Source organism: Manduca sexta, chromosome 16 (assembly GCF_014839805.1).
Source record: "Manduca sexta isolate Smith_Timp_Sample1 chromosome 16, JHU_Msex_v1.0, whole genome shotgun sequence".
Classification (NCBI taxonomy): domain Eukaryota; kingdom Metazoa; phylum Arthropoda; class Insecta; order Lepidoptera; family Sphingidae; genus Manduca; species Manduca sexta.
Genome location: NC_051130.1, coordinates 7,108,385 through 7,169,332, shown reverse-complemented (window position 1 = coordinate 7,169,332; position 60,948 = coordinate 7,108,385). Strand labels below are relative to the sequence as shown.

The following is a 60,948-nucleotide window of genomic DNA, read 5'->3' as shown; positions in this document are numbered from 1 at the left end:
TAGCAATATCACAGCAAAAAGATTATAAGGCGCTACTATCGTTAAATATTTCAATGATAATATATTCGCGGAAATTTTGTAATCCGAAAAAGCATCTTTGTTTAAAAGATGCAAACTCTACGTGCACTCTCCTGTACATTTTCTATAAAGAAAATTAAAGTTGCTAATTACATTGAAGCAGGCGCATTATGTCAAATTATATTTGACGTCTAATCGTTTTACTTTCAGTTATAAGTTTAAGAATAAAAGTATAAAGCACATTTGTGTTAAAATATTTAATCTGGCCATTTTTCGTAAAACAAAATTACTACTTTTTTGGCAATTATTTTCTAGGCTGTAGTTTAAAGTTTAGTAAGTATAAAAATCTTAAAGCTTTTGTAATCTCCACGTAATGTTTTTCGAGAAATGGTAAACCATTTTGTAAATCACAATCCAAATGCGCACTATCGCGTGCTTAAGATAGTTGTTATACCAAACCTCTTGTTATTACATTATTACGACAATTGACGATATTATGTACTGTATAAAAGACTGGATTACAAAAGATTAGTATTGTTTCGTTTTGAACGCAGCAAGGAGCAAAGAAATTTAATACACTGACTTCTTAGTGTGATAAATACAAAACTTTAAAATTGTAATCAGTAAGCAATTTATATACTATTTCTTTATTTCTAAACGAGACATGTTGAAATTCTTTGAATATAGAGTTTTGTATTGTAATAGAAAAAGATTGATTGAAACAGTAATTTGTATAACAATAAATGGCAATACAAGCAAGTCACTTATATGACAGGCATCACGCCGGCTGATAAAAAATTGCAAAGCCACCTAAATATTAAAATTATAAAGTCCTCGACTGCGTTCCATGTATTCAAAGAATGGTTGAAATTCGGCTAAGAGGAGGTTATTCAAAGAATATTAACAATTGCTGCATAGAATTCTGCTATATTATTACAAGAAAAAAAATATATTTTTCTTTTGAAAAATACTCTTTTTTGAGCACATTGCGCACACAGAGTAATGTGAAATATTGCTTGATTAAAGTCCACACAGAGTAGGAGCACAGAATAGAATGTCAGTATAATATGTATTGCAAATATATTAAATTTGATGGTCGAATTTTGACCACTGGACAACATCTAGTTAGAATAAAAACATGTATATTTTTCAGAAATGAAGATATTTTTATGCATCACCATAATAATTGTGCAAATATTACTAACTTACGCTGAAGTAAATTCTACCTACACTACAGAATATGACGGATTTGATATTAGAGAAGTTATGAGGAACGAACGCCTTTTGACCTCTTATGTTAACTGTTTGCTAGACAAAGGGCCTTGCACTGCCGAAGGAAAAGAACTAAAAAGTACGTACCACTAACTTCGATTAACTATATTTTATGTGAGAAGTTTCTAGAAGATACTCTGAAAACTATATCATATGTAGAGAAAAACAAAAGTAAGAGCTACTAGCTTTTCAAGATCTCCATTGTGTTCGGACAAATTGATAGATCTAAACAAATTATTCTTTATTTACATATTTTCCGTCGCTGTATATAACATAGTGGATATCCCGACAGAAAGAGCGGTTGTGGATGCTATCCTTTAAATATTCGAATTGGTTTACTAAGTTTTTGGCTTTTCTACTAACACAATTTTAATGCATGTTAGTAATTATACTCTCAGTTTCATGAACCACCATTTCACGCTGGATTCTAGATAACGTAATATTAGACAGATGAGACGTAACATCTTGTCTTATGGTGACGATTGCAGTGGAATACCACGGAATACGTTGTAATTTCAAAATTTTATATAGGTTTGCCATAGACACACTTTTATAGTTGTTACTACTGTTTATGGACAGTCGTACCTAATGCTAATGGCTAACCATCAGGCGAGAAGCATTTTCGTCTCCTCATTTAATTATTGCTATAAAATAAGACAGGCGTACAATTATGATCAAATGGTGCCAGTTCATTCATGCCATGAACAAAATTTACACCGCATCTCTACGAATTCTTACACTGGCAAAATAATTGAAATTATTGTCATTCTCAGCAAATGTAATGTTTTAAAGAAAGGTTAGTGAGGTGTGTTTACTTTGTCAACCATAAAATATTTGCGTTAAAAAAAATCAAATATGTGATATGTTTTCGCTAGAGAACCTTCCAGACGCGGCACAAAACGATTGCAAAAAATGTACACAAAGACAAAAAGAAAATGCGGATTTAATGATACAATACATGGAAGAAAATCGTCCTGATGACTGGAATAAGCTAGAATTAAAGTAAGTAAACTATTTATGATATAAAAAAATAAAAAATCATGGACTAGGAAGATCGATTTGTAAAAAAAGCGTCTGAGCTTAGTTAGTGTAGTTCCTTTAAATTAACTCATTTATAATTTATGGTATTTTGAAAAAAGAGCTACTGAGTATATCGTAGTAACTATAATTTTTATATAATATTTCATTATTACATACTTATAATACTAACTATAATAACTATAGGACAAAATTAATTTACAGATACGACGCAAATGAAACTTATGGAACAGTATTACTGGATGGAGATAAGAATGTTACAAATGGAAATCAAACTAGTGCTGAAGTCTAACAAGATTAGAAGCTACATCTGACATATAAAAGTCACAGATTTAGAAATAAAATGAGCCTTATAATGTTTATTGTTTTATTTAAATATTACAATACAAATAGTGCTCTACACATATATCGCACCCTTAGACCTAAGTGAACTAACTCAAACAAGACGCTTTGCGGGAAACAAATAAAAAAGATTTAAAAATATCATAAAATGCAATAAATTGGACGGTCGCGACGAAAGAGAGAATCTGTTTCTATTCTATAATTTTGTCTTTTTCTCATCATAAGGCTATAAGGACATGCTTTGAAAGGAAAAATCAGAAAATATATAATTTTAAGTCAAGTCACTTTAATTATAAGGGTGCGATATGTCTAGAAAAAATATTTCAATTAAATCAATATATTTAAAAACATTACTAATATTTTTTTTCTATGTGATTAGAACCCTAACAGTCTTATATAATAAATTAGGTAACATTATAATACGAAATTAAATTAATTAAATTTATTGTCGTAACTCATACTTTTTCAGCGGCGTATCTTTTAACTCTCACTTTAAATCCAGACATTGTATATTTACTTTTGGAAACTATTTCTTCGGGGTCGCCTTTTTCTTTAAGTATAATTTCTTTCGGTTTGGAAGTACGTTTCTTTTCTTTTATTTGTAAGGCAGACCTACAACGAAAGTTAAGGTAAACTAAAACCTAAGTATACAATGTTCACTCTACATTTATTCCTTCATTCTTCATTCTCAAGTTTTGCTACATAATACGGCTGTTAACTGAAACTAGTTAGGCTAAATCATTTATTATTATCAACTAAGCAACAAGTCCTATCAATAGAAAATCATCTCAATTTACCTAACTCTTGACAAGGGCTTTCCTTTTACGTCAATACTCTTGCGGTATGCGAATTAACATCTACCTTTGCTTGCAGATTGATATATGACTAACCCATTTCGCTGATTGATTATTTAACCGAGTATTCTTTGCACTTTCTTGATCTCTCCGTACCTGGTTAAAAACAGTTTCCAAGCAACCGGATCATGTGCGAGCATAGATGCTACAACTTTGCCCGCATCTTCTTTCTCCTTCTGGGTGCATTTTGCGCAATCGTCTTTTAAAGCATGAATAAGTATACCTGTTTGAAAATATAAATATAATTATTGTTTTAAATCAAGGAGTTTTTAGGCACGTATCTAGAAAAATACATATAAAAACCATCGAATTAAAACATAAAAACTATGAAAAAATAACTTGCTACGTACTATATAAAAATCGAATCATTGTGTGTGTTTAATTACAATTAAAGTACTTATGACAATATATTTTTTGGAAAAACTAAGCTTTATAAACAAACTACTTTTAACTTTGAAAGTCAAGAACTTTACGAAATTATTCATGACTAATTTGTTTAATTTTTACTCCTGACTCCTGAATGGAATAAAATAGCCGTCGTAAAATTACACAAATTTATCCCAAAAAATCAATAAAGTAGTATCATTTCAATGCTAAAAATCATGTAAACATAAGAAGTTATTGAATTTTTAACTTTTAATGACAAAAAAAATGCTAATAACTAAGTGGCACTTAAAATAAACTACAAAATAATGGATGTCACAACTACAATATTACCTTTCATCTGCCTCATATCCCTGGAACAATACCGGTCGACTGACATCAAACATTTTACATCTTGCGCAGGCAGCGGCGGTAGAGCTTCATTTATATTAACTCTGCTCTTCAGCGCGTTAGACTTCTCCACTTCACTGACTACCTCATTGATCATCGTCAAATCTTCATCTCCATATACTACGTTAAATCCAACACTTTTTACTCCATCACTGTAGGTTCTATCAATGCCTGGAGCAATCATCTCTGCCTTACAAAAATATATTGTTACAGAAAATATAAAATAAGTAGACCACATTGTAGGAGTTGTAGTTGCTTCTGGCCTCTCTTTTGATTCAATAACAATGCCTGCGGATTGTGATGCAACAAGACGTGATCTGTTACTGACCAGCTGTTGATTTGTGTTCCACACACATAATTAGGATTGTCAGGTGTTAACAACCAGAGTGTTGTAAAAAAAATAACGGTAACAATTAAGACAAAATTCAATATACGCTCGCTATACCCAGTCAACTGACATTTGCTTTAACTACCGGCTCTGTAATTTAAGTTTATAAGTTTCTATTCAATACGCACTGAAGCAGCGATAAGCTTTTTTAATATTTGATACAATAATATAGAAACAGTGGCCTGTTAACACTTATCATTCCTCCTTTAAACTATGTTAACCAAAAGAAAAACACAAAATTTTACAAATCTGTCTCCCACACATTAGGTGTAAATAAATATTTAAACAAAAACAAAACTAACGAAAAATGTTACTAACACCTGATTATGTTAAGTATTCGGGGCGCGTGGACCACCTTCATCAAACAACCTTCGTCACAATCAAGTATGCGTAAATACTAATTAATCAATAGCAAGACGCTAGTTGATACAGACCAAAAATAAAATATTTACTTCGAATAAAATCAAACTTTGGCTTAATAATATTTACTCCCGCGACCATCTGCAACACCGGTCTTAAAGACAAAAAATTTAATAAAAAAAAAAACATTTTTAATATGGTTTTATCTTGGAGCTATATTGTTTGAAACACAAAAGAATCAATAAAATCGTATTTGATATTAAGGAGATCCTCTCTGGAACTTTAAAATGTATAATCAAATACCAACCAATATGAAATTAAAATGGGACGATTCTAAAGTTATACCAAATCCAACACAAAAACAATAATTCAAAACGAAAAAGAATAAACGAAAAATAATTATATCGCTGAAAAACATTTAATAAAATAAGACAAATAGATATCCTGTCTCCTTTTGGAGTCGGTTAAAAAAAGCATGATGTGAAAATATTGGGCAGAAATCTGAAATAATACTCATACTAATCGAGAACTACATAGAATTAAGACTTTCTACATTTTAAGAATTGTCGTTCACGCAGAGGTAGAGGTCTATCACACGCATACTCGTGCTGGTCAAAATTAATAAAACCTGTATTTAATACTCGTGTTAACGATTAATGCAAATTATTTTAGGAAGTACAAGGCAACCTAAACTTGTAAAACCGGAATTGTTACGTAATAATAATATCAGCCCTTTGTTATATACTGTCCAACTGCTAGGCAAGGGCCTCCTCTACTAATGAGAGGGATTAAATGAATTGTATACTTAATACATAATTTAATAAAACTACAAATAGAACACCGCAAAAAAATATATTTTGTAAATGTTCCGGTAAGTATGAATTAAGATGGTGATTCTATGAAATTTCTTACATATCTCCAGAGTAGATTATGATAGCACTCTACCGTTACAATAAAGTAACGCTAAGTACATACTAATTAACATTAATGTCGACTTTTCTGAGTTTTCAAGAATCATACGTCCTTTCCTTTTGAGTTTAGTCAGAAATAAACAAGTCACATTCTGTAGTATATATAGCTTGTTGCAAGACACTCACAATATTTTTAATATAGATTGTAGCCTTCTGCTTGTATTATAATCAGATAAAATATATACTCATTTGCCTCTTTCCCAAATAAATATGTAACCCCTAATAACAATAAGTAGGTTCATTTGTCTTAAATACTAAGGCTAAGATGTTTTTTATTACATAGATACGTAGTCCGAGCTCAATATTGGCAAGACGAAAGGAAGGTAATTGCCCGACATTAACTTACGAGTTACGACTTAGTCAACCTCTAACCACAGTCGTAGTTAGTCGGCTTACTAACTTTTTGTATATTTATAAAGAAAATTCCTGTCTGTGTTTTTAGACGATGTAGAAATTATACTCCAACTGTGAATGAAAAAAACGTTTCATTTCGTACATTACTAATAAGTATATACTATTTAACTAATAAATGCATTGTATTCGACTGTCATGGCGACCAGAGACCAATAAACTAGATGGCCACGGCGGTCGACGCTCGGGCCGTATCAATGCGAGCTGCTAGAGCTGTATATTGTACAAGTTTGTGACTATAGTAAACAATGCGCTGTTTCAATGTGCAATTTTGTTAGTCTATGACGCGTCTATTTGTAAAACGTCATTGACAATAGGTATTTCGTGTTTTTTCTTGTCTAAACTTGGATTTATTTAGATAAGGCAACTTCCTGCTCATATCTGTTGTTACCATTAAACTGGTTTTTTAATCAAGAAAAACGTGTAGTTCTGGTAAATTTGTTTTTTGGAAATAAAATACAAATACAATATACTTACCGACCTTTTATTTAAATAACTTCGCAGCTACCTACGTAGGAAGATTGCTTTACGAAATATATCTATTTAATTTTAAAATAGTATCTTAAAGACATATAAGAAATGAAATTTGGGGAAGAAAGTTTCTTGTTTGGAGAACCGCTGCGGCCGTCACCGGAAGTACTCAGCAATCGATATACAGGCGATCCCCCGGCTTAACAACCGCAGCGGCTCTGATGGAGAATGAGGAAGGAAAGTGTGAGAAAAGGATACGATATTCCTAATAAGGGCGGACCGGAAAAGGAAGGGAAATGTTCGCGAGCCCTTCAAGCCTCAATGTCTTATGCAACCAAGAGGTAAGCATAGTGCACTATAAGCCTTGGCCCGCGAGTAATATTCTCCATGATTGGGCGTGCATTCGGTGTGAAGACTGAACGCACAAGATTGAATCAAATATTAAGTATCAACCGCATTATTACAGTACTGATATATTATGGGTAGTGGAGGCCACTATATTAACCAATTTACAGTTACGTACTTTAATACCAGATCATATACTTGCTAAATAAAAGTTTGTAATTACTGATTAGGCTATAGGATATCACTTTTAAGCTCACATAATCTTGGCAGCTATTATAATTTTCTTTGCTTGGCAAGGTACTTTGTTTACTGGCTCACAGAAAATTTTACGTTGTGTTTTATTTTGTTTACTAGCACCGCCATGATATTTTTTTAGAATGGAGAGTATTTATTCATAGAAGCGAGATAAGAATCTCTAACAACAATTGTTTTCTCGTAGGAACAAAATAACAATTGTTCATTTTGCATCTTATGCTATAAATACAAAAACACTTTTTAAATAAAATAACACTGATCATTCGTGCAACATACAAGAAATAGTATAAGGTGGAAAAAAAATATAGTCAAAAGCCTTATGCTACCTTTTTTTTGAGCTGTTAACTTTTCCATCAGAATAATTTTTAATCATTCTCTTTTTTTATGAAGAAATTAAACAATGCAATCATTGAATATTTTTTATTTTTTACACATTAAAAATTCATTTTTTTAACACCTCCTCCAATATACTAGAAGCTAGTGCCATGTTGATTTTATTTTGAGATTTCTTAGACAATATGCCTAATAAAGCTTTCAATACTTTTACTTTTCCATCTTTATACTGCTTTACAAGTTTTGGGTTGTTTTCTACAATTTCAATGCACATTTTAGTTATTTCTTTTTCATCGGTAACTTGCTTCCAACCCTTATCTTCAACTATCGATAAAGGCGATGCGTCATCATCCGCTAATTCTAAGAGTTCGTCTAAAATGTTTTTGCCGGTTTCCAAATTAATTTCATTTTGCAGGAGCATATCAGTTAGTTCCCTTATCTGTTTTACTGTTATTGTGCAGTCGTCTACATCTAGTTTTCTCTTGTTAAGTACCATTAATAATTCATTAAGTAAGAAGTTGGAAACTTTAGTTGGATTTCTTGGTTTGTCTGCTATGAGTTGTTGGAAATATTCTAGAAGCGTCGGTTCGTTGACGAGCTGTATGACCGCGTCGGGCCGCAGTTGGTATTGTTGCATTAGATTTAGTCGCGTCTGTTCGGGCAGCTCTGGTATTTGCTCTTGTATGAGTGGTACGCTGAGGACGTCATGATGGTCGTCTTTGGTTTTTAGGTTGACACGGAGCGGCGGTAGGTTGGGTTCTGGCATGTACCTTTAAAGAAAATAAAATATTTTGTAATCACCAACTTCAAAGAGGGATAGAATATCTCCACGTATTTTTGTTTCAAACTAGTTTCGGATACTCAAAGATTGTTGAAAACCACAAAATAAACGAAAAATACCTGAGGGTCTACTTCGATAAACGAAATCCGTAGTCTCGGATGACGGATCGCACGTTTTGTTACTACGAAGTGTTACGGATCCGATGACGGATTCGGCGACGGATCCGATCCATTCATCGCAATATTTCAAATATGGAATTAAGAACTTATAGGGTTTCGCCATCAATTTTTAAAAGCATCTGCGAGGAAAAAGATTTGCTTTCTCCAAAAAAAATAAAAATGTAAACTACAGATCGGTGACGGATCCAAAGTAATTTGGTAGTAGAGTTAAATCCGACGTTCGTTGTTTCTTCGTTTCGGACCGACGTTTCGACTTTGCTTTTTCGAAGTAGACCCTCTGACACTAGTACATTAAACTTACATATCAATACGATTTCGTAATTATAAAAGTATTTTTTTATTCAGTCTGATGAACCATTATACTAAATGGGCATGCATTCTTTTTAAATAATATATTAATTGTATACAACACGAGTTTATTTACGTGTTCACTTTAGTTTGAAATAATATGTGAAAATATTAAGTTAACAATGGTAAATTTAAAATGTTTTACTTGCGAATTTGCATTATTATGAATAAAATAGCAATTAACAAAAGATAATTTGGCGTAATTACATCTAGATGAACATTCACAATCATAATTATGCATGCAAAAATCATTTAAACAGAAAAAGCATAATATAAAGTATTAAAGTTACATTTATTTACCAGCTATAATTTAGAGCATGCATTATAATTCAATTAATGTACCTATTCATAATTATTTTTTGTTTTTGGTTAGGTACAAATAATGTAATTTTATTGCGTTCATTTATGTAAATTATTCTGTTTTTGTTAGATACACAGCAACTACACAGATATTCACCGTACATTTTATGGAATTGGTTTCGGACTGATCATGCATACACCTTTACGTAAATTGTAATGAAAAGTTACATTTTATACTAAAGTCGCTACCCAAACCACATTATGCTGATATATAATAAATATGAGACGAAATTATAAATATTAAAAAAAAAAAAAAAAGTGATCAAAACAGTAAAAAAAAATCGCGGTAGCCTAATATGACCTATTAACATTTCCTCTTTATAAACTCTCATAAAAATCTACATAATTCTTTAAATTTTAATTTTATCAAACCTCACCTGTAATCCTGGACCACTTCTTTGTCTCGCATGGATATGGTGACTTTTTCGGCCGCATCCCACGAACGAGTTTCGTTGATGATGCGTCCGCCATTTTCTAAAATCACCCTTTGCCTTTCAATCTCATGCCGTATTGCTCCTGCCACGCCGCGTATCGAACCAATATTCTTTATCTGTAAAGAGGAAATAACTTTAGTTATAAAAAAATAATTAACCTTTATGTTATTCTATTGGCGTAAAATAATTAAGGTAAAACCGGCAGAGATAGCCAATCCAAAAAAATTATGGTAAAACGGTTGGTAACAAAAATGATAAAAATAAGTGTTTTTTTTTTATTTAATTATGCTGTTTTTTAATTTAACTTCAAGTAAAACTTCATATGGCACCTTAAATGTCTTTGCTTTTTACAAAAAATTTTGGATATGTACCCCAGATAATAAGGAAAAGTGGCCAAATTGACCATATGGGATGACATATCAGATCAGGCTAAATTGGCCATTTAGAATGTCACATTCCATTTTAAATATTTATTTATTAGAATTATGCTTAAACAACTCAGTACGATTGGAATAATCATTGTGTGCCAAAAATATTAAGTGAACTGCCTATTTGTTCTAGCGATTCGCATAATAAGTTAGATTTCTTAAAGCTCAGTATATTTCCCTGTTCTCTATTACTTTCCATTAAAGCTGGTCATTTGCATGATATTTATGAAGCTCATTAAACTTATTTAAAGTGTCCAGAAATAAAATTAAAGGAAACATTGTTAAATCTTAGATTTACTAATTGATTATGTCTTCTATGCTACTATGGCCTTCTCAGAGTGATAACATGCCAAGTAGTAGCTTGAAAAAAAAAATTATATTACAAAGGCTTATCCAGTTTTTTTTTTAATAGTTTTATGTTCAAAGTCTAATTATTGATTTTTGGTAATTAATAAGAATTTAATATCATTGCATTCCAAAAAATTTTGTGCCTGCCACTACCACCTACCACTGGACTTGCTTATATACATGTACCTTCAGAATATTTCATGCTTTAAAGTTTTGATAAAGTGTGCAGATTTCATGTTTTATTTATTTTATAAAATTCATAATTATTTATCTCCATATCAATATTTCGATCGTAACGCAAACACATTCAAAACATTTGATTTTCAAAATATCATCTAAAGCTACAATATTCACCTCAGTACGAGTGGAGAGTGGGTCGCCGGGGCGCCGGAGCGACACATTAGCGTCAACACGAAGCGCTCCCTCTTCCATACGCCCTGTGCACGCACCGAGACGCTGCACAATCAGCACTAACTCCTTAACCAATGCAGCTGCCTCCTCACCATCCTGTTATAAAGAATATTTAATATTATGTGTATATATTCTTACATTGAAAGGATATTACAATCCAGAGGTAACAAGTCTAAATTATTTTAAGTTTGTAGTCATCACACCCATGAATTTCTATTCTTTTAAAATTAAGGACATAATATATGTGTAATGCAATCTTAGTCAAGAACAGAAGTTTAAGTTACTACATTGTTTAGAATACTTCACATTTATACACAACAATTTAGCGACAAGTTGTTTATTGTTAATATCTTATTTCTCCAACACTGCACATAACAACAAATTTATTATAGTCACTATCATGGCCTAGGCGAAAAAATATCTCCCAAAATTGTGGAAGTTATATGCCAATTGTTTTTCTACAAACCTCCAAGTCTGGCTCAAAGACAAGCTCTATGAGCGGTGCGCCAGCTCTGTTCAAGTCCACAAGACTCTGCTTCAGTTCTGTGTCATGCAGGGACTTGCCACTGTCCTGTTCCAGCTGTATCTGCTTGATCTTAGAACTTTTCTTGTATGGCTTTTTGTGAATACCGGGTGTGAAAACCTGGAAAGAAGGAAATGTTTTTGTTATATTGTTATGTTTATAATTGGTAATAATAACTCTTAATACATTGCTAATAGGTAATGGTTTCAAATATCTACAATAACAAGTTGCTGTTATGTAATATTGGTATAGTGATTTGTAGTTGTAACTAACTGATTCCACCCAGGTTTAGAAAACTAGAACTGGTATAGAAAACTTATGACTTGTTTATATTTGTTAGATCACTAATATAAGTACCTGAAAATTAATAACTCCATCGCTAGCTAAGGGCGCTCTTTGCTGTGTTATTTGATAACCGGCTGGCAAATCGGCGTAAAAATAATGTTTTCTATCGAAAGTCGACACCTCATTAACTCTACATGAGAGGGCCAAAGCAGTCTTAATGCCTAGTTCAACACATTTTCTGTTTAATACTGGTAATGTTCCAGGTACAGCCGCGTCAAAAAGGGAAACACAATTGTTAACAACACCACCAAATGTGTTTTGAGCACCAGAAAATAACTTTGATTCAGTATTCAATTGTGCGTGCACTTCTAAACCAACTACACTTTGCCACTTATCACTAGACTTTGATACTAGGCCACGTTTGCTTATCAATGTACTTTTAACTGTTAAACAATGACATAGTTTCGTAAATCTCATTTTGTTTGGTTATATTTATAATTTTATTTTATAGCAATAAACAGCTGTTTTTGACATTTAAGAGTTAATTATTCCACAGATAACCTAAAGACAGTCGTGACCCGTCATAAATTCTGTAACGGGAGAATGTGATACGCATGTAATATTATTGTTCTCAACGTTACGTTTTTATACTTTATACATCTGTATTTTTATATCACTTTTGGATATATTTAAAATAAATATTAAATTTAGCAAATATAATAATACAAGTTTCGTAACCGAATGCTACATTTCAACTGCAAAGTGAGAATTCAATTGCCAATGTAGAATCTCTATAACTGTAGTGTAGATGTCGCTGTACACAATTCGTAAACTTAATTATTTTTACTTTCTTATACAGTAGACGGCGCGCGCTAGCACGATATGTGTTTGCAAAATAATTGTATGTTTGGAAGATACTATTATGTATCTAAACTAATTATTCTATAAAACAAAAGTTACAATATATACGGAAAGGATTAGTCAGTCCCAAAGAAACGATTATTGGTGTTAAAGGTACCCATACGTAGAAAATAGTGATGTGCCAAAAATATATTCAAATCCTTACGCACTAATAATAACATTTTTTAATAAAAGGCTTTTTGTCCTAACTAACAAAATGCTAATTGCACCAACATTTACCATAGAAGTAAACTTAAAACAATGTGGGTTCGAATAAACCAAATCAGTGAGTGTTAATTAAATTATAATAATAATTGTTATATCAAAACATTCACTAATATGGTACTTTGAAAATAATGTATGTAAGTTACTAAGTGGTTTAAAGGAAGTAATCAAAAAACACTTACCAAATAATTTCCTTTGTCCAAAATAGTGTATAGATGGGATGTAAAAGTTTTGGAAAAGTATCTTCATTTATTTATCTTACAAATAAATATGAATAAACACTTAAACGTAAAAATTGCATTGATAGTTTGACTAAGTAACTTATAACGTAAAGATTACTAAATAAAATAAAATATCACATTTTTAAAGGTAAATTATCTCCACCCCTAAACTATCAAGCCCGTAACAACTTCAAACAAAAATGAGAAAAGGTAGAGAACAACGAAAGCCAGTGTGGCCTCGGCGATGGAATACATTTTGAGTGATCTTTTTTCTTGAAAAGAAAAGTAAATGTTGGATTTTCCGCGCGTTGTCGCGGTGAACGTCCGATCGATTGCGAAGGAAAACGAAGTATGACCGACAGTCAAAACAACGCGGTGGTATACAAGGAACCTTGACAGTATTATGCCAACAAATTATGTTGAACACTCACCTACGGCAAAGTTTTAGGCGTTGGTGTACAATCTATTTTAGTAATTTAACGTACACACCCACCTACTGATAAAATATAATGCTATTACTTACCTACATACCTATAGCTGGTAGCCGCAGTGTTATCGATAGATACGTCATGTGCAAGCTTAGGTACATTTGGTACACACCTCCTATCTTGCCTTGCTATTACAACGCAATAAATAAATACCAATCTCCTGGATTTTTCTAGAATCAAGTCGATACCTACCAAGTTGTTTACTATAAAATCATGCTAAAGAACGATTAAGGACAGTTAGGTATGTACATATATGCAAGTTAGGTACATACTTACATTTTCAATTCACTAGAAATAAGTGGACTTTGAACTCGTGTATAATTAAGGCGATGTCCCCAACAAAACGTGGCGTTAACCGCATTTTGAAGCTATCTATTCGAAATTTAAAATATAAAAATTAAACATAATATTTTTGCAATATGTCATCTTTGGTTATTTAATATTCATTAATTTCATATTGAAAATGACACTGAGATTATCGATTTTAGGCATCACATTTTATAATACCTACCCATCATTCTAATTTGCAACCAACACATAATTTGTTAAAAACTATTTTGGTAGTTTAAATTTACAAAAATACATAATATTGATTTTTTTAAAGAAATTAAGTATTCTTAATTTTTTGTATATTACTGGCCGTAATTCGTGTGCCGCACCGTAAATGTACGTAACGAATGCTCAAGGCCATCTGCTTAAGGGAGAGCCTTAACGTATTCCCAGTTGTCACACGTGCTCCGTTTATTTCTGAATATCAACGAAGCTGTCTACGTGTAATATGTATGCATACTTAATGATGGTTTTGTTTCGATAATTTAACGTTTTCAAAATTACCTCCATACCTACCACAGTACAACGAGTATAATATTATAATTTATAAAAGGTGTTAAATTTTCAACACGTGCATCACTGCTAGTTGTTTTCGTAATCTAACCACACTTCCATTAGACCCATTTCTTTTTTTCTTTCGTTAGTGGATACACAGTGTACATTTAAAATAATATTTTTTTACTCACAGCTAAGGGAATGAGACAAACTAAAAATCTGCATTGGTACGAAATTAAAAAAAAACTGCACTTTTATAGCGTTTATATAAAAGTAGGTATGGACCTACAAAGTACTTCTTAGTATATAGTTACATACTTATATAAAATAATAAAGGAACCGGAACATTCAGTGGAATATTCCGAATCCAACGACAAAAAATTGCGTCTTCTTTAGTAAGTAAACATTAATAATTTGATTATAATACTTTGAGCGCAATTTAGATTACCTGCCATTTTTTATTGTCTTGGCCTAAAAACGACTTTATTACGCAGTCGTGCAAATCACATATTACCTTGGTATTTTTCGTCGGTTATAAATATAATTTAGAAAAAATTGATAACTTTCGCTTATACAAAACATATTTATATTTTTTCTAGTTATATATTCTTCGCGTGTCCCGATAATTTTATCAAATAATATTTAGTGAACGGACATGTAAAATCTATGATTTTATTATAATATATGTACAGATTATACTTTGAATTAATGGCAATACGGAAGTTGAATTTGAACTTCGAATATTAATTGTGGATAGAATTGATAGAGGTCAAAACAACAGCTCGCAATTGTATTTTTTTACCAATCCTTACTATCAAGGAGGGCTATATTAGCTAATAACAAATTAATATCTATTTCCATAATTTCCATGCACGGATCATGATTTAACACCGTTTTATTGAAATCATGAATGACTGAATTTTTATGTATAAATATTTTAGTACAAACTCTTAGTTAATCACATCATTATGATTTCCAGCCTTGAAATACTTTGCAAATGATCAATTATATCGATGCGTGTTAGTAAGACAAGTATCAATACCACAGTAGAGTGATGTATATATGTACTTAGTTTATGTAATTCGTTTATACGAATAAATCTTATTTAAATACTATATAATATAGTCAAATTAATACTTTAATGTTACAAGATGAAGTTACACACATAGTTAGTGAGAAAAATAATAAATTATATATTTTACAAATTAACTAAAAATAAAAAACCCGTTATTTCTGGTGTATAACTAATTAAGTTAAAATAAGAATAGGAAGCTATAAAATATACGTTTATATACATAACATACAGGTGTAAATATCGATCAAAACAACAATACAGTAATTCCTTGACGTAATAATGATGACCCAAACCAGTGTCCAGGCCATTAACGTTACGGAAATGTCAATTAAAAGTATATTAAAGAACGACTTATAACGACATAGGATTTTTGAATCATTAATTACTTAGTCTGGCCATAAATACTGTTACACTTAATTATAAAAAAATATTACATTTGAATTTCGAATCTGTCATTTTTATACGATTGTTCATTGTGTTTTCTCATTTTGGCGCCAATACATTGTAAAATATTTTGCGATATTAAAATGGTGTGGGGTGATAAAGAGAACCGAATCGCTGTGATAGCATTACACAAAGTAGGTATGGAGCCAAATGCAATTTTTAAAACTCTCCATACACTTGGTATTAGTAAAATGTTTGTGTACCGGGCTATTAATAGGTACAATGAGACCTCCTCTGTTTGTGACAGAAAAAGATCTGGCCGTCCACGTAGTGTTCGTACGAAAAAGGTGGTCAAAGCAGTAAGGGAAAGAATTCGAAGAAATCCTGTCCGAAAGCAAAAGATTTTATCTCGGGAAATGAAGATAGCACCTAGAACCATGTCGCGTATTTTAAAAGATGACTTAGGACTTGCAGCCTATAAGAGACGCACTGGCCATTTCTTAACTGATAATTTAAAGAAGAATAGGGTGGTAAAATCGAAACAACTACTGAAGCGGTACGCAAAGGGAGGTCACAGAAAAATTTTGTTTACGGATGAGAAAATTTTTACAATTGAGCAACATTTTAACAAACAAAATGACCGTATTTATGCTCAAAGCTCTAAGGAAGCTTCCCAATTAGTCGACAGAGTGCAACGTGGACATTATCCGACTTCAGTGATGGTTTGGTGGGGTGTTAGCTATGAAGGAGTGACTGAGCCATATTTTTGTGAAAAAGGTATCAAAACATCGGCACAAGTGTATCAAGATACCATTCTTGAGAAGGTAGTTAAGCCCCTTAACATCACCATGTTCAATAACCAAGTATGGTCCTTCCAGCAAGACTCGGCGCCGGGTCATAAAGCTCGGTCCACGCAGTCTTGGTTGGAATCGAACGTTTCGGACTTCATCAGAGCTGAAGACTGGCCGTCGTCTAGTCCCGATCTTAATCCGCTGGATTATGATTTGTGGTCAGTTTTAGAGAGTACAGCTTGCTCTAAACGCCATGATAATTTGAGTCCCTAAAACAATCTATACGATTGGCAGTGAAGAATTTTCCCATGGAAAGAGTGCGTGCTTCTATTGATAACTGGCCTCATCGTTTAAAGGACTGTATTGCAGCCAATGGAGACCACTTCGAATAAGCTTTTTATATTTTTAATTGTTTTATATTTATGTATTAAACTGACACACTGTAAAAGTAATAAATGTTATTTGCAGTTAACAATTTTCTTTTTTCTTTATTACAATATTTATGGCAAGACTAGGTACTTACCTACTTCTATTGAAAATAAATCCAAAGTCCTTGTTTACCAAATTCCGCAAGAACCAAAATTTAAACATATTACGGATGCAATAGGATTTAATAATTGATTTATAATGAGTAATATATTTATCAGTCAATAAAAATTCTATAGCTAATATTAAGGACATATTACGTATTTGAAAATAACTACATATATCGTGGAACATTATATACATATATATTTTTAGGTGGGTGTAGGTGGAGTGGGGTCCAATAGAATGTCGACTGACGAGAGATGATTATTTATTTATTTATTTAATTTATTACACTTTATATACAAAGCGTATAAATGCGGACTTAATTACTTAATTATTGATTACCCCTCGTTAATCGACACAATTATGTCGGCCTGTTGGAACCAGATGTACACAGGCTGATCCCGGAATGCGAAACACTTACGTAGACTACATGGCGGGTATGGTGGTCGATATCCGGGCGGAAACTTAGATATTCATTTACAAAACCAACTTTGCTTATTGTTTTACAACGAACGTTCGAGCAATTAAAAAATAGTAGTCACCCTAGCATACCGTTCAGTTAAAACCTAGACCACAACTCATAAAAAATATATATCTCGAATAATTTAATATTGTGCATTAGGATGTAAATGTTTTTGCTCGTTGACCGCTCTACCAAGGTAGAGTTCAAGATAGCAGACACAATTAAACATATTCGACGTAATATTATGTATCCTCCGCTAAAAAATGCCTTGGAAAAACCTTATGACTAATAAAAACAGTCATAAACAATTATTGTCCATTTTACTGCTTAAATACCTAGTGCGAATGATTCCATTTGCGCTAACAAAGTCGCATGCAGAGATAAATTCTTATAAGATGACCTTGCAACATTTCCTCCGTCGTTTAAAACTGCCGTGTGAATTACAATATAAATTAATATTCAACAAACATCTCATGTAAACTTTTCCTCCACAAAATGGCAGCTAGCACGCACCGTACGAGAGTAGCGTTACAACAGAATTTTATAATAACATTGAGACCATGAAAAGAAGGACCGAATACTTAAATATTAATAGTGGCAGCAAATAATAGATGCTTATAATTACCAGAATTAAAAATAATGAAATTGCTGATATACGATTAATGTATCTATGTAAATTTTACTTTAGTACGAAACGTGATGCGAACGGTACCATGTACATACATTTCTTTTCAAACATATAATTCATTTAGATAAAAACATATCAAATATAATGTCTAGTAAATATTTAAGTAGTTGTTTAACAAGATCTTTTTGTATTCATTTAGATGTTTTTAAGATGACTTCGCATTTTTTGCCTTCATTTAAACAGAAACTATAGCATAATATACTTTTAATGCTAGGAGACAATGAACTAGATTCGTGATGCCAGACATATGGACTTTGACATGCGTTCGTCGGTAATACCGTTTGGGTAGTTTCCGTGGAAAATAAAAAATATAAGCACCTGACACTCTAAATACATATAATTTTCAAAATAAACAGGTTATGGCTAATAAGTGTAAATTACATTTTGATGTTCGACAATATTAAGGTGATATTCATTTAAATGTAATGCTATAATGTATGCAAAAATCTTCACGTCTTAAAAGGACTTAATTTAACACACCGCATTACAATAAGACTTGAGTCAAGTGGCTATATAAATATATGTAATACTAATGTACATACTTTGAATGTTATATAGGTACACAAAAAGTACGAGTATTTAAACAAATAATTACTTCAATGCTTACGTCTGAACCTCTTTACAATGTGCGTTGTAAGAATACTTAATAAATATTCTATCTTATTTTTATTGTTATGTTGTTGAGGAAAATGTGTTGTTTATTGAATCAGAAGACGATACTCCAATGATTTCCAATATTTTTGCATAACATAGTATACTTTATAACATTCAGACAATTATTTATTATCCGTTACAACTACTATTAATCATTCAAGAAAAATTAATCGTCCAATCATTAAGATATCAATCTGTAGGAGAGGATTAACGCTTGGCTGCAACGTTATAACAAATAACTTTGCTGCATACTTATCAGTATCAGTATTAAGATTGTATTAAGTACAATGAATGACGTGCGGCATAATTCAGTAAAATTTACTCCTAATTTTCAACAGTATCAACATCAGCCATAGAAAGTTCACTTGCAAACTAAAAATATCCAGACCGACCTTTGTCTTATCTTATATCTTTAGGGGAGACCTATATTCAGCACTATGTTACTGTATTTTATGCATCTATCTAATTAAGAGTAACTCTATTTATTCTTTTAATTATATATGTGTATTATATTTAAATATAAGTAGGTACGGCTTCAATAATATTTATATGTTTAAATATCACTATCATTAAAATTTTCTTATTGCCAAAATGGTGATTAAGGTATATTTATTATATTATATATGCTGATACGTATAGCAATTTATTTATTTATGTTGCTACTCATTAAACCGTAGAACACAGCACAATATGCAGTATTATTGATTTGGCGGTTTGACTCAGTTTTTACAAACAATCTGACGTCAACCCTCTTCGAAACCAATGCCCGGCAAAACAGGTAAGAGAAGTCACGCAAGGTTACACTAAATCAATTAAAACGTTGTGTTTCAAGTTCAATATTGCCGGTTTCACAATTCTGGAATCTTCTAGCTCTCCATATTTCAGTAACTCATTAGAATTTGCTGTACTTAGTATCGATTTTAAAACCCGTTACATCAGCTGCCGCCACTTGTGTTCTATTTGATTATTACTTTTGAGTGTTATACGATGACTAGTCAAATATGCTAAGCTGGATTGTCGCTCGATTATCACATTGTTGGTATGGTTGCGGTACAAATGACTCATTTTCTTTGTTCCTTCTTTTTCTCAGTTAGATTTTACTAATAATTATATTTTTCCAAATATGTCGGTATGCTACATAAGCGAAATCGTAAGCGTAATTGTTAAGTCATGTATTTACGTTGTATTCGTGTTTTCCTCTCTAAGTCAAATAAATATAGAATGATGCAAATGACGTCAAAATCAAGAATGATGCATCCCTTTTACACTTATCAGGTTTTAAACATGCCAAATCACTTTTTGTCTTCTGAGAACGTTTAGAAGCATATTTATCAGTGGCGAAGGGTTCATTTAAACTCGATTCCTGACGGCACGGCTTCCTTTTCGTTTTTTATGTAAAAGTTAATTATCATTAGAAGTGTTGAGTTCCTTTTTGGAAAATTTCAACCTTCGCCAATGATATGTATTGTAATGTCAAATCCTTATTAAAACTATTAAGTTTATACGATCAACTAGGGTGAATGAGTCAAAAATATTATAATTTGATTTAATTAATCCTCATTGTTTTAGTTAATTTGTTTGCGCTCCACACAAAACGTTTCGTAACAAACAATAAGTAACAAAATGCAAAATTCTCTAACTCCCACTTAACAAATTATAATATATAGATATAACATTAATTGGTTTCAAAACACAGGCTTAGCCAATCTGAGAACATCTGGCAATTATCTTCTGCATTTTTGTTTTATTTAAAAAAAGATTTTGTTATTTAAGACTCAAAACAGCTGGATTTTAAACATAAATAAGCAATATTCCTTTAATCCTGTGGTAGCTTTTGTTAATTACTTTTATATATTCTACTATTTGTTATGTATACTTGAGCACAGGGCCAAAGATCACGACGCGACGTTCGACTATTGTTTACCGATAATCAATGCAGACCTTACGGGTACCTAAAATTCTATTAATTGGTACAGTACAAAAACAATTTCGTAAATCTTGACAAATTAAATACATTTAGTAACGCAAGGCAACGTCGGGTCATTGGGTATTTTATTTTTTTAAAACATGGAAATAACCTTGAAGTACTTAATAAGGGACTTGGTAAGTACTTTCTTTATCTTATCTATTATAAGCTAATTACGATGGAGTAATAGCAAATTTATACTATTACCTAAGAGCAGTAGCTATCTTCGTTTCAAATGTGATAAATTACCGTTATCAGCCACGTTCTACCATTTTAAAATTGATAAGCAATGATTAGCTTTACGAACACTCTAAAGATAACTTGATTGATTTTCTTTATGATAGCACTAGCTTTTGTCTGCAGTTCCTTTCGCGTGTAAAAGTTTAACGTTATTAGATTTTATATATTATATTTTCTTATATCAAATATTATCCCGGAATAAAAAGAAGCCTTTAGTAGTAACGTAGCCTCCTATTAGTGAGAAGAAAATTCAACATTGGTTTATAGTTATTGAGATTGGCTCGTTCAAACAAAGAATTTAACTTATATATTAGTTAGATGAATAACAAGTAACGCAGAGCAACTTTGGTCTTTTAAGTCTTTGTTCCCAAGTGGGGTATATTTTTAATCGACTACATTATTTTTAGGTTGAGTTCCGTATAGCTCCGGAATAGTTCCATTTTAATTTTATTGGTGATCTATGAAGTTTCGGTATACCTCGGACTGCGAAGATGCAGAGGGGAATTCCTTAAAATTATGATAAATGTTTATTTTTGTTTAAGATGAGTTTTATAAATAACAAAGAAGCAAGAAATAAGAACTTGTCACAAGAAATAAACTCGACTTCAAAAGCTACCAAAAACCAAATATAATTGACCTTTATATACGAGTTCTTGAGATATTATTAAAACTTAAGCAATTTAATCTAGTTTTCAATACGTGTTTTTATGCACATTCAATATTTTTATGAAGTAAACACGTACCTAATATAAAAAAAATAAAATATTATGTAACATAACTAATCTGCATGATTACAAATGCTAATAAATAGTTTCGACATCATCATTTTTTTAGATTATAATATGTTTATACGTGAAACATAATATTTATGTTTTTCTATAACTAATGTGAACAAACGCCTAAGTAATATAAGGCTGCATTTAAAATACTTAGTTGCGAAAAGTTTGCTAACCATGCATTAGTGTTCAATAATAACTTTAAACTCTATTACTAGGCAGCAACTTCTAAATTACTTACGATCACACGCATACAAATTTTTTATAATAAACATAGCCTAATGATCAAGGACTCAATTCCTGGTAAGAAATTGTGGAATAGGAAGAGATTTTCTCTCCTCTCCTATAGTTATGCAAAGACGAGCTTTGCAGCGAGCAGCTTGTTTCCGCCAATGCCGAGCGGAATCGTGAGCTGGGCAGACTGGTAAGTCTAAGATGTATATTGTAGTACAACGGTATTTTTCGCGAATTTGAATCTCACCTAGCCGAATTTCAGCCACGGCGGCCATTTTCAACTGATATCAGCCAGGGGCGCCGAAGATATTATAGTGCACAAGTATGTGTGTATTGCTACACAGGTGCACTCTCTGTTCCTTCATAATTCATATTCGGGTGTCATACCGCCAACTTCCTGACTCTGATCTGCAACTAAGTAATTTTTAGATTGAAAAACCCAGTCACAATCATTATACCTGACCCGATATTCGAACCCTAGTTCGTACCACGTTCGTATTATAATTACGCCACCGAAGCAAAGTATATGTAATAGAGCACTTATCAATAACAATAATCTACTTAGATTATATAAATATCTATGTTTGTAATAATAATAAATAACAGTTAATCCATTACAATATAATGCTGCCTCTTGGGAAATTTTCATTTAAATACAACAGCACGACTAATCGCATTCATTCTCCTCCAGTATCCAGTCTCCTTAACTTAGCGTTTTTGAACTGCGAACTCGGAGGCCCTTCGTTCAATATCCAATACAACACATAGAATTTTCTGTCGATTTCAACGGTTGAGTCTTCCAGAAAGATTGTTGTTAAGGAGGCCGGCCGTAAAAATAATCCAATTTGTTTCTGCAGCATGCGTGGAAAATATGTTTTGCGCTGACCCCAAATTGAAACAGAAAGATAGAAAGATTTGTATGGTGACTGACACATAACTAAGCTAACCAATATGGTCAGTACATAGGAGGTTATATTTGTAATATTATTCATATTTAATCAGACAATTTATAAATAAACGCTGTGAACCAGGTCAGGTGGTGAGATTCAACTTTCTTTGCCCAAACTATACTTATAAAAGAAACATAATAATATAATACAGAATAACAGTTTCCCTTCTAAATTACAGGTCTTACTAGTTTATTATTTTTTGGAATTTGTTACGTGTACTGAAGTAACTAATATAAATATACGAGTACTTGTCAATTGACGTATTACTAGATAAAAAAAACAAGTGCGAATACATCTAAATCCGTAAAATTTTCCGCATGACGCAAATGGCTTACTTAATACACATTCCTAAGTTGGCGTGATATTCTAGAATAATCGTATTTTAAATAAGCGTTTCCATAATCCTATTTACCAATTTTATAAATGATGTATCTAAGGCGATGTTTCTGTAAAAAGGTGTCTTCTTTTATAATAGGTAATCTACAGACAATATATCTAACATAGAAAACGAATTCATAATAATTTATTGTGAAGATCTATGCCTCTGTTCAGGCGTAGTTTTTCGTATATTTGTTCATGTATTTATCTAGCTTAACTAGCAATTTTAATTAGGCACCGACTCCAAAATTGGTATCCAGTACATATACTTGTTATGTGAAATTATTTTTTGGTTTTAAGTGGTTTTTGAAGGCGGTTAATTTTTTTGTTAAAATTAATTTTCTTGTACGGTTGAGTATATTGATTTTAAATACTAAATGACAGTAAGTCGTTCGCCTGATGGTAAGCATTACAACCGCCCTTAAATAGTAGCATAATACAAAATTTTTATTTACGGACCACAACATTATCTGCGTTACTATATTCAACGTGTTGAAACATTAAACGTTAAGTAAGATAATATACTTGAACAATCACTAGCAACAATTTAATTAAAGCTGAAATTATAAGTAGTACCCATTTAATCCTGGCATAACTAGTTATATTTTGTTATCCGCAACGTAGACTAGATGCATATGAGGTATATGTATATATTTTTATTTATTGTTAAGTTAAATAGATATTTACGATTGTTTGTAACAAGATATAAACACATTAAGTTAATACCTATAAAGGTAATGTTTATAAATGTAATAAGTATATAAATAAATAGATAAATAAATGAATTATATATGAAATAGCCTCTATCATATAAAAAATCTTTCCCCAAAGAAAATCTACAGGGGATCGGATTATACAAAAACGATGACTATTATATTCGATACACGTTTAATGTTTAACACGTTTAATACGATAACAACTATCAGATATAATACATTAGGTATTTCAACGAAATGCCTTTTTCATTAGTAGTCTTAATAGTAAAAGATATGTAATGATTTATGGGCGAAAACCCGGATCTCTCACTTGTATTGCGCCACATTTTTATCACTGTTATCACATATTTTTATAACTACACAAAATAAATAAACTTCACTTATATATTTACACTAGCTTTTTCTCGCAGCTCTACCTTCGTGCAAGTCCTTTTTATGTATTTAATATTTCTCTATGCGAATTTCGAAACTCTATTTATGATTTCGCTTGAATTTTCAAATAACCTTCCTACTTAAATTTAACACTGTTGGTCCCATAGTTAATTTGTCTCACTTTGCGTTAATATGCCCGGGCTTTAAAATAATTTAGATACAAACTTGACTAAGTTCTTTCGTTCGTTCTTTTCCTATATTATATACATATTTGAAATTCATTATGAAAATGTATTTGTCGTTCATTTTTTAACAGTTATGCTTCATACGTTAATACATTATTATATAATATTATCGTTCACTACTAATCATTTTGTAACAATGACACTTTGGACTTCGAAATTCCACATAATATTCATAATATCTCAGATCATTACCTTGATCAGAATATAAAAAAAAAAAACATTAAGGTAATTACGAGTACCAACTATTACTTTTAAAAAATCACTTTAAAATTAAGTGATTGTTAACTCTGTAAACCTAAGTTCTAGAGTACAAAGGAAATCTGATTACCTTTTGTACCTACGACCTTTGCAAATAAACACCTAATATAATGATAATATCAACCCTGTATTATATACTGTCCCACTGTTGGGCACGGGCCTCCTCTACTACCGAGAGGGATTAGGCCTTAGTCCACCACGCTGGCCTAGTGCGAATTAGTAGACTTCACACACCCTCGAAATTCCTATAGAGAACTTCTCAGATATGCAGGTTTCCTCACGATGTTTTCCTTCACAGTTAAAGCAAGCGATAATTCACAACGAATACACACATAAGTTTTTAAAAAAACCAGAGGTGTGTGCCCTTGGGATTTGAACCTGCGGACATTCGTCTTGGCAGTCCGTTCCACAACCAACTAGGCTATCGCCGCGGGTTCTAAACACCTAATGTAAGAGAAATATCTACATAATAATATATAGAATATCTACAATTCGCCATCGTTCGCGTCCAACTGGCACAACCGCTTATACGTTTTCTAGTTCATCGACCGAGAAACTTTGACCTGTCGCATGGCATATTATGTATTTATACTTTCCGTGATAATACTAGATCTATCCCTATCCCACTCAGTGCCGAATTTATATTTTTAATGAGTGTAGGCCACTTTATTTCCACCGCCCCATGTAGGTAGGTTTATGTATGTATGTAGGTTTCTAAAATACCTAATAATTTTCGATTTGTTTGTATTATGGAAGGCACTAAAGTTAAATAAACGAATGATTAATTAAATCGAGGGAGCGTCCTTTGAAATCAGCAGCCCCTAAAAGGCTGCCGCCCATAGGCCGCGGCCTGTACGGCCTATTTACAAATCCAGGACTGATCCCACTTCTGAACGTTATTGAACTTGGCCTCCTCTAATACTAAGAGATTTTAGGTCTGAACGCACCATCTGGCTAAGAGCAGGTTGGCAGACTTCACACATCGAAATTCTTATATAGAAATTCATTTGTAAACTTTTAATGATTTCCTGCATAAACAAATATATGAACAGCAAATATTATTTGAAGATTGGATGTTGTCAGACCAAAGTCCAAATATATTTCCACATTCGACCCTGAATAGCCACGTTGCACAATATATTTTTGTCTGAATTAAAAGTTGCTAAAGGAATTGGCCTTCTCCTCATAATTGCTCATTTGAGTATTTTTATCAACGAGATTTGTATTTTGGTAGGTCGGGTTTAAATTCCGGATTCTTTTTTTAGGTGCCCTCAAAATAGCTTTATTTATCTGTCAAGGCGCCATATTGGCAAAGTCAGCAAGTTTCATTTTGCAGTAGAGTGCGTTCGGCTAATATCGGACGGTTTTCGGTGTGTTGCGAGGGGTCTCGAAAATATTTTTTTTCTCATAAATTATTTAAGCAATACCAACATTTTATACATGAAACTGGTTATTATTAATGCTACTTTATGTGATAATTTAATCATCTCCCAATTCTCTATGTGTAAGCTTAAAAATAGATAGAAATTTAAAACCCTTAGAAAAGATCGGACCTTCGCGAGGTAAGTTCGGACTCTGTTCTAATAACGCTTCTAATGCTAGCATGATAAGATCTACAAAATCAAACAGAAGTCTCAAAAATGTTAAGAAGAGCGAAATCCACCTTTTTTGTTTCAATGCACATAGCGCACCCGTTCTTAGTCGTAGCATCAAGTCGTATTTTTTCGTTATACGATCTTACCCCGTATCCGATCTAACCCGAACGCACTTAATAGAATAAATGATTCCCTATACGTCTGTGGTGTTTATCGGCAAAAACTTGACAGTGGAATACTGAGGCCTTATTCTCTATCCCGCACGTTATTTTGACAGTGCGTAACAAGCACGTAACACAACGCATCATGTTTAGGACTATAGAAATTTGGCTTACAGAATACCACTCCACGCACATTACTCGAAGATAACATGACACGGCCGCGTTACGCGTTTACACTATCATACAGAATAAGGGCCCAGCTGTATTAAGTAGATACTTAACAGCCTTAACTTTAATCGGCTGCGCTGCACCTAACATCTAATTCGCAATAATTCGTGACCAGTTTATCGTAAAATGTAAAGTAAAGATGCTGTGATGCGTAAATGCTTAGTTTGTGGGCGCCATAAGAGATTGTGACTTTCAATGTGGATGTAGGTGCTTTTTAGAAAGGTGAATACGCAGAACTCATTTGCTTCTGATAGTGGCTTCAATAAACAATGTCGGTATGTATAAGTATACATACCGACATTGTTTATTGAAGCCACTAGTTAGCCAGCCATGGTTTATTTTCGTATTTTTCATACTATATTTATATTTCATACATATTATTAATTCGAAAATAAACTACATAATTTATATGAAGCTTCATCGCTGTTTGCATTATGTCGTGGTTATCTGGAAAAATGATCACTTACCAACAAATAATCTACTTAGTACCTATAGCCGATTTTCCAATTCAAAACCATTATTGAAGATACAAAACGAATGAAGTTATATAAAACTAGACAACATGTTTACATTAATAATATGTATACGTTTCCTAACGTGACAATGCAGGTTGTTGCCATAACTGTACACGTTTAGTAATCTCGTCTCAATGTGATTGTAAAATGTAATTTTCCGTTGAGAAACTTCAAGCCAGCTGTTATGTAACGCATTTTGGATATGATGTTACATTACATGAGGGTACTTCATAAACCGGCGGAGCAAGTGTCATCATCGACGAAATTACATTCATTGGCCATTGGTGGTTTTGGACCACACTTAATTTATGCGAACAATAAAATATTTTTCTGAGCCAGAACATTAATTATTAAAAGTAATGAGGATCGATTTAACAATAGCGGCCCATATATTATAATCAATTAGTTATTTTCCATACCCTATTATTATGCAGGAAGTACCACGATATAAAATGTTTCTTATTTTATTCTCCCTACAGACTAACTCTGGGGCCTTATTCTCTATCCCGCACGTTATTTTAACAGTGCGTAACAAGCACGTAACACAACGCGTCATGTTTAGGACTATAGAAATTTGACTTACAGAATACCATTTCACGCACATTTCTGGGAGATAACATGACACGGCCGCGTTACGCGTTTACATTATCATACAGAATAAGGGCCCTGCACAAGAATATTTTTTTTCATTGTCATGTACTTCACACTCTACCCCATGGACAAAATTCTATTTCCAAACAAGAGATAATAGATTATAAAACTACCTTTTGTTTCGTAAATGGGACAACTTCATTCATCACATTCATTCTTCATTCACGTGACACCTCGCGTCTTTGACATCTAAATATTTATGAGTCACATCTTGTTTGATATACCACAGATGACAAAATACATGTCTTTAACGATGTTCTAGTATGTAAAGAAAGAATATTTTTAGCATTTGGAACAAATATCTATGCATATATTAAAAACTCCGACAATTAAGAAACTTTACCGCCGACAAAGATGATTAAAACCAAGAAAATTTTAAAATGGAATGTTACCAGTGAATGAATGATTTGAAAAATCATGTTTAAAATTTATAATGAGTTTTGTTGTTAGTTTTTCCGGTTGCATTTATTTTATTATCTAATTTTCCTAATATTACAAATACGAGTCATTTGTTTTATTGCTTTGAATGACGAGACGAGCTTGCCGTTCGCATGACAGCGATACGATCGCCTATAAACAGTAGAAACACCATCCAACACCCTGAATTACAAAGTATTGTTTGGTATTTCACTGCGCTCGCCATCCTGATACATGAGATGATAAGTCTCATTATGTCCAGTAGTTACACTAGACATAATGACACTTATCATACAGTACTTAACATACAGCAGTTTGTTTTTTTTTTTGCTTCGTGTAAACGTATAAACCGATTAAAGACCTATATATTATTATTATCATCATATTATGTATTATTTTGTTTTCTGACCTTTACATTGCTTTTCTTTTTAATTTAAGTATCAACCTACGGCAATTTGATGTTCTCTGCAGTAAAATATGGATACATTGTGGGCTGTACATTTATGTAAATATTGATACAATTATTATCGCTTCTAAATTTTGTTGTCTAGTTGCTTGTCATCCCAAAAGAAATAAATGAATATTAATAAAAAATGGCAAATAAATACATCAAGTCACGGGTTAATATTTATTTACTGTACTGTACTGTTAATATTTATTTCCCGGAAAAGTGTACATTCAAGGGCCAGGGCCAAGAGAACATGACTCTTCATACTGAAAAAGTATCATTTGGGCGTGGCCATGAACGTAATTTACGCAACAAATAAAAACCGTTATCAATATCTACAAGGTTAAAACAACAAATTGTTTACAAAAGAGAGTGATTGTATTTGGAAAGTACGCCACACCTCCGCACAAACAAGCTATTTCTACATACAACGCAATTTCGTTATCATGATTTGTAGGTTTACTTAATTTTTCCCTGTCTAGACTAGCTTATCGTTTATCGAGTACAGTACTGTATGCGTATTATATTTTGAAAGTACTAAGTACTAGAACAAACTAAAGCATAATTCACACTGCTTGAAAATAATCATGGCCGAATAATATCAAGGAAAATAATTTAATCATTTTATTCTCTTTTACTTTAGAGGTCCCTATTAATATTTCCACCGTGCTAACCCCACCGTTTCCTAAACATGTTATTCTTATCTTAAATTATTTACAAAATGATATATGTATAACTGCAACGGCTTCAGGTGGATTCCGACAAAATACTTGGATAGACTCCTGCATGTATAATCGACTGCCATCAAACGAGAAAATTCTTCAAAATACTCTGCTAGGCCCCAACCTCTATAAACGATTGTCATTAATAACCAAGTTACTATATCTAATAAACGATCGTCTCTTTCAATACTCTACGATGCTGTTCCACATGTCTTGCCTGAGACTATAAACCTCATAATCAACTACCGAGTACCTTCCTATACTTTTAGATATAATCAGTCTCGTCATAGAGGTGAAAGAACACTAAAACTGGTATAACTTTACCTAGGGGTCAATCAAAGGAATATCCGATAGAATCCAATATCGTATTAGTATGATAAAACTAAAACCTTAAGAATACCATATGTGGTCATTTTAATGGAAATAACTTTTTTTTTTACTTCTTACTTATTAAGTATATTCGTCCATACATAATTATAGAACGACTTTACATTTGTCAAAATAAGTATGTGTCACTTAAAACAATGTATTGTTATAAAACTGTTCCTTAGGTATTGCATGAAATGGCGCATTAATAAATAATTTCTTCGGTATTATTATGATAAGTATATCGATGAGTAATACTTTATGAAAGTCACGTGCGTTATCTCTTTCGAGAAAGTATTTGTCGAATCGCAATATAATAATATGCGTCTAAAAATTTCAAGGAATGAAAATCATGTTCAATCATTGAATCAGGTGTACTGGCTAAAGACATAGGCCTTTATATCTACATAGGTACTTTAAGGATTGTGTTGTTAAAAATATTTGTAAGTAAGTACCTATTCGATTTCATCTTCAAATAATATAGTTAAACGTTTTTCATCGAACTTCATGAAAACGGAACGGTTGCACGCCAGCCGGTAAATACCGCGACTATCCATAAATAGTAACAATGCCTCCTATAGCACTGAATTACGATCCGTCGCAGGGCACTGCACTACGCTTTCACATGCAGACAGATGTAGAATCTCATAACGGCACACGCAAACTCTTGCACATTGCTATTTGAAGACAGAAAGAATAAGATAATAGTATAATCATACTAATATTATGAATGCGAAACTTTGTGACGATGTATGTATGTTTGTTCCTCGTTCACGAGAAAACTACTGAACGGATTTGGATTAAACTTTACAGTAATATTGATTTTACATAAGAATAATACATAGGCTACAATTTATAATTATTTTGTGTTATTTGGTCATAATATAACGATACATAACAAGTAAGACGGAATAATAAATTATCCCGGAATACTCCTTCACGCGGGCGTAGCCACGAGCAAAAGCTAATATATCCATAATATGAACTACATGCTTGAAACCTTCCTCGTAACCTTGCAGACAAAAGAAATAGAATTTGTCAAAGTTAAAATTGGAACTCTTTTTTTAATATACCGGTACTAATACGTGCAGAAACGCTAATGACGAGCAATAATAATATTTTGTATATAATAAGTAGTCATATTAAGTATGCACAATTGAAGTAAAACTTACGTAATTCTTCACGGCCATATTGATAGATAATGCAAAGTGATTGTTCTTATTATTCCCATGTTGTGTTAAGTTGTGCACATTTAAATCAGTGTGCACACAGCCTTTGCGTTAGTAGCGGTCGACGACCCCACGCTCCTCTAATTTGCATTACTGCATAGAATGCCGCCATATTTACGCCTTATATTAATTGTTTTCTGACTAACTTGTGTTCGCAGATCCGCTATATTCTTTTCCCGAGATAAAAGTAATTAATTAAAACAATATTTTATTTTATTTATTTATTTCCATATACAACTATTTTAAAGGTAATACCAAATACAATAGTGTAATACAATAGTATAAAAATAAACTATAGGCTATATTTTAGGAACAGCTTACCTTTATATTAGAGAAATAATTATGTAAGTCCATCCGTCGTTCAATAAATAGCTTGTAAAACTATATATTTAATTTTTATATAAGTTTTCTTAAGTCGAATATAATTACTATATAATATTATTATCTACTTCTATGCACAAAATGCTTTCATAATCGATTTTGGGCATGAATAATAGGTATCAGCATAATATTAATAAAAGATGCAAAATAATACATTTCAACATATATTACGAAAAGATAACTAATGATACTTCGACGATCAAGGACAGTTTTTTAAATTTTAATATATTTATTTTTAGCAAAGAAAAGTGCACTTTTATGTAGTAGTATGTTTTGAACTTTAATAACAATATGAAAAAAGTTTCAAATACTTATTTATATTGTGGCGTGCCGTTAAATTTAAATTAATGTTAAATTAAAATAGAGAAATAACAATAATAGGTATATATTTTTTTATTATTGCGATTCGTAAGACTACGGCGTCATATAAATAATCAACACGACTCAAATAATATTATGTTTAACAATTACTGTACATGTGAAAAATATCGCATAAATTTATTATATCTATCTATCTATCTATATCTATACTTATAATAAATCTGTAGAGAGGTCAATTCTGTACATGAAATATATTTCCAAAATAACTATCAGGGGGTGTTTAGGGATCGATACTGATGCCAAAAATGCAATTAGTAAAATTTTTGTCTGTCTGTCTGTATAACCGTTATAGAAACAAAAGCTACTCGACGGATTTTAACGAAACTTGGTACAATTATTTGTCATACTCCTGTGCTGGTTATAGTATACTTTTCATCACGCTACAATTAATAGGAGCAGAGCAGTGAAGGGAAATGTTGGGAAAACGGGCGAAGTTACTCCATTTTTAATCTTCCGTCGCGTGTGCAACCTTAATGGTTACAGCTACGCAGAAATCATGTATGACGGAAATGTTCTCCTTAAAATTATGTAAAATATATCCCACGACAGCATATGTCTATCTTTTATGGTTGACTCACAATAACACGTGTAACTCCCGATAGCTTAGCAGTTCGAAGCATTCTTATTATATTTGTCTACTCTTACGTTTATAACACTCTCAGTCATCCCTAATTAAAAGTTAACATTATTAAATATTTCATAAAAAGAATCATAGAAATCGGTATAGAAACACCAAAGTTATACATGAAATACACTAATAAAAAAGCCATTACGTGTGAATACTGAATCATGCTATAAGATTCCTTCGATTTCACCAGGATCCCATCATCAGACCCTGACCGGACAATCGGACCACCTGCATACCACCATACATTAAAAAAACATCCCGACAAATTAAGCACCCCCTCCATTTTTGAAGTCCGAAATCCACGCGGGCGAAGCTGCGAGCGGAAGCTACTTGTAAATATAGATACAAAGTAATATTTAATTAGGAATGACAGTAATCTAGGAAGACTCTACCTGGAAGAGCTGAGTTTAGAATCTAATTTAGTATACAATACGTGTAAACACAGAAATATGTACCTATATTAAACTTATATAGGTACATATGTAACATTCGGGTGACGAACCGTAAGGAAATATTCTGTGCTCTTGAAATAAAAAAATGTCTTTCGCTTTTGGCTGAAGTCCCAAATAATGACGTGTCATACTCCCATGGCTAAATGTAGTAAGGTAATTAATAAAAATAGATAAGTTCATAAGAAATGGAAAATGGCGCGTAGTAATTTAAAAATCGGAGTCTATGCAAATTGAAACTCATATCTTAGGTATCAATGTTGGGTATTATAATGTGCTGAGTCCTGCGTCAGAAGGGGCTAAGGATTTTTTTTAATAATATTTTAAAAGTATGAAGGGGAATGTAGGTACCAATCAAAGCGGAAGCATGGAGCGTCATAGTCGTGAACATATGTAAAGGCTCTTTAAATAAGGATTTACGAAAATAAATAGTTACCCACTTAATGGTTTACAACTAGTTAATAATTACGTCCGACAAGTTAATAAAATATTATGGGCTTGTTATTTTTGTTTTCATTCATGAAAAAGGCATCAAAACCGAAAGTGTGTTTGGCCTTGAATTGGTAGATACAAACCAAAATAGCCAGTACAGACAATCATACACACTCGCATCAAATGTATAACGTATTATTTGGTATTTTTATTGGTCTAGGTAGGTATGAAGAATAAATATGTGCATCCTTGATATTTTGCAAACATACACATAAACAAATCTTTGAAAAAAGAATAGCGTTAAAATGTTGTTTGTTGAACCGGCTTGTGTGCCAGCACGGCGCGGCGCTGCACACGCGCAGCTCTCACGAGTTCAAACAAGGTCGGCCAAAGTCCAATCTCGCCGAGCGCCGTGCGACGACGCCAGCTGCGTAATCAGCCTCTCCAAGTTCCACAATGATGACGAAAATACATTACTAAAACATTATCGAGAAAAAGACACGCATACTGTGTGACACCTTAGCAATTATTATGTACCACAAACTCATATAATATGTACCACCTATATGTCTACGGTTAAACGAACACAGATCAATAAGACCTGTGTTTGTTAGGGCTGTGTAACTCTTATATGAAAAATTTACCAAATAATAATGAAATTTGTAACTTATATACAATTTTTAATAGATATTTTATGTGTTAAATTAACAATAATTACTTTTAATGATCTCTACTGCCCATAAAATGTAGCAATATAACGCAAATGTTCGGTAGCGCATTGCTTTTGTTACCTTGAAAGATTAGACGTTAAAGCCATATAACGTCTAGTAATTACACAGACTCTAATTGTGTGTTTGAGTCATTTTTGTTGTTTACTAAAGGCTCGCCCCCTATCACATCATAGGACGGAATACGCACGGCGAAAAGTGGAAGCCCCGAGAGCGCCTCTGTCTACCCCTTCATAGATAAAAACCGTTAGTCTATGTTTAAACATTTATGAAATATTCACCTCATATTAAATCTAACACAGAGATTGAAATAAATCTATTTTTCGGATTATATTTTTTTTTTTTATATCATAATTTTCTCCCAACGGGACGTTTCGCAGCCTTCATGGTCACGGGACTGAGGTGTTGTCGTCCGAAAATTCAAAGTTACATTATCTACCTACGTTTAACAATCATACAATATTTTAAATTGTTTTAGCTGTTGACGGTCCGATCTACACAGAAGGAACTCAGTGTATTGAAGTCTGACAGCCGGTGTTTTGTTATTCGATTTAATTTAATATAGAACAGGATACCAGGCTAGCGCAAGTTTCTAACCATCATCGTTTCTATTGATTTTCAGATTTTTTTCTAAATTTTAATAACCTCGCGAATCATCCTGGGCAGGCGGTGTTCTTTAGCAAGGATTTGTGACTTGTCTAGTCGCAAGTAATGAATAGAGCCTTCTTCCGTTTGTTCAATAACTGCAGACTTCATACAGCGTAAGTATTTCAAGTTTTTCGCTATATGTTCTTCTACGCGGGTCCCTATATTTCTTTTAGTTTCGTTGATGTAAATATAAGTTAAATATTATAATAATATGTAAAATTATGGAATAAAATTGATTCAGATATTGAGTAAATTATGATAAATACTAATCATAATATCATAATATCTAACAAACAAACCTTTCGAAATTCAAGAATCAATGGAAGCACTATTGTATAGATACTCACGATTTATCACAAGGAAGAAAGTGAAAACATTAACTAAATCTTTGATATTGGAAAGGGGGTCAGTAGCCAGTCGTTTATGTCTACTGCCAATCTCTAGGTATGGACCCAATCTATCCCCTCATATTTTTCTAAACTCTCAAAACCAAACATGAGCGTTGTCAAATTGCCAAGCAGGTATTTACGTATTCGTCTGTCCCCTAAACTAAAAAAAACAAATAACAAGTCTTCTAGATAAGGTATATCTCTAGTAGAAATTGCATCCCAATTTCTGTATATCTGTGATTTTATAACAGATTACTAATTATTATAATATATTTTAAAGCATAAAAAAACCTAGACTCACATGCCCTCAGAAACAATTTAACAACATCGAATGAGAAAGAAATTGTTAAACTTTAATGACATTTAAAAAAACAAATGACATCAAAACTGGTTTATGCTAGATTTCATATGTTCAAATAGTTTATTTAAAAAGTTTTTAAATTTATGCCAATGTTCCCGATGACGCGACGTACAAAGTTCAAGGCGACTAACTAATATTAACAATTTTGATACTTGCAAAAAACTAGGTCGAACATATTGCACTGATAATTGTTACACGTGCCAAAGTAAACAATTATGTTGCTTTTAAAAACAATATTTTTAAAATTATAGGTCAAAATGACAAGATTTTGTTAATTTTATAAATATATCCTTCCATAATATCCCCTATCACATCATGAAGCGGAATGCACACAGCGGAAAAGTGGATGCACCAGATGCGCCTCTGACTACCCCCTCGAGGATAAAAGGCGTGAGTGTGTATGGGTGTGTGGTTATAAACACACACCACATTAAAAATGATCAATAAGTAGGTAAGTATCTATATTATATGTAGAAAAAATACTATCGTAATTCGATTTTACATTTTAATTCAATTCAATTAATTAAAGTCGAATTTTACACGTTATGTAATGATAAATTATGTGTTGCTTGCGGCTTCGCCTACATTGCAACCTTTCCCGATATAAAAATCCCATTGTCTTTTCTTGCCAGCCACCTGTACAAAGCCAATACCATATATTTAAAAAATCATTAATCTCCTACGTGAACAAATAACCAGGATTAAAAGTAACCTATAAATTATATTCACTACAAAGTCAATTTGTGTACCAAATTTCTGCCAAATCTGTTTAGCATTTTCTACGTTCATATCTAACAAACATCGAAACATTTCACAAATTTACTCATTTATTATATTAATAAGTAAAACGATTAAAATAAGTTGGGGTAGTTTAATACAATTTTTTTAAAATATTCAAAATACCTACGTCAGTAAATGATCTCCAATTAAGTTTCCGAAACAATAAACTGGAACGTAATAAGTATATCAGGTGCGTCAAACGCATAATTAAAAAAAGAAAAAAATATATATCTAAGGTTAATAGTTTCTTTATTAAATCGTAATTGTTTGTGCTCTGGTTGGCAAATGTAAGTAATTGCGAAGTGTTTTGTTTGAAACAGCCTTTAAGATTGAATGCCAAGGACTACTCATTTTAATAATATTAAGTAAAACTAGTATGCAGCATAATAAAAATACAAGGTACATTAAATTATTATTTTGTTCTCCTTATTATGGAAATAACTACGTAAATACATCTTAACCAGTCTCAAAAAATAAGAAAAAAGGCCCTCCTTGAATTATAGTAGCATTTCATTATTAAATTAATGCAACAGTATCACATTATAGAAAAATGATTTTGTTTTTTCCTTTGGTCATTGTTATTATAATACGATGTATAGGAGAATAGAAGAAGGACACCGATCTCAACAGTACGTTCAATAAGCCTAACCATAGTAAAAAAAAATAACTAAAAATAATACATACTTTCTACCCACGTAACAAAATCGTTCATAAAAATGTATATGATTCATATAATAATACAATACCTACGTAATTAAAACTATCCGTTTAATTTCCATATTTTACATTTTCAATAGTATTACATAATAATTTAATCTTTATTGTTGTAATTGTTACTCGTCTACCGAATATTATCTATCACTACAAATGGTACAGTTAATTCTTCGCGTATTCTTTCTAGAACCGGAAAACACGTACATTTTGTTCAACCTTGGGTCAAAAAATAACCAAATACTCAGGTATATATAGCATGCAATTGAACGTTTTACTAAACTGATTAAATGAATTTCGATCGATGACCTAATCTTTGTTTTGGTCGAAATCGTCAAAAGTGTTTTTCGAATAATATGGCACCTAAACAAATTGGGGCGATATTATTTCATGTTACATAAGTGAGGAAGATTAAACGTATTTGCGCACAAAGGTGTGATAAAAAAATATTTAGTCACTGCGCAATAGCGACTATTTAAAGTCCAATTATTATCAAACCTAATTATAATGACATCCTGAAATAATATATACACGGTGAAAAGTGGGTGCAATATTCCCCGTTGGGGATAAAAGACGTGATAGTAAATGCGTTATGAATTACGTGAAAATTTTGGCGTTATATACCTATATTTATCCGCTGAACATCGCAGCAATAAAAAATGGAAATGAAATTAAATGCAATTGTGGTAATTAATTCAGCACACTCAATATCAAAATTATAATAGAGATCTACGTCACAACCTTCTACGGGGAGGAAATGACCCTCAAAGAAAGAACTATGCTAACATACTACAACGCAGAATTATTATTCGAGTGCTAATAGTACTCGTATTTAGATTTCCTAGCCGTTACAATATATTATTATATAATGTGTTTTTGTACCTACCATTATATTTGTACAGATTTAAAGAACATGATGTTTTTACAAGTAATACCGTTTAAAAAACTCCAAGAACAGTTTCAGTTTATTTGGTTTAGAATTGAATTATTCAATTATGGCTGGTTGGTGGCCTAGTGGTATTACGTGCGCGATACGACAACACTTTGAGGTACTAGGTTCAAATTCTCGTTGGGCAAAGTGATATTGGGTTTTCCTGCTCTATCAGCCCGGAGTGTAGAATTTATGTCCAATGTAGCGATAGGCCTGCTCGCTATTACGTCATGGGACGCATCTCACAGACGAAAAGTGGTTGCCATGATTGCACCTATGCCTACTCTTTCGTAGATATAGGCGTGGAGGATGTGTTTGTTTTGTCAAAAGACTTTTCGTGCATTAAGGTGTAATTATAAATAAATGAGAAACAACACTTAGGTTTTAACGATTTAAGTATCACTCAGGAAAAATTACCAACGCTTATAAAATCTCTACCTTCATTGCATTTTAATCAGAATTTGGAAATAATTTTCGATAATCGATTAAAAATAACTCGACAAATTTACAAATAGAAAAAAAACTTGCAACAACTTCATCACAAGGTACAAATTCTCATGAAATATCACTATGTGGTAATCCATTATTGTCGCCGACTGTAAGGCAACTATATCGTACAAAAAATTATAAGTAGGTACGTGAACTATATTTCAAACGATGCATAAATCAATTTAAAGAGAGATTAATAGACATTACTCCATTACTCATGTAAGAACTTTGCTTCACAAGGAAAGAGAAGATAAAAACCATACAACGAAAAATCACAGAACAGAATTCGAAGAAAAAGCAAATAGAAAAAATCCTGTTTGAATGAGGGTATGAGTTGATATACCTACGGCCTATAAGATATACCTACCTAGCAAGGCCTTTACTTTAATACTCATATCTTGGACGTGATAACTAAAATATGACTAAACTGTCTCTAAGAGGAATTAGATAAAATGTAAAAAAGACAAATATAAATTACCACCTTGAAACAAAAGCGAGTTGTAAAATACTGATAAAATTAATCACTGTAAAGGTCTGTGGATCCGTTATTGGTCTAGCAGCATATAAGTATAGGTTAGGGTCTGCAAGATCCAGGGTCTAACTCGGGAAGTATTTTGTACGCGTTTTCTGTCGGTGTTACCCGTGTGAAAAACCTATCCGGGTATAAAAGTTTTACAATGTTATTTTCCGGGATAGCAAATGAACTTTATGGTAATCCAGGACATGGTCAATTAAATTTGTCCTTTAAAAATCATCTACTTTAATGTAATATCATAATTATTCTTACTGTAATCGGTTAGACCTTATTCATTTACGTACTTTCATTCAGTAAATAATTATATTATCCTAAAAGTGAATGTATCAGTACAAACAATATAGTTTATATGGTGCAATTTCAATAAATTGTATTTATGTTTTTTTGTGTATAAATAAAATAGAAAAATAAATTAAATCCGTTCGTTGATTTCTCAAACAAATTCTTTCGTTTATAATATTAGGAAGATTTGCACCAAGCGGATTAGTCAATAGGAATTGACTCTAGGCAGGTGGCCGGTTGTAAAAACGGAGCCAAATCTTTACAAGTGTCACCCCGGCGCGACGCGATCCTCACTAGTCTGAAATAAGGGCATGACGATAATAACAACCACAGATAAGCGCAAAAATGACAATTCATGAAACTTTGAAAACGATTAACAATTTATTTTAGTTCTGGCATCATGTCAATTCCCAAAATTATTGTTTTATATCAATCTGCGTTAGTATATACTTATAGTATGTACTTAGTTCATTCCGAATTATCATTCTGAATCAGATACTATGAGTATCAGATAAGATAAAATTTATTGAGTAGAAATAGATTCTGGAGATAATAAAACATAAGTAATTTAAATTGAAAGGGTCAATCGACTATAGAGTAATGCTCTATGTCTCTCTACGTGATCGATTTTTATCAAAACATTACGTTTTGATAAAAAATTACTCATTAGAGTTAGATTTCAAATTATTGACTAAAACCGACGCTCAGTGTCTTTAGTAGTTGGTATTGGTAATGGTTGAGATACAAGGTATCAGTAAGATTACCAGAGGTCGAACTGAACTGAACTTTTCCTTATAAACCGGCGACTTAATGTAACGATTCCTTTGACATTGTTGGTTACTGGCGCAGAATCTAATCAAATCTATCTTGATCTAATTTAAGTACGCATATCCACGACTATAAAAATTCCTACATGAAAATTTTAAACTCTATCTTTATTGAAATACAGACTAATATTGTAGAAAAAAAAAATATAATAACATTAATCGTCAAAATGTGTCACACTGTAGTAATGAATCTTGTATCATTATTATAAAAGCGCTAAACAAAAGCAAATTCCATGCTTTATTTTTTGGCTTATCATATATTTAGGTAAATACGATTGTCAAGATACATATCATATCATTTTTATCTTACTATGTCAATAAGCCAGTGGAGTGCGACTTTCAATTGATGTACGATGTTGTCGCTCGCAACCCAACATTTTAAAGACAAATCAAGTGAGCTAAAATACCGAATATGATAGGCCGCAAGCTTATCGTGATATCGAGCACAAATTCCAGTCTCAGCTTCGAATTGAGAGTAAGTAGAAAATCCCAATATCACTGCCCGACCCGGGTATCGAACCCAAGACCTCAGCAGTGCAGTCGTACTGTAATACAATTACGACACCGACTCAGTCTAAAGATAACATAGAAATATGATGTTCAATTCTTATTTTATATGTACCTATTATAAATATCGAATAGATATCTTCTAAAATACGGTTAGCGCGCCATTTTGCTGTGAGGCACCACCTTAATTACAATAAATAGTCGATCAATATAACATTCTTATAGATTTGTGATAGTCTCAAAGCAACCAGTTTCGCATACCTACAACATAAATCTGTTGGCTTGACCGAGGATGTCTCGCAGTAAGCAAACAACAGTATTCTTACAGATAGGTACCAATCTTTTGAGTTTTATGCCACTAGCAACATTGCTGTTGGGTTCAAAATGCTTAGTTTCTTTCGTTAAAAGTTGGTATGTCAATTGTACCTATGTACATTTTTTGACGTAGTGGATGTTTAGAACTAGTGGCCATTACTTTCCATATAGTATATGGTAGCCAACATAATCGTCTCTATTTCATTCTTTATATTTAAAAAAAAAAAATTATATACCTACCAATAATAGGTAACAATTACGTGCAATATTTAGACCAACGGTGATTACAATAATAGACACTTATATCTAAAACTATAAGAAGCTACTATGTAATACGTGTTTCAAAACAAACAACAACGTGCTCTACATAAATAAAACCCAACAATGTCAACTTATATTTTTAAAAAATAAAACACGAAATGACCAAAACAATTTTTTATAAATGTAAACTTTTCTCAAAGCAATACAGAGTGCAGTCAAGGACGTTGACAAATACCAAGCAATTGCGTAGTATCCACACATTCACAAACGAGACACGCCTCTGCGCATAAAAACAGATTTATTTGTACCTTACTTCAAGAACCATCAAAAGAAAATAAGGTTATTCTAAATTTATCCACCGCCATAAATTAACTGTCGCCTTCCGTCTCAATTGTTGCTTCGATAGATTTAATTGTACATTTTAATTGGACGGGAGCCATTGTTTTAAAATATCTTGCGGGGAAAAATGGCGGTTAAAGAAATATGGAATCAATCCAACTAGTTATTAGGCTAACTATTCTATTTTATTACTAAGTAACGCGTGTCCTATATAAACTATGTATAATAAATATGTAACATTAATATTTTGCGGTCATTATGTTTATGTTCCGAAGACGTTATTTTAACATTTTATTGTTAGAATTGACTTTACAATGTGTATCCAAATGAACGACGACTGTCCATTGCGGAGAGGTCACATCTATGCATAATGACAGTCAGTGTGGCAATACTAATATATAATTCTAGTTAGGGATTGGCACGTAGGTAACACACGATCGCGCATAGTATTTTGATGTTCCCAATACCTAGCAACCTTTCCTTATCGAAAACAATCAATCGGCTATTATTGAGGCCTTCGAGATTTGAGACTTGTGTACTTTATAATAATTATTGGGTAATTTATGGTATTTTCAGATGTAGATAAATATTCAACTTAGAAGAATCTCTATATTTAAACCGTGTGCGAAATACCTTTATGAATTTCGTCCAATGAAGTAATACTTAGTACTCACATAAAAAATATTCATAATAATATCATTGTATGACAATAAACATGACAATTATTCGCAATTATATCATATTTGTAACATATACATAAAACTATAAACAATATTGTAACTAGGGGTCGCAAACCGGCATCTCGGATTTCGAAAATACCGGAATACCGGACCAAATTAAGAACTTCAAAATACCGGTATTGATTTTACAAATACCGGGATTTTCGGTATTTTATTTTTATTAAATTCAGTACAAAATGTGTGTATAATTATTAATTTTTCGAGTTTTAAATCGAAAACATTTAAGCTGCTTGCAATTTCATTCATTCGTATATGCGTATATTCTATAAAGAGCGAGCAAAATACATGGCTTATGGTTATATTGCTACTTTTGTTTTGTTCTAAGCATAACGGTGTTAACTGTTAATTGTTATTTTAATAGAACTTATAAGAAATATTTTTTGTTCTTTAAAGTCTATCCTCATTATTCATAGACGTTATTTATCTAAGGACGGAGCATTGCTGTGATAACAAGTCTGTTTCTTAGTGCTGACAGCATGGCAGCCTTCGCAGTGCGTGGACGTAGGGCCGTTGTGATTGGCTAATATTGTGATACAACTTGAATCTAGTTGGCTGTCAGATTAACAAAGCTGAACAAACAGCAAGCTGTCACATAAACAAAGCTGAGAAACATAACAGGGGGAATAGATGAAAATTACAACCTGTTTAAAAGCCTTGAGCTGCCCACAATAATGGCCTGGTATTTCGCGGGGTTTACCGAAAGGCCGAAATTGTCCTTATTTACCCTATCTACAGCTGCGGACACACAATCGACTTGCTCCTGAGAATAAATTTGCAAGTCATGAGCATACAGATGGTACGCACATTGAAGATTTTGTGTTAAGAGGTTTATGAAGATAGAGAACAATAATGGGGAGATTATGCCACCTTGAGGGACGCCACAGTCTATAACACGCCAGCTAGACGAAGAATAGTCTAGGCGCACCAACTGTACCGTGGGCGAGATCATAAGGTGGGAGAGGTTTGCAAGAAGAATGTCGTAACTGACTGTATTGAAGGCGTTGGAAAAATCAACCAAAGCCAAAACAGTGACATCGGAATCCTCCATGCCCGCCCTAATATCGCCAGTCACTTTGAGGAGTGCAGTAATAGTGCTATGGCCAGGCCTGAAGCCAGACTGGAGTGGGCACAGTAGGTTGTTTCGGTGCACATGCTCTGACAAATGCTTGTGAGCACAGGCCTCGAGAACTTTGGAGAGAAAAGGAAGAATGGATATGAGACGGAAATGCTTAGCAAGTGATGGGTTAGGGATATTTAGGAAGAGGGACAGCAATAGCTCTCCGCCACTAAAGACGGAAAGATACCAGTGCTGAGGGAGGCGTTAATGATATGGGACATGTTTGTAGAAGTTAGTCCAGGATAGGGATTATCATGCGACGACTGATGTTGTTACAGCCAGTGGCATTCGATTTAATGGACAGTATGACTTTTCTAATTTCACCCAACGGCACAGAAGAAAAATGAAAAGTATTAATGTTAGGCCTGGATAGACCCGCTATGAAATCCATGGTACGACGCCTAGTTTGGTGATCAATCATGGTAACAGATGTGAAATGTTGATTAATGTCATCCAAACCAATAGTCGCACCGTGGACATCTATGTTTCTAACTTTGCCAATACCCAGAGTTCCGAGGAATCTCCAGATACTGGCTGGCGAGTAAGAATAAATATTACTGAGAATATGTCGGAGTTTAGCATTACGTACCATCTGGTTACACCGATTCCTTGCAGCCTTAAAAAGGCACCAGTTCTCCTCCGAACGATCCCTTCTGTACTGGCGAAAAGCCCGATCCCTTCGTCTCATCGCCATCCTAACTCCATGTGTAATCCATGGTGCAGGAGGACGTTTTAATTTAATTTTCTATAAAGGGGCATGGGTATCAAAGAGTGCAGTGACAGCGCTGTTAAAAGTTGCGACTTTATCGTCAACAGAGGTGGCTGCCAATAGGTGATCCCAGTTAAAGTTAGCAGCATCTCCTTTCAGCTTATCCGCATCAATGCGACCAAAACTACGCAAGTGCAATATCTTAGAGGGGAACTTGAGTGGTTTTAGGACGTAAGACATGTAGATGAGGTCATGGTGAGTAAGCCAGGAGCGGGAAATTGACCGTGGGAGAAAACAGGGGAAGAAGCAGAGGTGAGGATAATGTCAAGCCAAGTGTCGTGACCATCCATATTATGGTGGGTGGCTTGCAATGGTACGACATGCAGTTTAGCAGAATCAAGGACAGTAAGGAGTTTACGAGATCCATGATGATCCACCCATGATGATGTGATGAGCATATTCTGATCTTATAGATTCAAGAACTGTTTCCAGACTGGAGAAGTAATCAAGAGATGGGGGACAGTAAATAACACCTAGTAAGGTTTTCACTCTCTTGCCCCAAACCTCAAGAAACAGAAGTTTCGCATAAGCAGAATAAGAAGCAGAGGAAGATATTACAGTTTTATATTTCAGGTCGCTACGAAAATATATAGCGACTACGCCCCCTCTCCTGTCAACTCGATCATTTCTAATCAAAATGAAACCAGGGAGGTGGTAAAGGGTAGAAGGAAAGTGAGGTTTGAGCCAGCTCTCAGAAATCAGAACGGCTTGAACGTTGGCTTACGAAAATAATCTCTTTTCATTCAGCCTTTAACTAACCACTAAGCTGTCATTACAATATCACATTTAATTACTAATTTAAATGTATATTTCCTATTTTTCTAATATTTCTTCAAATACCGGAAATACCGAAAATACCGGAATACCGGAATTTATTTTAGGTCAATACCGAAAATACCGGTTTTGAAAAATGGTCCGGTATTGCGACCCCTAATTGTAACTTTGTTAACAAAATTCATTATTTTATAATAATTACTTATGTACGATTTGGATTTACTTTCAATTTAACTAGTAGCAAAGATACTCATTCCTATTTCGCGTCCAAAAACATGTTTTTAAGGCGAGAATATATTTACTTGTATTATATATAGTAGGTAAGTACCTAGTTTATTAGTACATATCTGTAGAGAAACTGCCATCGTTACATTTTCTGCAAATATCTAAGCGGCCCATATATCTGCTATGTAGTCATGAATATAAAAAGTAGGTAACCTACATCTAATAAAAACTATTTTATGACACTTAAAATATTTTTGTGGCAATGTAGTTTATGAAAAACAGAAGTATTTGTATATTGTAATGTTTTTCACGGGTATGTAAACGCAACTAATTCGAGTTTGTCGAACTAAATTCTGAAGATATTAATAATATTAAAAGGAATTTTAAAAAAGATTAAAACTAATACGCCAAACGCTGTGCTAATGTAGAAGACTTTTATTATAGGTGCATCGAATCTATATTACCTTACTCACTTTCGCATTTATCGGCAGAGCCAATCAGAGGTTCTTAATGCATAAGCACTACGCGAACTTCGAAAGTTCTAGAACAAACAGAATTCACAATACGTCCGTAACATGTCGATTCTCAATGCCAATGTTTATTTAATACGTTCGTAAACTATCAGATATTTCTTTATAACGGTTTTATTTAAGTTCTTAATTAAATTAATTATATACTTATAAAATTCTAAGACTATTACGACATAAAATTATTTAATTATTAAGTTATTACAAAGGCTTACATCAATCCAGATGCATGCAAATCGTGTCAGTAAAACGCCTACACACATAAACCATGTGATTTTATGTAAACAAATGAATTTAAAATAAAGACTAAAATAAATAAAATGTATTTTCAGTAACGTATTGAATTTGCTCTATTTAAGAACTTACTTGCCATATACCTATAAAAATGTAAACCAATGTAAACGTTAAAACGTAAGAAGTATAAAGTCTGAAGCGGCGATAGCCTAGTTGGTTGTGGAACGGACTGCCGAGACGAATGTCCGCTGGTTCAAATCCCAAGGGCACACACCTCTGGTTTTTCTAATAAATTATGTGTGTATTCTTTGTGAATTATCGCTTGCTTTAACGGTGAAGGAAAACATCGTGAAGAAACCTGCATACCTGAGAAGTTCTCTATAGGAATTTCGAGGGTGTGTGAAGTCTACCAATCCGCACTAGGTCAGCGTGGTGGACTAAGGCCTAATCCCTCTCAGTAGTAGAGGAGGCCCGTGCTCAGCAGTGGGCAAGTATATAATACAGGGCTGATATTATTATTATTATTATTATAAAGTCTCAGAAAATAGTTTTGTAATTCCAATTAATTGACGTGATGTCAATGTATGGAGCATAATTTTTTTCCATTACTGCCATCTATTAGACGTGTGAAAAAACAGTTGTATAAAAACGTATCCTTGGTAGAAACCTACATAAATAAATGCCATCTTACTACAGTATTTAACATACGTTAGCAACTAATAAAACCTAAAGACTATTTAGTTCTTCTATACAACCATAGATGACGGTAGTAGTCCAAAAATGAAATCTTAGAAGTCCCAACTTGAAATACCCATAGAAGTCCAAAAACAAAAACCGCCCAGAATATAGGAATTTTGAGTGAGAGTGGAGTAAAAAAAAATTTTCGACACGAGCTATAACTAATGGCTAATCTCTTGCCTAATCGCTATGAGTCAGTAGCTAGTGAGATACCTATAATAATAATATATTATGTATTGTGAGGTACATAAATAATTATGTAATTGTTTTAAATTTTTTGTGTCTATTTTATAGAAAAGATGATAAAAGTTGAAGGTTATATGAAATATAAATTATTAAAATTGTTATCTTGTAACTTCTACAGACTACGGCAGCAAAATCAAGTAGAATTTTATTGAAGACTAGGCGTTGCTCATGGCTTCACCTGGGTTAAAGGCCTTTCCAGCTACAAAAGTCCCCAATAAGTATAACTTTACTTATCCATAACGTCACCGGTAAGACCCCTCCCATTTATTTAAAAAAAAAGTTAAATAACCAATATTTTCCTAGGGAAGCAAGTTACCGAGATAATTAACTCAGAGTAAAAAGCGTGGGGTGCATTTTACTTCGTTTTCATAATTCTCCTCTTATAGATAGTAGCCAATAGAATGATTATAATACATACTATATCAAGCACCCCACGCTTTTTACTAAATTATTCTGTTAATAACTTCAAGTTTATTATAATTTTATTTTGAGGTACTTAACTATGATTGATCCTTCAACCTTCTACTACTGTAATATAAATTCTTTGTACTTAGAAATTATTTTCTCCTTTTTAGTTCGATTAGCAGTAAAAGCGTGTTTTTTTAGTTTTTTTGAACTATTATTTATTTTTAATTTTTTTAGTTTGATTTTTTTAATCCATATTAGTTATTTGTATTTTAATCAGTAAGACTTTCTAATTACAAATTTTTTGATCGTATTAAATTACTTCTTTACCGACGGTAATTTCAAAGCTTTACTGCTTACCAAATTTTGTTCCGTAAAATAAATAGATTAAAATTTATGTTCTGATTATTTTGTTGTGATTAAGAACCCTTTTTCTAAGTCGAGGTTATCATATTATATATTATATGAATATTAGATACAATAATTTGCGAGTATTAGGCTCATCAGTACCTACGCATGTATAAGGAATAAAGAAGGTGAGAACGCAACTATACTGAAAACGTTTCGGCCTCCGTTGTCCTGTGCCTAGTGCCCGAGCAAGTCCGACAGAGTAAGTCCGAAACCGCAGGCATGCGCAGAGCGCGCGCTAGCTCTATCTCTTTTACTGTTTCACAGCGGATCTATAAAATAATTTATTAATCCCGGCGGTCCTAATAAGGATAATGGGAAACTCTTATCAAATTATTGCATTGTCATCGGTCCTTGATACGTGTGTAAAGTTTCAAATTAATCAGATTTCTGAAAATTGGTGAAAATTGAGCTCAAAGATTCCGTTACATACATACATACATACATACATAGATACAACCCAAGCTAATAAAAGCGTGTTAATAAAAAACAGCATAATATGTATAAATCAAGGGAATAGTCTGTATCTTCCAAATTTAATCAAAATTCATTCACCCATTTCTGGGTCCCATAGCAACAATTCAAATATTTTCACAAACATTCGCATTTATAATATTTTAATAAGTAAGTAATAAGTAATATAAGATAAGAAGTAAGGTGAATTTATAGATAAAATAAACACAAATCTCTGATAATATAATATAATATTTCACAATTCTATGACGGGGGTTTCACATCTGTAGCCTGATACAGGGAGTTAATAGCAATTTCCGATGAAACAAAAGCCATTGACTTAGCAAGCGTTGCTAGAGACAAGGTATCCATCACAATTCTATTGGCAACGTGATTTAAATTCGCACCGTGAGATTGCGCTGTATACTTCAAAGCAAGTTTAATCACTCGTTCACAAGCTAAAGACTTCGATGCAGCACTTTTAGCTTCCTTACCAGCTTGTTGCGCAGCAGTTTTTGCTAGATTCATCATCAAGTCCTGATGATTAGACATACCGTTCTTGGCGAATCTCACGGACATTTGAACTTCAATGGAAGCTGTTAGGGCACGTCTTAACGCAACCACACTAGCTGCTGTCAAGTAAGCTACGTCACCAGCGTAGAGAATAGCTTTCTTTGCTTTAATTTCTAGTTTCTCTAATTTTTGTTTAGTCCTTTTTTCATTCATGGATTCGTCTTCAATATCAGGTTGTTCTATTTCCATTTCAGCTACCACATCCGGATTTATTGCTGGCTTATAAATGTTTTCTTTTGTATCCACCCAATCATCTATTAAAACCCCTGGTGCATTTACCTCTTGAGCGTCTAAAGTTTGAGGTTCAATCTTCTCATAATGAGTTGCATTGATCTTTTTATCTAATACAATAGTTTCGGTATCATTTGCTTCTCGGTTTCTATTCTCTATATCTAAAGCGGTCTGGTTTAAAAATCCTTTCATTAAAGTAGGAAGTCCGTGTTTACCTTTTAAAACATGAAAAGTAGATTTTTCTTTTTTGGAAATAACTGAATAAGGCGAACTTGGCACTACGACACTGTTTCGATTTATTTGTATATTAGATGAGTTACTATGTTTGTTATTGTTGTTTAACGGTTTGTTCAATATTGCGTTATAAACGGTTGAGGTGCTAATAGGGAGTGGAATTATAGTCGGTGATATAATATCTGATTTTGTTTCTATGGATCTTTTTCGACGTAGGGACAAATCAATTGATTGTTTCTTAGATAAGAATGATGCATACGTGATATCTTTCAAGGCAGATACTATTGATGTTTCCGCTGCAATTTGCGCCAACCCATAAACCAATCTATGAAGTTCCGGTTCAGTAGAAGCCCTTGTTATGGTGAGAATGTGACCAGATAATGTTCTAGAAATATAGTCAAGGATACGCCGAGTCTCTATTGCTGTTATACCTTTATGTTTCCCGGGAGCTTCCAATGCCTCTCTAGTTATTCTTGTTATTTTATCTTGCACTTCTAACTTAGATAGTATCGCAGAAACTAAGTCTTTTGATATCTGATAGAGATTTTCTTCCATTTGAGGATTTTGGGTGACATTCTGAGTAGCTTTCAATATAGAGTTATCTAATTGCTTCACAGATTTATGTGGTGAATTTAATAAGAATCTTTCGCTGGGTAACTTAGATACGATTTTCTCTTTGAAATCATGTACGGGTGATATTCCAGCTAATGTAACCTGTAAATAATTTAACTAGTTTAAGAATCCATTACACATCATTAATATTGTTTAAAGTAAAAGTATCCTTACAGCAAAAGATCCAGTTACTATTATAAATATAAAAAATAAATTCATTTTTTCGGCACACCTTCATGAAACGACAAAATGTTGTAATCTAAACTATTATGGACGACTTACAGTTTTACTATTAATTGGCAATTAGTTGTTTTATAGTTTTAATTCTTTTATGGTTCAATCAGAGTCTTGTAAGCTGAAACTTTAAATAATTACTTTAACAATATAGGTACCTGGCTTATATTTTATCCAGCAAAAGCGTTGTACATAGTAATTCTTCGTTTACTATGTATAATTCTTCTATACACAAATAATGGACGGTACACTAGACTATTACTTGTTTCTAAATCATTTAAATCCTTATCGTTTTCCGCATTTCTTTTAGAAATATTTTTAGAATATTTTCGTATAAGAATATCTGAATTTTCATTAATATGTGTTATTTTAAATTCGTCTGTTTCATTCAAGTTATCTTTTCGTCGTAGAGTATTTAGTGACTGAACAGAAATGAAAATGTTGACAATTATTATGAAAACTGAAATTTTCATTTTAAATACCTAATACTATGAATACTGTTTGAGGAAAACCATGCAGCATTTTCTATTATATACAACCTAGAAATAGTTACTAAGTTAATGTTAATTGCAAGTAATAAGCGTTAGTAATAATATCAATTAACGCTGTACTTAAGACGCAGAAGGATATTATAAAAAATGTAGATAGTGAAATAAAACAATCAGTAACTTAAATACATTTCTTTAATACATACTTGTTTTAACATTTGTTTCAATCAAATAAACTACTCATTATAATAACGTACAATATTAAAAAAGTTTAATCAATGTCTTGCTCGATATCACATAATATTAACTACTTATATAAACTACGGCATTGTTCGGAGTTCCAATGTCACGATGCACTTTGGTCAGAAGGTGTTTTAAGTCTACAATTTTCAACCGAGATAAGCCGGCAGTACCCGGATACGACCACGGCCTAGGAGCTGCGAAGACTCGCCGAACGGAGACGCGTCACCTTCATTGGCTGAGGGTAACAAATCACTCTCTTGACCGGCCAAGTCACGTCGAGCCCTGTCGTTCACTTCAGATGCACCAACAGCCTTTTCCGAAGCACCAGATTCCGAAGCGTCTTTTCCTGTAGCTGATGGTGTTGGTTCTTGTCTTGGCGGGATGTGTTGGATCACATCCGCGTCTGACGGCGCGCATGCGCAAACCGCTAACAGCGCCAACGACGCGACGAGAAATAGTGTTGAATGCATTCCCAAACGATCCTATCTTGCCTTGATATTCAAAAAACGAACTGCTTCATGAGTCGGCCGACCTGCCCCTTATATTGCGATTCTTTGATGACACAAATGATTACTCTTAGTTTATTGAAACTGTACACTGGAATAATGCGCATTGTTATTGTTACAGATTTGTAGCACGATCTTTGAACAGAAATATAAACACACGGGCAGGTGACCGTTCCATCACGAGCCTTGACTTGGGTTCGGATGCTAATGAGGCGTAAAGTGGTGCTGTTCATAACCATAGGGTGTAACACAAAACGTTAGCACCTATTCAACAGCAAGTATTGTTTCTGGTTCTATGAGCACAAACGATTTATTGTATAAATGAAGCATAAAGTATTTGATCGGAACGTGAGAAAAAATTATTTATTTATATATTCATTTATTGTTTATATAAATTTTATTAAATATTTTTATACCGACCATGACAATTAGTTATGTTACCAATAAGTATATAACGAATACTACATAACGATAATTAACACTACACGTCTTAAATCATAATCATCCCATAAATCTTAGGTGATAAGTAAAATTTTTACACCTTTTTAAATAAACGCTTCTAATTAGACCCAAGCCAACGGCACCAAATCACATGAAACGGAACAGATATTTTTATATGAATAATAAGTTGAAGAGTACATAAAGTCGCTCAGTCGTGACAGACAGTATATATTTATGATTCATATGGGGAATAAGGATTTCCGATAATCCTTCGCATATCTTGCATTCTCAGTATTTGTTAGAACTGTAAGTAAATATTGAATCTTTGTCACATCTACCAAGTAACACTCGGTGCGTAACAAATTATTTTCGTACTTCCGTTATTGGTTTAATATCACCATATAAGGAGAACTCTACGTTATTATTTTAACAAGCGCCATAGCAATTCATTAGTACTATTAGCGGATATTTTAGATGAATGTATTATCTATGAAACCGAGCACCTCATAAAGGTTGTAGAGAAAAATATTGTAACGCTCTTGAAAACTCAGATATTGTATTTTTTCCAATTACAATAATAATTTGTATTTCGTTTTTTTTTTAATTTAGGACCTTGTTAAGAAAAGTATTTTAGACAACAGAACATTATTATCTGGCTCTATCCGCTTGAACCAAGTTTGAACAGAGCATAAATCTTTCTTTCTTAATTCAAACATACACAAGGGAAAGCATCAATGTCGTTGAGTCCATGGATTTAGTAGTAACGCTCTATTAAATCTCTATTAAGTTATAAAGATACGACTTCAAAGCGTTAAATGCTTTTTCTCGATCAGAGCATTGTAAACTTGTCTGATAAAAGAATACATTTTCGAATCATCATCATTTTTAGAATAAAAAATAATCAACAAAACAAACTGTTGCCCAACATCGAGTCACACAGTATAACATCAGCACTTTTTGGTGGTCTTTGTTAAACAGGCACGGCAATTTGACTCCACTGCACCTGATGGTAAGTGGAGTGGGGTACAATAGAATGTCGACTGACGAGAGATGATTACCCCTCAACTGTCGACACAAGTATGCTGGCCTGTTAGTATACACAGGTTGATCCCGGAACACGACACACTTACGTGGGCCACTATGGCGGGTTTTAACAACTTGTGTACGGTGGTCGCTATCCGTACGGATATAAAATATATCCTACCATCAGCAGCAGCAGGTCTAAATGATGTATATTATTAAACGTGTCGATTTAAGGTTTTATACAAATAAGTACGAGGTGTTAACAATAAACCTGCTTTTGTTTAGTTTGTGGATACCTGAAAATGACGCAAGTTATGCTGTTGTTCCGCAATAAGCATTTTACAGAATATTCCGTGACCGTTGCAAGGTTTATTTTATTATAATGTTTCATAATAGCTGTAACCTTTGGCTATATGACGAAGCTCCATTATTGGTCCATAAATAAGGATTTATAAAAAATACCTTTAACCATAGTGTCAATTCTGGAATTGTTCCATATTAGATAAATAAAATCCTGAAGAGGTGTTATTGTAATTATTTCATATTCTTTTGAAGTTTTAATTTTCAACTAAATTCAATGCATCCATGGATTTTCTTTTGTACCATTTTCATCAGTATAAAAAAATTTGCCTTTAAAATGCACCTACCCGTATAAGCAAAATCTTCACAAAGAGAAAGTATCTGCTGTAATTCATTAACCAGATAACGAAGTATCCATATGCTTAATCCTTATTATAACACAAGGAAAAAAGCATTCAAACTATGAAAAGTATTTTATTTGTGACAAACAAGTTATGTAAACTGTGAACAGTTTTCAATGTAGTTCACAACATATTCATGGCCATTATGTTATTGAGAATATTTGTGGATCTAATTAGTGTACGCGGTATACAATGCGTCAATCATTCCGATTCTGGATACTGCCCATTAACACTTTTAAAAGTTGTATAAAAACCAAATACACAGCTATAGCAACATCACAATTAAAACAAACGGACCACGAGTTACTTGTCACCGAAAAAAAAGTACACAAAAAATGGCTGCTATTTTACGTATCTTTTTGTCATTCGCTATATTATCAGTAGCCTTAACATCACCAGTGCCATCAGATGACGAGAAAAGCGAAACAACAACAGTATCAAATGAAGGACCACAGATCTTCGGCGTTATAGAAATCATAGATGAAGTACCACAAGTTGTCCTCTTCGTAGAAGGTACGACACCAGCACCAACGGAGGAGCCTGCCCACAAAGTCGTGAAGAGGTCCTTCCGCAGTGAAAATAGTCAAGACCTGCTGGCTAATTTGGATGCATTCGATGGAAGCGATTTATCGAGTCTAGATGGACGTAGAATCAGAGTGCTGCCTACTTGGGTGGGTTGATTTAAGAAAGTGTTTTTTCTTTTTTATTTAAATAATGTTGACTCCAAAGCGCTTCTTTTAATGATCATGAAATGTTAAACCAAAAAATATTTTTAAATGTGCAATAAATTATTTTTATTAAATTGGTTATTTAATATATTATTTAATTTTATTGACTTGTATTTAGTTATAGTTGACTGCCTCGGTGGCGTAGTTGTATTGCACGTCCGGTACAATAGCGGTCTGAGGTCCTGGGTTCGAATCCCGGGTCGGGCAAAGTGATATTTGGGTTTTTCTGCTCAGTATCAGCCCGGAGTCTGGAATTTGTGCCCGATATGGCGATAGGCTCGCCCCCTATCACATCATGGGACGGAACATACTTGGCGAAAAGTGGGTGCCCTAGTTGCGCCTCTGCATACCCTTTCGGGGATAAAATGCGTGATGTTATGTATGTATGTATGTATGTATTTAGTTATATTTTACTGATTAAGTTATAAACAACTATAAACCACCCAAATAAAATAAATTTAATTATACATGGTCTTATTAAATTTCTTTTATTTGGGTTGTATGATTAAGTATATGCGATAGCCTAGTTGAGTGTGGGATGGACTGCAGAGACGAATCATCTAAAGAATTCCGCCACGGTATCTCCTGCCTGTCATAAGAGGCGACAAATTGGGGCTTAGAGAGAGTCGCAGGGCGAGCAGTGGAGAACTTCTCGCTCGACTACAGCGACTCTGAGGTGGACGACAATGCGGGTAGTAGGTCTTCCGATGTCGTAGACTCCAAAGGAGTCATTTAGCATGTGGGGGCATCTTAGCCCCCTTCAATTAGAGAGGTGCCGCAATGTGGTATCGCGCTGGGACGGTTCCGAGCAGCGATCTTAGTGCAACAAGATACCCCGGGGCCGACCCGTATGCGCCGAAAAAGAAAAACGTTCAAAACCCAAGGGCACACACCTCTGACTTTTCTAAAATTATGTGTGTATTCTTTGTGAATTATCGCTTGCTTTAACAGTGAAGGAAAACATCGTGAAGAAACCTGAATACCTGAGAAGTTCTCTATAGGAGTTTTGAGAGTATGTGAAGTCTTCCAACCCGCACTAAGCCAGCGTGGTGGACTAAAGACTAATCCCTCTCTACTACTTTAATGGAGGCTCGTGCCCAGCAGTGGGACAGTATATAATGATACAGGGCTGATGATGATGATGATGTATGTTCATATTGTATAAACTATATTTTGTAGTTTTTCTAGTTAAACTTTCTTATAAACGTAACTATCCGTAACAGTAAAATTAATAAAAGGTTGATATAATAAATAAAACACATACGATTTTAGTATAATTATGTTATACGGCAAATAAAAAAACATTATTATCATTAATTTCTCAGAAAATTTAACATTTTTATTGTGCCTTTAATTATTATCTTAAATTCTCAATCATTCAAAACTTCTCAAGTTCGGTTCGAAAGCAACTGGCCTTTCTACTGATCCTATACCAATAAACATGTCCATATTATAATTCTGAAGAAATACAGGAACATCTAAAATCGCACCATCTCGAAATTCTGGATCAGCATAAAAATCCATAACGTCATTACCGCGACGTATTTCGTATGACTTCAGTTTCTCAGGATTTAGAAACAATCCGTTTAATACACGACTTGTTGTAATTTTCAATAATATCATAACCAACAGCAACAGCGATAAATTCGCCATTGCGAACAAAATGGAAACAATTGCCATAAAAAGTCGAGATGCGGATTTTATATAGTCTCGTATTGACGTGCGTATGCTGCTGGAAATGTGATAATTCTCTTTACGAGCTTGTAACGAATGATCTTAACAATAATATAAATAGCAAATGTTTAACACACGATAATTCGCTATGATGTTTGAAGAAACATATATGAATAATAATAGTGTTTTTTGTTACTTAGAATTGAAAAAGTCTTACAGAATTACGACAGTCCTAGAGTTACCAGTGAATTAAAAATCACCATCTACGACACTCACAAAAATTGTTTACAAAAACCAAACAATTAAATAAACGCTTACCAAGATAAATTCAACACCAGTTCATATTTTTTCTAAAAAGCATTTGTCAAGTTGACTTAATGGTATTACTTTGTAGATAAAATCTATTATTGTGCAAAGTGTTATTAAAAAGGGAAAAATTCGAATAGATATTTCCAGAAATTATTTCAGTATGTGCAGCGGTGGTTAGCAGTTCTATGTCAGTTAAAAGTGGAAAGTAACGAACATGCGGAGTATTGTGTTGACTCTATTTATTTCCATAAAATTAGTCCAACCTTATAAGATTCCACTACCAAATCTACCGATGAAATATTGTTTACGCGTGACCGTCACTGATCAATTCCATACGATTTTTGTTGACAACAGCAATGAAACCGACCAAATTTTATTAAAAGAGTGCATAATTAAGAACATACATTTGAATCAAACGATACTACTGCTATCAGGACCAAATTTAAATCAACCAAAGCAAATCATAAGCAATCAAATTAATTTAATAATTATGACAAAATTTTTGAATTACGGATTATTCGATATATTCAACAAGTCTCTACATAATGTCAGAAGATTTCACTGGAATATATTCTACATAGTAGTGACGGTTAATGATGGCACATACACATGCAAAGGAGGAAAATTTGATGAAGCCAACACGAATGTCATACAAAACTTTCTAAATGATTTCTGGCTCACATTTCGAATGATGAGAGTGATTCTCGTATTTCCAGTTTCATGCCCTCAAACATATGTCTTATATGGTGGAAAACTACACACAAGTATGCCACTGTACAATAGAACTATAAAATTAATCAGACCGAAAACGTTCAACGAATTATCTTCGGCTATAATAAAAAGCTCGGAAGGTTTAACAGAAGGTTATCCTTTGAAAGTAACCATTTTTCCAAGATTCCCCACGTCATTGCCTAATTGCAACAATATTCGAAATTATATCAATTTCAACGGTACTCTAACCAATGGTATATGTGGATTGGACGGATTGATCATGCACGACACTTTAAAACATTTAAAATTCAATGTAATTTTTATTAATGATGAACAATGCTACCAATTTGGATACGTGAACTACACACATCTAGAAGCTTCTGGAAGTCTCGGTTGCGTGCTAAACGGCACAGTGGACATATCTTTTAATTCTAGGTTTATGATCAACTACGGTATTGAGAGCTTCAATTATTTATACTATGTAATGCATGATTCTCTTTGCGCTCTACTACCCGTTCCAAAAATTTATCCATTATGGCATTATCCACACGCGCCCATAAATTATTTTCTACTATTCGATGTTATTCTTGTAATATTTTTGCTGGTGCCTTTAGCGTGGATATCAGATAGAATTATAAACAAATTAACCGGCCAAGAGCGTGTAACATTGAAGGCATGTCTTTACGATTTTATGATATGTATGTTATGCGGATTTTCACCGAGACGATATTCTAGATTCTACCTAATACGGGGAACATGTTTGGCTTGTTCAATCATTTATTTAGCCTATTATCAGGTAAGTAATAACTCACATGATTTATTATTTTAGAAGTTCTTTTTCAAATAACTATTGTTATTTGCAGGGTTATATCAACTACTCATTTACGACTTTCAAACGTTACGAAAGAATTAAAACACTCCAGCAGCTGTACGATTTGAATTACGTATTATATACGTCGCCTCCCGTCCGAGAGCTTATTATGCCACTGAAGAACCCTAACAACCCGCAAGAAGTGAATTTCATAGAACGAGCCAATTTGCAACCACGTACAGATATTGGTAAGGAGAAAAACTGTTAAAAAATTACTTTTCACAAAAGAAATTACTATTTTCTTATTCACATTTTGTAAATACAGATATGAAATTACAATTGACAGGCTCCACAAAGAAACGAGATAGGAAGAGTATGTAAACCCATCAAAATCATTCTTAAATGATTGTTCTAGGGATCGTATTGGATTTGCCTAAAGCAGTAACACTGGGACGCTATAGTGACGTACGTTCAGAAATTCAGTTGAGATACTGCGACAGACATGGGAAGCCAAGGATATATGTGGTCAACGAGTGTTTTCGACACCACTACTTGTCCTATATCAGTAAATTTGGTATGTATTTATATAATATTTTTTTTATAAACTGAATAGCCACGTTTCTATTATGCCAAAACTTACATGCAGGTATGACGTCACTCTGACATGTCAATCTAAAACTTCGTTTTAAAATTGCAACTACCGAACATAACGTTTCTACTATCAAACATGCAAGACACCACTTGCAAATATATCGTCGCTATGCAAACTATTCGCCCTATGGAAACGGCTTCTTTTTGCTACTACTCTCAACATAACTAATGGCAATTTCTTTTTTATTCTTAATGCTTCATCTGTTTAAAACCCACAGGTTTCCCATTCACGAAGACCTTAAGAATATTCATGGAACGCTTGTCGCAAGCAGGTATACCTGATAAGTACTACATATGGACTCGTCGCACACTGCACGTGCCAGACCTGTTGCACAAAGAAGGCCCCGAACCAAGGCCCAACCTCAAAATAAACTTATACGACCAAATTATACCGTTTGGAATACTTTTATTTGGATATTTAGTCTCTACCATCACGTTCATAATTGAATTTTTTCTAACTATGTCAGTCGTAAAATTAGCATAAATTTTGAATTCTATATATTCGTTCTATAAAATACAAAGGTTTATGAATTTAACGAAACTAAATGATAAATTCCTTATTGCGTATTATAAAATGTAGATATTGCTTTAAGCATAGTGTACGTTGATATTTAATTTGTAATGCATTCGAATTCCCTTTATTATGCACCAATCAACTTAATTATTGTATCATTGACTCATTTAGCAATCAAATAAGCTTTGTGTGATACGAAATAAAAGAAATAAATTCCAGCATTTTCTTTAATTATGCTTTAAATAAAATATGTCATGATTTAACTTCACATCACGGAAATAATACTAAATAACAAAATTGTCATAAGTAATAATAACCTGTATGAAAAGAGAGGAATGCCTCAGCCATCTAAAGGAACACATTTCGTAGTCAAATAAGTCTATAAAACGACAAACTTAATAACTTACTCTACGACACTCAACTTATAGAAAAATACTTATAGATACGTATTACACAATCATATTGTCATCTATTATTACTAATGTCTTATTTGGGGCCGAAAAACTACACAATAACAACAGAACATCAACAATGTACTCGCTAGGCTCTACTTGTACAAATAATCGCTTTAGGTGCTGACTTTTTTAGAACATAACTGTGTCTGAATCATAAATGAACAAGATGAAAAAAGGAAGGAAGTTTTTGTGTAATATTTAATATCGATTATAAGTAGGTTTGAGAAAATTTTACAAGAATGGATCAAAATTTCTACAATGTAAAGACTGGCCGGGTAAGTATATTTTATGGCCAATTTTAGTCCGAGTACAAACCAGTCAGATACCATTATTTTTCATTGTTTTAGGTTAGGTACATTCTATTTTCACGTACCTACTTAATAAAATTACGTGGTACAAAATTTCATAAATTACACAAACCATAATGTGAGCAAAACATGGTTACCAATGTTTAGAAAATTGTATATAATAAATAGGTATAAATATTTTTTTATAGATCGATGTTGTGTCATGAATGTGGCAAGGAATGTCAGAAACGGCAAAATTTAAAACTAACGTTATTACGAAAAGTAAAAAACTAAATATAATACTTTAAAATAATCCCTTTGAAAATATATAATATTACAACGATTTATTAAATATAATAAAAAAAAAGGAGGAAAAAGTAATGGTAATTGTTTATAAATATGAAACAACTTAACTACCCTATTTCTTATAATAACCAATAATAATCCAGTTTAAATGACCCTTAATCCCATAAAACACGGTAAAATTATTGCAACTATTATACGACGGATGTTAAGCTGCATATAATTTGCAAATTTATATTAAAACTAAAGTATATTTCAGGGTTCAATTACAAAAAGTCATATTACAACGTGAGTATAAATAAGAAAGCATATTGCTATAACATTTTAATAAGGCGTCATGTCTACACCAGAAAGTACGATATGAAATACCTCATCAGTGTTAAGCTCGCGGCGTCTAGGCGCGTCGAGTCGAATAGAATCGAATCGCATTAATTTGCCTGCTATACATGTACTATGAAACTTCGTCCATTAGGAACACATTTGGATCGAATCATCGCACATACAAAACAAATGAGATTAAATTATCGTCAAATCGATGGCCTGCTTCAAGAAGGTCCCAAACGATACA

At 32.9% G+C, this 60,948-nt stretch overlaps 6 protein-coding genes across 9 annotated transcripts in view; 2 read left to right on the top strand and 4 right to left on the bottom strand.

Moving 5' to 3' along the window:
* The first annotated feature begins 556 nt into the window (after positions 1-556).
* LOC115446276 (ejaculatory bulb-specific protein 3) lies at positions 557-2,686 on the top strand. The gene is made up of 4 exons (XM_037439210.1): positions 557-641; positions 1,172-1,369; positions 2,166-2,292; positions 2,533-2,686. The coding sequence occupies exons 2-4, from the start codon at positions 1,174-1,176 to the stop codon at positions 2,618-2,620; spliced, it is 411 nt and encodes a 136-aa protein (XP_037295107.1). The 5' UTR covers positions 557-641; positions 1,172-1,173; the 3' UTR covers positions 2,621-2,686.
* On the bottom strand, positions 2,682-4,676 carry LOC115446267. The gene is made up of 3 exons (XM_030172868.2): positions 4,242-4,676; positions 3,621-3,747; positions 2,682-3,282 (listed from the first exon to the last, which is right to left on the bottom strand). Exons 1-3 carry the CDS (start codon positions 4,534-4,536, stop codon positions 3,126-3,128), a joined length of 579 nt encoding a protein of 192 aa, XP_030028728.2. The 5' UTR covers positions 4,537-4,676; the 3' UTR covers positions 2,682-3,125.
* Positions 4,677-7,904: 3,228 nt separating this feature from the next.
* On the bottom strand, positions 7,905-12,524 carry LOC115446255 (glutamyl-tRNA(Gln) amidotransferase subunit B, mitochondrial). The gene is made up of 5 exons (XM_030172848.2): positions 12,002-12,524; positions 11,588-11,764; positions 11,065-11,217; positions 9,878-10,050; positions 7,905-8,602 (listed from the first exon to the last, which is right to left on the bottom strand). Exons 1-5 carry the CDS (start codon positions 12,404-12,406, stop codon positions 7,942-7,944), a joined length of 1,569 nt encoding a protein of 522 aa, XP_030028708.2. The 5' UTR covers positions 12,407-12,524; the 3' UTR covers positions 7,905-7,941.
* A 36,359-nt stretch (positions 12,525-48,883) lies between these two features.
* LOC115446245 lies at positions 48,884-50,887 on the bottom strand. Of its 2 annotated transcripts, none has more exons than XM_030172831.2 (2): positions 50,694-50,887; positions 48,884-50,403 (listed from the first exon to the last, which is right to left on the bottom strand). In XM_030172831.2, exon 2 carries the CDS (start codon positions 50,242-50,244, stop codon positions 48,916-48,918), a length of 1,329 nt encoding a protein of 442 aa, XP_030028691.2. In that variant the 5' UTR covers positions 50,245-50,403; positions 50,694-50,887; the 3' UTR covers positions 48,884-48,915. The 2 variants fall into 2 exon arrangements, with proteins under 2 accessions (XP_030028691.2, XP_030028690.2); XM_030172830.2 differs by lacking the exon at positions 50,694-50,887 and adding an exon at positions 50,476-50,585.
* Positions 50,888-56,026: 5,139 nt separating this feature from the next.
* Positions 56,027-59,550, top strand: LOC115446266. 2 transcript variants are annotated; one of them, XM_037439179.1, is made up of 4 exons: positions 56,027-58,155; positions 58,223-58,418; positions 58,586-58,744; positions 59,040-59,550. In XM_037439179.1, the coding sequence occupies exons 1-4, from the start codon at positions 56,863-56,865 to the stop codon at positions 59,303-59,305; spliced, it is 1,914 nt and encodes a 637-aa protein (XP_037295076.1). In that variant the 5' UTR covers positions 56,027-56,862; the 3' UTR covers positions 59,306-59,550. The 2 variants fall into 2 exon arrangements, with proteins under 2 accessions (XP_037295076.1, XP_030028727.2); XM_030172867.2 differs by having other exon boundaries at positions 58,034-58,418.
* LOC115446244 (putative glycerol kinase 5) overlaps positions 59,549-60,948 on the bottom strand; it is a 21,474-nt gene continuing 20,074 nt past the window's right edge. For both annotated transcript variants that reach the window (XM_037439180.1, XM_037439181.1), the window contains exon 11: positions 59,549-60,948. This exon is cut by the window's right edge and continues 3,348 nt beyond it. The gene's annotated coding sequence lies outside the window, so the exon portion shown is untranslated.

What these genes read in the sequence shown, in the direction of transcription:
- LOC115446276 (XM_037439210.1), top strand. Translation starts at nt 1,174, where the DNA reads ATGAAGATATTTTTATGCATCACCATAATAATTGTGCAAATATTACTA. An exon ending in CGAAGGAAAAGAACTAAAAA is followed by an intron (nt 1,370 to 2,165) that starts GTACGTACCACT and finishes TGTTTTCGCTAG; the next exon opens with AGAACCTTCCAGACGCGGCA. An exon ending in TGGAATAAGCTAGAATTAAA is followed by an intron (nt 2,293 to 2,532) that starts GTAAGTAAACTA and finishes ATTAATTTACAG; the next exon opens with ATACGACGCAAATGAAACTT.
- LOC115446267 (XM_030172868.2), bottom strand. Translation starts at nt 4,536, where the DNA reads ATGTGGTCTACTTATTTTATATTTTCTGTAACAATATATTTTTGTAAG. An exon ending in GGATATGAGGCAGATGAAAG is followed by an intron (nt 3,748 to 4,241) that starts GTAATATTGTAG and finishes ATTTTCAAACAG; the next exon opens with GTATACTTATTCATGCTTTA. An exon ending in TGGAAACTGTTTTTAACCAG is followed by an intron (nt 3,283 to 3,620) that starts GTACGGAGAGAT and finishes CTTTCGTTGTAG; the next exon opens with GTCTGCCTTACAAATAAAAG.
- LOC115446255 (XM_030172848.2), bottom strand. Translation starts at nt 12,406, where the DNA reads ATGAGATTTACGAAACTATGTCATTGTTTAACAGTTAAAAGTACATTG. An exon ending in ATGGAGTTATTAATTTTCAG is followed by an intron (nt 11,765 to 12,001) that starts GTACTTATATTA and finishes CCTTCTTTCCAG; the next exon opens with GTTTTCACACCCGGTATTCA. An exon ending in CACTCTCCACTCGTACTGAG is followed by an intron (nt 10,051 to 11,064) that starts GTGAATATTGTA and finishes TCCTCTTTACAG; the next exon opens with ATAAAGAATATTGGTTCGAT.
- LOC115446245 (XM_030172830.2), bottom strand. Translation starts at nt 50,520, where the DNA reads ATGAATTTATTTTTTATATTTATAATAGTAACTGGATCTTTTGCT. An exon ending in TAGTAACTGGATCTTTTGCT is followed by an intron (nt 50,404 to 50,475) that starts GTAAGGATACTT and finishes AATTATTTACAG; the next exon opens with GTTACATTAGCTGGAATATC.
- LOC115446266 (XM_037439179.1), top strand. Translation starts at nt 56,863, where the DNA reads ATGCGGAGTATTGTGTTGACTCTATTTATTTCCATAAAATTAGTCCAA. An exon ending in TTTATTTAGCCTATTATCAG is followed by an intron (nt 58,156 to 58,222) that starts GTAAGTAATAAC and finishes TGTTATTTGCAG; the next exon opens with GGTTATATCAACTACTCATT. An exon ending in GTCCTATATCAGTAAATTTG is followed by an intron (nt 58,745 to 59,039) that starts GTATGTATTTAT and finishes TAAAACCCACAG; the next exon opens with GTTTCCCATTCACGAAGACC.